At 39.8% G+C, this 71,841-nt stretch overlaps 4 protein-coding genes across 6 annotated transcripts in view; 1 reads left to right on the forward strand and 3 right to left on the reverse strand.

Moving 5' to 3' along the window:
* Positions 1 to 1,212: 1,212 nt before the first annotated feature.
* Positions 1,213 to 13,971, forward strand: rassf2b (Ras association domain family member 2b). Of its 3 annotated transcripts, XM_017718874.2 has the most exons (11): positions 1,259 to 1,294; positions 3,417 to 3,474; positions 5,164 to 5,237; positions 5,355 to 5,430; positions 6,218 to 6,363; positions 6,466 to 6,557; positions 6,790 to 6,932; positions 7,679 to 7,832; positions 11,594 to 11,715; positions 12,548 to 12,645; positions 12,982 to 13,971. In XM_017718874.2, the coding sequence occupies exons 3-11, from the start codon at positions 5,179 to 5,181 to the stop codon at positions 13,046 to 13,048; spliced, it is 957 nt and encodes a 318-aa protein (XP_017574363.1). In that variant the 5' UTR covers positions 1,259 to 1,294; positions 3,417 to 3,474; positions 5,164 to 5,178; the 3' UTR covers positions 13,049 to 13,971. The 3 variants fall into 3 exon arrangements, with proteins under 3 accessions (XP_017574362.1, XP_017574364.1, XP_017574363.1); XM_017718873.1 differs by lacking the exon at positions 3,417 to 3,474 and having other exon boundaries at positions 1,213 to 1,294; XM_017718875.1 differs by lacking the exon at positions 3,417 to 3,474 and having other exon boundaries at positions 1,213 to 1,294; positions 6,466 to 6,533.
* Positions 13,972 to 22,722: 8,751 nt separating this feature from the next.
* On the reverse strand, positions 22,723 to 25,630 carry prnpb (prion protein b). Its single transcript, XM_017718896.2, has 2 exons — positions 25,561 to 25,630; positions 22,723 to 24,203 (listed from the first exon to the last, which is right to left on the reverse strand). The coding sequence occupies exon 2, from the start codon at positions 24,200 to 24,202 to the stop codon at positions 23,030 to 23,032; it is 1,173 nt and encodes a 390-aa protein (XP_017574385.1). The 5' UTR covers position 24,203; positions 25,561 to 25,630; the 3' UTR covers positions 22,723 to 23,029.
* A 1,992-nt stretch (positions 25,631 to 27,622) lies between these two features.
* On the reverse strand, positions 27,623 to 57,875 carry si:dkey-81j8.6 (STE20-like serine/threonine-protein kinase). The gene is made up of 19 exons (XM_017718872.2): positions 57,597 to 57,875; positions 51,233 to 51,397; positions 50,838 to 50,886; positions 49,925 to 50,074; positions 48,587 to 48,659; positions 48,141 to 48,335; positions 47,109 to 47,283; positions 42,521 to 42,860; positions 41,760 to 42,071; positions 40,300 to 41,372; positions 38,411 to 38,541; positions 36,655 to 36,778; positions 35,062 to 35,241; positions 33,304 to 33,433; positions 32,529 to 32,653; positions 31,934 to 32,119; positions 29,314 to 29,439; positions 28,371 to 28,484; positions 27,623 to 28,054 (listed from the first exon to the last, which is right to left on the reverse strand). Exons 1-19 carry the CDS (start codon positions 57,744 to 57,746, stop codon positions 27,929 to 27,931), a joined length of 3,924 nt encoding a protein of 1,307 aa, XP_017574361.2. The 5' UTR covers positions 57,747 to 57,875; the 3' UTR covers positions 27,623 to 27,928.
* Positions 57,876 to 67,541: 9,666 nt separating this feature from the next.
* The window catches only part of letm2 (leucine zipper-EF-hand containing transmembrane protein 2), an 18,431-nt gene continuing 14,131 nt past the window's right edge, over positions 67,542 to 71,841 (reverse strand). Inside the window, exons 10-11 of the mRNA XM_017718871.2 lie at positions 71,054 to 71,119; positions 67,542 to 70,044 (exon numbers count right to left, since the gene is read on the reverse strand). Of these exons, the coding sequence (XP_017574360.2) occupies positions 69,991 to 70,044; positions 71,054 to 71,119 (120 nt within the window). The 3' untranslated portion in view covers positions 67,542 to 69,990. The remainder of the gene's footprint in view (positions 70,045 to 71,053; positions 71,120 to 71,841) is intronic.

Raw genomic sequence — 71,841 nt, forward strand, 5'->3', positions numbered from 1 at the left:
CCTACACAACTAGCTTTAATGTTAAGACAGAAGCAGAGAGGAATGGCAGCAATTAATGGGACATTGTATCTTTAAATGCACTTACCTGTCTGCTGATGCTACTACTTACCCGTCCGTTGTCTACTGCAGTTGAGTCCAGTCAGGCCTGGTGTAGTACTTTCTCGATATTCCCGAATAAGATAACAGACCCACGACGGCTCGGGTGTAGAATGCCGGTCGCTCCCAGAAAGCACTCCAGTTGCTCACGTAGCCGACGCTGTTGTTCTTACACCAGCATTGGAGCCCTCAGTGCAGAGTATAGAGCCTGCTGAACACCTTCCTCTCCGGTAGGTGGGCAGCGGTCCCACGATGACGACCCTGACGTTGGTTCTCTTCTTAACAGTGTCTAGAAGTAATCTGAAATGTTCCTTCAGGACTTCGCTCTGACGGGATGAGATGTCATCCACCCCTGCGTGAATTACTACGGTGCCGACGTCCCAGTGTTTGCTCAGAGCCTCGTGTGTGACCAGTGAGTGGAAGCACAAGGTGGGTGTTTCTAATAAAGTGGCCAGTGAGTGGAAGCACAAGGTAGTTGTTTCTAATAAAGTGGCCAGTTAGTAGAAGCACAAGGTGGGTGTTTCTAATAAAGTGGCCAGTGAGTGGAAGCACAAGGTAGGTGTTTCTAATAAAGTGGCCAGTGAGTGGAAGCACAAGGTAGGTGTTTCTAATAAAGAGGACAGTTAGTAGAAGCACAAGGTGGGTGTTTCTAATAAAGTGGCCAGTTAGTGGAAGCACAAGGTAGGTGTTTCTAATAAAGTGGCCAGTTAGTGGAAGCACAAAGTAGGTGTTTCTAATAAAGTGGCCAGTTAGTGGAAGCACAAAGTAGGTGTTTCTAATAAAGTGGGTAATGAATGGAAGCTGGATGATACCAATTGCTATGAGTGACACCCAAAACACTGGCCTAAAGATCTAAATGTTTCTGAGTTCAGTTGTTTTAGCTGCTCTGAATGTGAATGCACTGTTTCCTGCCTGCAGGCTGTTCAGTGTGTGTAGCTGCTCTCTGGATGACTGTGTTGGTAATTAGCAGATGTTCTGCAGTCATGCTCTGAGCTATCAGTGCATCTCTGTTAAACTCCACTGCTGCTGACAGGAAGTCCACAAGCAAGTGAAAAAAATAGCCTCAACTTCCTGTGTGAGCACTTCTCAGGGAGGGGCCACGAGTTCCTTCAGCCTTTCAACACATACTTGCACGTTCTCTTCCTCACAGATCCGTTCTTCAGCTCAGGTTCTGACACTGCTGTACCTGTCTGAAACAGTAAGTCACCTGCTTCTTCATTTTCCTCGTCCAGCTCTGCTCTTCAAAGTCTTCTGCTGCATCTCTTACTGATGTTCAGGGTTTGCTCTTCAGGGTTCTTTAGTAAAGGCAAGAGTTACCTTCCATGTGTGTATACCTTCCATGACATTGTATATAGTAGTTCTAATAACTTTAAAATGGTTCTGTATAGGACAATAACGCGTTTCAGTATGATATCAAGTTATGGAACTTTTTTCATGGTCCAATCTAAGCAAAAAGGGTTCTGTATAATACCACAGCGGAACCCTTTGTGTTGTTCACAGTGGAAATGTAACAGTTTCTTCAGTATCCACTCAAAGAACCCTTTAAACATTCCAGTGGTTCTTTGGGCTGTCATGTCTGCATAGAACCGTTGTCTAAACTAAAAAAATCCTTGAAGAGCCTCTGTTTTTTCCCACATCATGGAAAAAACAAGAGTTGAATGTAGCATATTCAAGCAGTTGTTAAACAGTTTTCTCCCCGGTCCAAATAATTGACAAGACAGTCAATCAGAGCAGAGCTCATTTACATATATCAGCCTCAAAGGCACAATCAAAACACTGTTTTGTTCTAGAGATACAGAAAGGTTAGAAAATGGTCATATAAATAAAGTATGTTTATAAATGAAGTATGTTTTTGGTATATGAAACCTTTCAAATGTCAAATATGGACCTACAATTAAAAACAACACTGCAAAAAATGATATCTTAGTAAGTGAAAAATATTTTATGTGGTCGATATAGCTTATATTTCTCATTATACGATTGTCATGAGAAAGTTATAGGATTATTCAACCTGTTTCTATATGGTTTTACTTGTTTTAAGTAATTCTGTCTTAATAAAATGTCATTCCATTGGCAGAGCACTCTAATTGTTTTGAAAAATAATGCAGCTCATTTTGACTATTTCAGAAAATAATGCTCAAAACAAGTAAAATGATCTGCCAGCGGAATAAGACACTACCATGAGATAAAATTACTTAAACACATGAAACTTTATGGAAATAAATTATATAGTATTCTAATTTCTACAACAATCTCACAGCATTTAAGATGTTTTCTCTTGCCACGATACCATTTCTTGCAGGATAATGGCCATTTAACAATGCTCTATATAGAGGCCTATTTTGCTGAGAGTGTAGATTACAGAAATAAAGGTACTAAACTGTCACTTTGGCAGTGCCCCCTTGTCACTGGGGGTGGTTCCCTCAAGGGTACATCTCAATACCTTTAGTCTGCAAACATAAATGTACCATAATCCTCTGAAATGATATTTTCTAAGGTGTACTGACTCCACACACCCCGTCTCGACTCCAGGCTTTTTATTTCACTGTTCTGTTTTAAAGGACCACTGTTGTGCCTTTGAGGTAACGTTTACATTGTTTGAACCTGAGTAATAAGTGTATCTGCGCTGTGCCTTTCTGACTGTGTAAGGAAGATTCCCTTACCTTATTAGCTTAAGTAAAGTTTATTAGATGAGTCCTTGGAGGGGTGAAGTATTGAATGAACACAGTTGTTGACTTCAGCAACAGACGTTGCCCAGAAATCGTTGCAATCGGACCCATTTTCCTTTCAAACCTGAAAAAATGTGAGACAAATCTGTTTATAAGCCACAGCAATCAAATACTTAAAAAGGTATTTCAAAACTATAGCATTCGATTTGCTCTGTTTATTATAGATTATAAACTACTACCTCAAACTACTACATGACTGCTGTTACTTCATCGCTACTTTACTCAGCTAGCTTGCTAGTCAGCAAGCTAAAGGCTACACAGGTAGCAATAACAAATTAGAAATGCAATAAAGCGAACCTTAAAGCCAGACAAAGCAGTTCTTCACACAAATCATTCACATGATGCTCAGACATTTCAAAAACCGTTATGTATTGCAGTTTGCTAACTAGCCAATTAGCTTAGCTTGCAAGCCTAGCCAAGGGCATGTTCCAATCCTATCCGCTCCTCACTCCTCACGCTGCCAAAAAACGGTGAACTGGTAAAGTGAAAACATCTGAAATCTAGTCAGTATGATTAAGTGTTATATTGAGATGTTGTGAGAATATTATAAGATTATTCGACCTATTTATATACATTTTTGCTTGTTTCCAGAAAGTGAGCCACTGCTGGTCCGCCCTCAGCCCACCCAGATTACTGGCCTGCACACAAGGTCTAATTACTTTTAACCCCCCACCCCCCAAACATAATTGAAGTGCACAGTGAATTTTATTTTGGAAAATGTACTAAGACACATGGTACAAACAGTTGAGAGGAAAACAATAATGAATCACTAGACCTGATATACAATGATTTTGTTAACAATGCTGTTGCTAATGCTGTGCTAGGTAAGCTGTATATCCAGTCAAAATAATGTACCAAACTAATTTATAAAGGATAATGAAGGAGAGTAACGAGGGAAAAATCTGTAAATTGGACTGTGAGTGGAAAATGAGCATTTAAAAGTGGCATTTTGTTTAGCACACTGCTGAGCTACCAGTGAGCTGGCCAGAAAATGCTGAGAATGCCAGCTTTACTGCCAGCAGGCCTGCAGTGGCTCTATATCCTCTTCAGATCTGGGTGTTGTCTTTTCCATTGGCTGATCATTTTACTGTTTCAAAAATAGTGCTTGTAACAAGTCTGATCATCTGCCAGTGGAATAAGACACTTAAATTAGATAAAACTGCGTACGTTAAACATGTCTAGAAATAAGCTACATGATCTCATGTTATTGTACAGCAATCTCAATATTATATTATGATATATTGACTAGATTTAAGAAGTTTTTACTTGCCAAGAAATCATTTTTGCAGTGCAGTGCGACCACTTGTGTAACGAAGTAGTGATGCAGTTTCAGATTTCATGTAGAATGATCTACAGCACATTCTCCTTCAATCTGAAGAATCCATTCGTGTTGCAAAGAATTAATCAATTATGCAAAGGGTTCTTTGAGTGTTCGTGGTTGTATATATAACCACTGTCTTTACTAAAGACCCTTGAAGAACCATCTTTTTTAAGAGTGTTCTACAGTGACATCATTTGGTGTTACAGATATATGCAGTTATGTATCACCAGTCTAAAGAACCATTTTATCACGCTAAAGGTTCTTTGAGTGTTCATGGTTCTAGTGTGTACAGAAGTGTTACCAAAAAGTATTGACAAGAACCTATCGCATGTCTAAACGCAGTCTTTAGTGGTTTAATGGAGTTCAGCATGCTTTGGTAATGAGGCACTAACATTACAGGGCAGAGACTTTAATAAACCACTCACTGCATTCTGTGTTGTTGAGATTCAGTTGTTTTATTAAAGTATATCACACTGCAGTCAGTCTATTCTGTGTTTGCATATTTATCCTCTAAAAACACAGATTCAGTGCACAAGTGTTTGGCTGGTTATGGCCATTTGGTGGTGATGCTGTGCTGTATGTTGTTCTCTTTTCTGGTTTATTTCTGGAAAGGTTGAACATTTGGCCTAAAGCTTTTTAGAATCATGAAGCAAATCATAAGACTGTGCACATTAACACAGAGTCCAGTGCTCTGTCTGAACTCATCTACTGTTTCTCTTCTCCTCTTCTCTTCTCTTCTCTTGTCTTCTCTTCTCTTCTCCTCTCTTCTCTTTTCCTCTCTTCTCTTCTCTTCTCCTCTCTTCTCACCTCTTCACTTCTTTCCTCTTCTCCTCTCTTCTCCTCTCCTCTTCTCTTTTGTTTTCTTCTCTCCTCCTCTCCTCTCTTCTCTTCTGCTCTCCTCTTCTCTTTTCTTCTCTTCTCTCCTCCCCTCCTCTCTTCTCCTTTTTTCTCTTCACTTCTCCTCACCTCTTTTCTCCTCTTTTCTCTTTTCTCCTCTCCTTTTAATCAATTCTGTAGAGGTTCTTCGTGCAGATGATGGCTAGTGTGAATCTAGATCAGGTGCAGATTGGAGAAAACAAGTACATCAGCAAGTACGTCCCAGCTCACATCTGTCCTCTCTTCACTTTTAACTGAAATGTTTTGGTGTGAAACCTTCTGAGTAAATCCATCTCTGTTCTGGTCTAAAAACTCTGTGGTTTCCTTTTCAGGAAGGCTTTACTCTCAAACCTCAAAACCTACAACCTTTACTATAGAGGAGAGGCTCTGCAGCTGCGCCACAGAGAGGTCAGTACGCAGTTACACTAAGTTGCACACAGTTACTCTCATTTATACACTTTTCCTCAGTTATGCTGACATACTCACAGACATGATTCTGCCATCTGCATTACTGAAGAGTCTTTACTGCACTTTATTTACATTTTATTTTTCATTTTGTTTGTATATTTATTCCCACGGTTACTCATAGTCTTATCAAAACTTCCGAACTCCACTCGTTTTATTACTTCATTTAAAAAACCAAAAGTTCTTCAGACTGTGTGATTTCATGGTGAATTTATCAGTAGAAATGCTCCAAGATGACTCTAAATAATAGAAAATAGTTTTGAGTTCTCCTGTACGTAGATATGAAATCACAGTTTTAACATTTTTTGCACACAATAATGGCATTATAATACAATTAATAATCATAACTATTCAGCAAAAGGTACTTTAAATGTTTTGTTCAAAATTTCCACAATACTGTGAAAAAAGAAATAAAAAGCATAAATGATGCCCAGTTATTATTTTTTTGCTATCTGTCATACATTTAAACTTTACTCTCTATCTTCTACAGCAGTTTAGAAATTCTTCTGCAGCTCTTTTCATCACTCTGGACACATCTAACATTTCTAGATTTTTATTTAGAGCTCACTGATAATAATGTGAATAATGTGAAGTTGCAGATCACAGTCACTGCCTACTTTCGTTTGTGAACAAATTGGTAATACATTCATGCAAATTTTGAATGGCAGTGTGTGTACATATGCATATATATGATGTAATGGTGTTGTGTGGTCTTTTGTGGCTAACACAGGAGGAAGGAGAGCTGATTATTGAGGGGCTGCTCAACATATTCTGGGGGCTGCGGAGACCAATCAGATTACAGATGCAAGATGGCAAAGAGCCAATCAAACCGGCTCCTTTTCTCTCAGGACGTTACGCAAACACAGCAGAGTCTGAGTACGAAGACTTTCACAGAAGCCCTTCAATACAATACAATTCAATACAAACCCATAATGCTATTTTAATAACCACTGTCAACAAATTCATCCCCTTTAACAGAAAACAGAGGAAGAAACTTGTTCCGCCTACTATTGAGGTCACAGAGCCTGCAGACCAATCAGAACAAGGTACAGAGACAGCAGGAGAGACAGGCGAGTTCTCTCATATAGATAGATAGATAGATAGATAGATATATAGATAGATAGATAGATAGATAGATAGTTGAAGTGATTGGCTGTTGGAATGATGGATTTGATTGGCTGTTGAAGCAATGGATTTGATTGGGTGTTGAAGTGATAGATTTGACTGACTGCTGGAGTGATGGATTTGATTGGCTGTTGGAGTGATGGATTTGATTGGTTATATCTGTGTGTTTTGTCACAGGTGAGGAGGAGGAGTCTGCACACCTGCAGAGGACAAGGAGTGATGTGAGTGGGAGGAGACTCGGTGGACGGACAGCACTTGGTAACCAGCGGCGAATCAGGAGACACAGATGTTCCTTCAATGGCCACTACTACAACCACAAGGTTTCCTGTTACAAAATGATCTTCAAAATGTCTGTTTTTTCAGGCAGTTCCTCAGATTTTTCAAAGTTTCAGCATAGTTGAGTGTTTAAGATGTAATCAGAGTGATTCAGAGTGTTTTTTAGGCCAGAATCTTCTCAAAACTAAACATAAAACAATGTCCCAGACATCAGACAGTGTATTCATGACCATGTAATCATATAATAACTTTCTGTGAGGGAGCTTTTAGAGGTGGACATCTGATTCCTGTTACCACCACTGTGAACAATTCTGACTCGGTATGTTTCTCTAGAACAGCAAAACACCAAACCACTCTGAATGACTTGTTTACATCTTAACCACTTAATTATGGAAAAATTTTGAAAAATCAATGAAGTTTCCCTTTAAATTGCCACATTTTTATATACCATGATACCCACCTTAAAGACATAGTTGACACAATGTCTCCCCCCTTCACCCAAGTGTAGACACTCAGTCAAGTCATGTTTAGTGTCTGAGGTTTGCTTTTTTAGTTTGCGCACTGGAGCTACGACACTAATGTAGCTAATACGTAATGGAGGCTTATACCAACCAAGTAATCACATGCTTGCCGCAAGCTTTGTGGAGTTGTTCAGTATCACTGATAGACTGTGTGATCTAGATTAGATTATGTGGTTTCTAATAATGTATGACTCACTGTTATCTGTAAACGTGCATTACAGTGTGGTTATTTTAACAGCTTCTTCTGTTTCTCTGCTTTGTTTTATCAGACAGCGGTTTTCACTCCAGCATTTGGTTCCGTCACAAACGTCCGCATCAACAGCTCCATGACGACGGCGCAGGTGCTGCGAGTGCTGCTCAACAAGTTTAAGATTGAGAACAGTCCTGAGGACTTCAGTCTTTTCCTCCTGCACACCAGTGGAGGTGGGTTCTGGATCTGTGGAAATAATACGAGGAGCTCTGTAGTCATAATTCACTAATATCAAAAACGCCCTTATTTTGGACATTGTATTGATATCAGGTTAGACATTCCACACGTATAACACAGTGAACTGAAAACTGGATATCACATTTGGTGAATAAGTCAATGACTGTGTGTTAAACCTGCTGACATATCAAAGACCCTGTTTACACCTGGTCACTTTATGCCTCTTGAGTATCAAGATTATATCTGGATGAGAGCACAAAAAATGTGTAAACACAGCCAAGACACATTTAAACCAGATACACATCTGATCACTCAAACCTCTTTAGCTGGACTGAGACACATTTTAGCCACATGTTATAGCAGCATAAACAAATGAATCTCTCAAAAACACATTCAACAACCCAAACTCCTATCAGTAGGACCAAAACAGTCAAAACCTCTCTCAGTACAACCAGAACTCCTCATAGTACAACCAAAACTCCTTTCAATACAACTAAAACTCCTCTCAATACAACCAAAACTCCTTTCAATACAACTAAAACTCCTCTCAATACAACCAAAACCCCTCCCAATGCAACTGAAACTCCTCCCAATAGAACCAAAGCTCCCCCTAGTACAACCAAAACCCCTCCCAGTACAACCTAAATTCCTCTCTGTTCAAATAGTCTTCCCAGTACAACTAACACTCCTCCCAATACAACCAAAACCTCTCAGAGTACATCTGAAACTCCTCCCAGTACAACCAAAACCCCTCCTTATACAATTGAAACCCGTCTCAGAACTGACTGTATGGTTCTGCATGTCTGTACTGACTTTTGCAGTTCTGCTTGTACTAAGCGTTCAGTTCTGTGTGTCTGTTTCTACTGACTGGACGGTACTGTGTGTCTTTTTGTACCAACTGTATGGTTCTGTTTGTCTGTTTGTACTGACTGTACGGTTCTGAGTGTGTGTACTGACTGTACAGTTCTGCGGTTCTGATTGTTTTTTTTTTGTAATTAATGTCTTTTATTTAAACACAGTAAACAAAAGCTTGTATGGTACATCATATAGAAAACAGAGGAAGGAAGGCCACTTATCAAAAAGATACAAACATGTCTTAGTTCTTGTCTCATAATCACGCTGTTAGTCAGAAGTGAGATATTCCATAAAATAATCCCAAATTCCCAGTGTCCAATAATACCGGTGCCGAATTTTATGTTGGATAAATTTCCCTCTAGCTTCTCTGACATATTTGCCATTTTGTGCTATGATTTGACCCCAGGCATCCTCATTAATTCCACACTTAAGGTCTCTCTGCTAAATTATTCTTAAATGATCACATATGCTACTAATTAAATAAATTGAGTTTTTATAAAATATTGATGCCTTATGGTTAAAAGGGTTATCTAGATAGTCAACAATTGGATTGGCTAGTCTGTCTGACTGAAACGTTTTAATTATGCAATGTCTAATTTGTAAATATTTCCAGAAATCTTCAAGTTCAGTAAATGACATGAATGTCCCTTCTTTATAGAGCTCATTTACAGTGTGTATACACTTGTCCAACCATCTTTTCCAAAACACTTTCTGCTTCTCAATCTTCACCTCTGGGTTGAGCCAGAGTGAAGCATAAGGTTGGTTTTAGTGTGAAATCTTATGCAATTTATGGACCTTTGTCTAGACCTCTTGTGAATGCTTAGTGACTGGGTTTACCTCTTTCCCTTTACTTTTTAAACATTGGCATAGCACATTAATTGGATGGAATGGTGCTGCCAGGTTTTTCTCTGTATTAGCCCACACTAAACTAGGCACCGTTCCCCTCCAGTGGTTAATTATCTTAGCCATCTCAAATGACAAAATATATAGCCTAACATCTGGGAGACCAAGCCCTCCGTTCTCTGTGGACGCACACATTTTACTCCATTTAAATCTGGGCTTCCTCCCTGCCCATAGAAATTCTCTGATTACACTTTCATATTGTTTAAAAATGTTACTAAGTGGCAACATCATAGATATATAGTCAAATTGTAGTGTTATTACCATTTTAATAACATTTATCTTCCCCCAAAGACTCAGGTTTAACTTTCCCCATTTACCCAAGTTTGTTTTAATGTTTGAAAGAGATGCTCAAAGTTCAGTGTTGCCATTTCACCTAGCTCTGAGGTAAATTTAATGCCCAGATAAATCATGCCTTTAGGAATCCATCTAAAATTATACTGTTTTATTATTTGTGGGTGTAGGCATTGCCTCTGATTTGGTCCAATTAATTTGGTAGCCAGACAACCTAGAGTATGTATCAGTAGTGTCCATTAGTGCAGGTAAAGAATTTTGGGGATCACTAGTCAAGAAAAGCATTAGCTTATGTTCACTCCCACCACCATCCACTCCTCTGATGGCCGGATTTGCTCTTATGGCCACCCCTAGGGGTTCCAGCGCAATTGTAAACAAAAGAGGCGACAAGGGTCAAGCATCCCTGTCGCGTTCCTCTAGAAAGATCCAAAAGAGGCGAAGTTTGTCAAAACTGACGCTTTAGGGTTCCATCCATCCATCCATCCATCCATTTTCTAAGCCGTCAGGGGGGGTGCTGGAGCCTATCGCAGCAGTCCGCTTTGGGGTTACTCTATATTATTATCCATTTTGCAAAACCAGAACTAAAACCAAACCTCACCAGAGCCGAGTGTAAGAAACCCCACTCAACCCTATCGAAGGTCTTCTCAGCATCAAGTGAGACAGCAGCCACTGGCACTGCGCTAGAGGCATTTAACCACATTAAGTGCATGAGTCTTCTCAAATTATCAGTAGAAGACCTATCCTCTATAAAGCCTACTTGGTCTATATGTATAATGTGTGGTAAGACTGTTTCCAATCTTAGGGCCAGTACCTTAGCCAGTATCTTCCTATCTACACTGATGAGGCTGATTGGTCTAAAATTAGCCGGGTCTGTATGATCTTTTCCTTTCTTAGGTATCAGAGAGATGAGTGCTTCATTAAAAGATGGTGGAAGTGAGCCTCTTTGAAAGGCCTCCTGAAACACATTTGTCAGTATTGGAGTAATTATATCAATATATTCCTTATAGTACTCCACAGGAAACCCATCCATTCCTGGTGATTTCCCTGTATTCATGGCTAAGATGGCAGTTTTAACCTCTTCTTTGGTTATTGGTGCATCAAGAAGAGCCGCCTGATCAGAAAATAAAGTTGGAAGATTTATGTCTGAGAAAAAATCTTGGACTGATACCTCATTTAAAGCACCAGATGATCTATACAGGTTCTCATAGAATTCTTTAAATACATCATTAATACCTTTAGAAGATGTTATAAGAGAACCTGCTGCTTATTGCTGGAGTCATGTGGGCAGAGCTTTGTTCTTTTTACTGTCTGGCCAAAAGTCTGCCAGTCTTTTCTCCTGACTCATAAAATCGTGTTTAAAGTCTGAACATAGCATATTCTGCTGTTTTATTGAAAATGTCATGAATTCGAAACTTACATTTACAAATGTTTTTAAATAAACTTTCAGAGTAATGTCTGGCCAAATCTTTTTCCATGCAATTTATTTCTGCTTCTGCGGTTCTGATTGTACAAACTCTACAGTTCTCAGAGTCTGTTTGTACTTACTTTCCCAGTACTGACTGGACAGTACTGTGTGTCTGTTTGTACTGACTGCACAATTCTGAGAGTCAGTATTTTTCTGATTGTATGGTTCTGTTTGTACTGACTGTATGGTTCTATGGTTCTGTTTGTACTGACTGTATGGTTCTGTGGCTCTCTTTGTGTTCAGAGCGGGTGCAGCTGAAGCGAGGTGACCACCCGCTGTCCATTCGGGTTCTGCAGGGTCCATGTGAACAAGTCAGCAAGATCTTTCTCATGGAGGTTGACCAGGTGGAGGAGGTCACCTACGACGTAAGATATTCGCTCATTCTAAACAGTGTCACCCCCAAACTGACCTGCACTGTAGAGACAGCATGTATTGGACATTATTTATTTGTTTTAGTCTTTTAATCAAAATTTCTTTGAAAATATAGCCTTTTTTCAGTAATATCACATTTAATTTTAATTCATTTTTGTACATTTTAATTTAATATTAAAAGTTGGTTTCAATGGACCACAACAATAACATTTTAGTTGACAGAACTGAGCATACTTTAACTTTTCAGCCTAAATATAAAATATCTCTGTATATATGATTTGTGAAAAGAGGCTCAAACTCTAACACATTTAACTTTGAACAGCACATACCACAAAAAAAATTATTATTTAATTCACATATCACTGCTGTTGGAAAACAAAACCTTAATTTGAAGATGCCTGTTTCTCTTTACATTTTTTGTAACTTTCATGATGAATGGATAAAAAAAACAAAATAGCCCAAAATTACTTGGAAAAAAGGTCTGGTTCCATTGACTTACATTAAAAGTAAAGTAGGTTGTTTATTTCTCCTGTAAAGTTATTAATTTAAAGTTACAAGTTTTTGTTCTGACAGCAGTGATATATCAATCACATTCAGAATCTGCAAAACATCAGTGGTTGTTGTCACGGTTCACAGATGATGTTGCCATGGTAATATGAACACTCATTTACATTAAAATGTCTGCGTGGAGTTTTACCCTGTTGTAGTTAGTGCCTCGCTCTCCTTTATATTAGCCCTCAGTAACCAACTTAAAAAGTTCCCAACCCATTGGGAACACTCTTGACTCGCCCAATGACCCGCTCTGACTCTGTGTGCATGTTTCAGGTGGCGCAGTACATCAAGCTGGAGATCCCTGTGCTGCAGAGCTTCATTGATAAGCTGATGGAGGAAGAGCTCAGAGAGATGGAGAAACTCAAACAGAGGTAAGCAGTCTCCTGCTGCACTCTTCAGAGTACTGTACTGTCAGAGACACAGACAGAGCTTTATCACTTACTTAGCTTTTATCCTCTGCACTTACATCATTCACATCAGAGCTTACACATTAGTTTTATATTAAAAACTGAAAAAATTCATAGTAGTTACTGAATAATTCATAGTACTTACTGAGTCATTCATAGTAAATACTGAATAACTCACAGCAGTTACTCAATAATCCCTAGTAGAATAATATTTATTCATAATTAAATAAGTTATACGTTTAATCAGAGTTTATTATGAATGTGATGTTATAAATGATGCTGTGCTCTGTGCTGTTGCAGGTACAGTGATCTGCGCAGTATGATTCAGATGCACATGAAGCGGTTGGCGGATAAGGCCGTTTGCTAGCAAAAAGGACATCATTTACATCTCTTTTCATCTCTCTCACATCTCTAGAACATTCGGTCTGTTCTAATGTCACTTAAAGTCAGCCAGAATGATAACTTCTGAAGCTGTCCAGTCCCCGGCCCGCATTTACCTCAACTGTAGTCCATCAGCCAACACATGTCTGGTGTCTGAGGTTCTTGAGGAAGACTTGTAGCTCGTATGGGCCTCTATTGTTTTAGCACTGAAGCTACAAGGCTAATGTAACTAACAAGTAATGGGAGCCAATTAGCATGTTGCTAACTGAAAGTCTAAGCTTGTTAGCACTAGCATTAGCCTCGTAGTTCCTAGCAGTGCTGAAACTAAAGAAGCAAACTTCAGACACCATACACGTCTTGGCCGATTGACTACATTTAAGACGAGGGCTGTGCAAATTTTATATTTTGCCCAAAAAGTGAAAATCCGCTCAGTGAAGTATCACTCAAATACATTTTTGCCTCTGCTTCAGCCATTTTCTAATTTTACCCCAGAATACAGTCGTTCTCAAACTACTACTCCAAACAGAAGCTGGTACAGATTTATAAATACATTTGAATAAATATTTTTCTTACAGATGTATAAAAATATATATGCATAAATGTATTCCTTACAAATGTATGACTATATTTGCCTAAATATAATTTACATATGTGTAAATATATTTCTTCAGTTGATAAATATTTTTGCAGTGTATATTTCTTAGAGACATATGAATATATTTGGATAGTTACATTTCTCTGAGATTTGTACATTTATTGGCATTAGCATATTTTTTAGTGCCTGTTTATTAGCACCTAATAATGTGAAGAGTAATTGTGTTGACTGTGTTATGCTGTAAATGGTCATGTATGTCTTTTTGCCTATGGTACAATAAGAGCACTTGTTAATAAAATGTTTTTATCATTTTTCTCAGTATTGCTGGTGTTTTTCTCCTGCAGTGGAGATGAGCATGCTGTCACACTGAAAGCTTCAAAGCTTCCTCCTGAATAACAGTGTAATTGCTGCTGCTTTTCAGACTGTTAGAACAATAATTTGCCAATTTCCTGATTACATTTCATTACATAACGAGCTAAAGTGTCTTATCTAACCACCTTGTCCAGCAGCCATGTCTTTATCATGTTACCATAGCAACTCAGATGTGCTAACGTAGCCGAGGAGGAGAAAATGGTTTGACGATCATCACCCAATACGCCCAATATCCCAAACATCATCAGAGCTGAGCGAGAAACAGAAGCAGGCAGTTTGTACCAGGCAGTCATTCTGCTACAGCACTATCATTGTTCTCATGTGGGTGTTCTGCTGGCTTGTGATTGGCTGCTGCATGTTGATTGACAGCTCCGGAGGCTGGTTACCAAGCGTGTAGAGAGGATTTACATAAAGCGGCTCGTAATCACAGTGAGAAAGAAGCAGAATCAGAGCATCTGCAGGTAAGATTCACTATCAGAGGAGTTGCTCTGTCACCCTACAGCAATTCAGTTCAACTATGATTCTTTAGGGAACAATTCAGTGCATCATGATTCATTTTTTGCTTATTTTTATATTCTTTCATTTGTAACTGTGCTGTTATTTCATGTAGACTGTAATATTTTATCTATATAGTCTCAGTATAATCTGTAAACAAGTAAACATTGTTATTATGTCAACTAATTCATATATTATCAGAGATTATGTAAATATTACTACAAAATCTCCGATTCCAACTAAATTTGACTCAAACTGAATGTAAAACGTGACATTCTTAGTACTAGGGGAGCAAATCTGTGAGCTTACAGTGGCTGTTATGATATTTAGGAAATAATTCAGCGCATCATGATGTTTTGTTCTCGAATTTCTAATTGTTTTGTTATTTTATATAAACTGTAATATTTTTGCTTTTCAGTATTTATCTTACTCTATTTACTAATATTATAGATTATTATTGCTCTTAAAAAAGATGGTTCATGAAGTAAGGAACCATCTACAGGAAGAACCCTTTCACCATGCAAAGAACCCTTGAGTCATGCAAAGGGTTCTTTGAGTGTTCATGGTTCTATATGAAAAAAAACCCACATCTTTGTACGATTGTAATGTATGAGTATGATTATTAATATGAAATCTCACATTTCAACATGCTTCAATTCAGTGTTACATTTAGAAATACAGTGAAACCACAAATGCTGTATAGTTGTATATTGCTGTAAGTTGTATTTTGGTCATTTTATTTATTATTATTGATTACATTGTAGAAAATGGATTAAAATCAGTTTTAACATTCCAAAACAAATGCATTTTAAGATCCTACTCAGTATGCAGCAACAGATGGACCACCATGGGGGGTTGGGAGGGTGGGAGCCAGCAGGACCATGGTACTCTACTACTCTACATTTGCATGTAATTCTGAAGGATAACAAGACACTATGACTGTTTACTGAGAAATAAAGCCAATCAGATGCTTCTCACAAAGTGCATTTGAACATAAATGAACCTAATCGTTCATATTTTCTCGTCTGAATGGAGAGAGTTAATGAGAGCTTTGACAAACAGAGGCCATTATTGGTCATTTGAGAGGCGTGTCTATGTAAGTAAATATATTATGTACTGTATGAGTGAGAGGTCATCATTTGAGCTCTTTCTGGATGAAGCTGATACAGATAGCACGCCGGCTCGTGTTGTTTGTTTCCAGGCAGTCAGCAGTGCTGTATTGAAGTGCATTAGAGCGAGAAACACCCGTGCCTCTCTCTCTCCACACTGTAATTGTGTGATGGCTGGTGAGGAGAGGAACATGTCATTGTTAAACTCTGCTGAGAGAGACTGGATACATAATGAGGCTCAATCTGCCAATTTAAACTGATTTTAGAGCTTTAACTCCTGATAATGAGAACCAGTAACAATATACATAATTAATATTTATCTGTAGCCTTTACATGGATCAATTTATCAAAAACTCCTGCATAATTAAATGGTTATGATGTAAACAGAGTCGTTCAGAGCGGTTTGGTGTGAAACGTAAAAAGTTTTTACATGAAATGGTTATGAATTCACGGCCTGATGACTGAGACACTGTTTTCCGATAGTTTTCAGAACTGAAAATCTATTCATGGTGGAGGGATACATGCAGGGTGCCGTGAGACAATGTAGTCCCCAAAGAAAACATATCATTTTAGATTTTCCACTATTTTCCCATCATCCACATTTCATATAAAGCTCAGAAGATGTGTAGGTTCACTGGTGGGTTTGGATAGTAAATAAATTGTCTATATTTGTGTTGTAGTCATGGCAGAGATCTGAACCATTTCACACCAAACCACCCTGAATCACTCTGTTTACAACTCATACAGTCAATTATGCAGCAACTCTAAAAAATCACTGGAACTTCCCCTTTACGTTATCAGGACCTTTTTCTAACTTTAGAATTATTCAAGCTGTTTTTATTACAGTGTCTTTAAGACTAACATATGTAAATGAGCCCAGTTCTGATTGTCTATGCCTGATTCCAAAAGCAGTCCAGAATGAGAACCTCTTAACTGTTTGAGTAGGCAGAGCTAAACTGCTGGTGGCTGAATAGGTCAATACAGGTAAATGTACTATGACATCACAAAAAAATGAATTAAAAACAGGAGTGAGCAGTTTATATATATATATTTTATATATAAACAATATAGCAAACTTTATATATTCATTTATTTATTTTACAATAATAAGGATCATTAAATCTTAAGTCCATATTCCTGATTGACTAAAGACTGTTTAAATAAATTAAACAGTGAAATGGAAATTAATTTCTGCATTGTGCAATTAACTGAAGGCTGGAAACTCACACAGTGCCAGATTATCAGATTATACCCTACAATCAATAACATGCCAGTGTCCAACAAATTTACAGCATGCATGATGATCAAGTATTGTTGGACAATTTTATTGCTATTATTATTTCACTGTTATGACTGACTATTCTATACTGGCCAATTTATTAGAAATACATACTTTGTACTTCCACTAACTGGTCAATTTCTTGGAAACACCTACCTTGTGCTTCCACTTACTGATCACTGTATTTGAAATACCCATGTACTTTGTACATGAGTAAATGATGAAGTATAATCCAACTGTACACCAGCCAGGTGGAGAGAGGGGTTTCTGATAAAGTGGCCATGTCTCCACTCACCTCTCTGTGTTCCTGCAGGTGAAATCAGGTCATGCCAGGGTGTCAGAAGCTGCCATTGGTGTTTGTGTGGATGTTGCTGGTGTCTTGTTTGTGCCCCTGGGCCTCCTGTAAACGGGGGGGTGTGTTTGGGGGGCGAGGTAAGGGTGTGGGAATGGGGGGTAAGAGCCCCCCCACTCAGAGCAAAGGCTCCTCCAAACAGGGGCTGAAGCTGGCCGGGGCGGCTGCTGCCGGGGCAATCGGCGGGGCGGCTATCGGCTATGGCCTCGGCTCTCTGGGCAGACCCAGGTACGGCTATGGCTATGGTTATGGATACGATGGAGACTCCTCTGAAGAAGACAGGCGGTATTACCATGCTGATGGACCAGGCTACTATAACCGTTCTGATGGGAGGTACTACAGAGGCAGAAGTAGCTCAGGTCCAACTCTGAACACACTTCTAATGATTGGAGCTGTACTCAGCATCTTCCTGTGGGGCTGAAACTGATTGGACATCTCTGTAAGCTTTCTTGATCATTGAGCTGCCGCTCTAAAGACAAAACTGCAATAATATTTAAAGCTATAGTGATTAGGCGAGATGTGGCCCCAGACAGTCACCCCCATTAGGGTGAAGATTACCAGGTGCAATGACTCAGTGTTGGCTGTCAAAGTCCTCTGAAAGCTGGTAGCCCACTGGCTTTTTGCTCAGTGTTTCCTGTGTGGCCTACTGGTGGTTTAACAGAGTGTAAAACAAAATGACACTTTGAATTGTTCCATTTTTCACTTACAGTCCAATTTTTTCTTCCATTTCTTTCTTATCCTTTGTAAATTAGTTTAGTAAATAATTTTAGTCCAGCACAGTGACGGCAACAACATTTTCAAAATCAGTTTATTTTAAACTGTCACTTTTTCTCTCAGTGGTTTTAAATACTTATCTTTGTTCATTTTCCAAAATAAAAGTCTGTGTGCATTTGAAATCTATTTGAGGAGACTAAAAACTAGTCCTTGTATGCAGGACAGTAATCTGGGTGGTCTATTAAGCCAGCAGACTGATATATGCTCACTGTCTGGGATGTCTTAGCTACCATGAATAAAGTCTTACTTTGCCCATATTTTAAGGCATCATATATTCAATAATGCAACACAACAACAAGCATTCTTTTTAACACGGCTAACATCAACATAATTTATTTTAGCCAAACTTTTTCTTGTGTTGTAAAAGTCTGTTTTTGTCATTTTATTTGTGACTTATATCTGTCAGTGGTCATATAATTTTAATTAGCATGCTAGCTCTGTTGCATTCATTTGAAATGCTGAGCTAATGTGCTTGCTGAGCTAGCTAGCTCTAGGATGTTGGGGTTGTGGATTGCTAAACGTCATTAGCTAGCTACTCACTGTCCAAGCTATGTGGGCTATTTTTGTATTAGGTAGACTATTATTTACTAATTTAAGCTCTCAAAGCTGTTGTGATGATAACACCTGAAGTGGCTGTCACCTGCAGACTGGTGAGAATTCTCAATAAGCTTTCACAACGGGTACATTTTTTTGTTAAAATGCTGCCTATGCAGTCAATATGAAGCAAGGTACTAGATATCGAGAAGAATATGGAAAAACTGGGCCTCATTCTCCAACATCTTCCTAAGTTTGCTCTTAAACGTATTCCTAAGAAAGGTCCCAAGAAAAAAGTCTACGTCAGGTTAATGACGTGTTCTAAAAGTCCAGAACGGTTCTCACCTTTGTGCTCCAGAGTGTGTAGATTCTGTTCTTACCTTAGACTAAATTCCAAATAAGAAAACACCGGTGAATGCCAGAGTGAATACTGAGTGGGTGTTAAGAAGAAATTTCTTCTTAAGAAACTGATGCCAGAAACATGTCTTATTTTTGTGGTGGTTGAAAGATGAGAACTGAGCAGTGGTCAGTCAAAAAACAGTTCATTTTTAATCTGCTCATCATTTGAAATCATAAAAGGAGCCTATCAGGTTTAAATATCTCTTAAAAGAAGTAAACAAATTAGTACAGAATAGTACACAGTGAGCATGGCAGTGAATTACTTCTGCTGTTTTTTTGCTTTGTTGTTTTTTTTTTCATAATTGCTCAGTGCTGTGCTTTATAGTAAGGGCTGTTTTTAAAAGTCGTTTCTGCTGAGATTTTTTATTATTATTATTATTATTATTATATCCTACATTGTGTTTGTGAAGAATGATGAAGTGAAATGTTTTTTATTGATTATTCAGCTTATGGATGGTGATCTCTGAAGCTGCGCGTGAGCACTTTGTATTCCTCTGTATGTTTATTGATCTGTGCGCTGACTGAATAAACACTGCTGAGTGCTCTTCTGTCCTGCTGTGTTTGTTGATGTCTCTTATTACCTCCTCATCTCTTCTCGGCCTTCCTTCTGTGAAGCAGCTGGTTGCCTAGCAACCGTGAAAGCATCACTAATAGAGCCAAGTGATGTTGCTAAGGCAACGGTCTTCGTTTCGGCCTCTTTAACTTCTTTAAACAGAAAGAGAGAGGTCAAGATTTGATTAGGTTTAGGATATTTTCTGTGATTAGTTTATTTTCTGGCTTGTCAGACGTATGAAGATTTTTCTAAAGATATTCACTTTTTTACTGTACTGTAAGAACGTTATTAAAGCCTTACAATTTATGCAATTTATTAGTAAAGCAAACTCCCTAAAATATGCAGTAGAAGTCCAGTTTTTTAATGGGGTTCATGAAAATGTTCTGCAGCCATTCTTGAGTGGCATAAATATCAGGACATATATTCATGATTTTGCAATGGGAATATGGGTTATAGGGTTTTAATTAAGGATGTAAGAATCCAAAGTATTGTAAGGTATTGTAAAATAATGCATTATAAATTATTGTATTGTAACATATATTGTAGCGTATCTCATTGTATTATTACGCATCATACTGTTTTGTATTGTAACATAGTGTATTGTCCCATAATGTATCACAGCATATTCTATGAAATTGTAATGTGTATATATCACGCTATACTGTAGCCTATCATATCATAACAAATCGTATTTTATACAAGTTCCAACCTTACAATTTGATTGGTTGAGGACCTGTTCTCAGTGAAGTGATATCAAAATTATCAACAGAAACTGTATTACTCCACTGATGCATTGCCAAGTAACGAGTGACACTTTACTAAGAAAATGACAAGCTTTATAAAAGCAAACCTTAGTTGTTTTGTATTTGTGCTTATTCAAAATGAGACCCTGATACAATTTATTTGAACTGGCCAGAAACAGAGCACAACTGGCCAGAAACAGAGCACAACTGGCCAGAAACAGAGCACAACTGGCCAGAAACAGAGTACAATGCAGCAAACAGAATGGGCTACAAAATGCTTTACAGCTTTTCTACAGCTCTGTGGCTCTATCTGTACCACAAAATGTGAGCCTCAAGGTATCAGCAGTTATTTTGCACTGTACACAGGGCTCAACAGGCCAGGACAGGGCCTGCAACCCAAATGTTAAGAAGAACCAATTTGTCCTTTCAACAAAACCAAGCTACCTTGGGAAACACATTTTATGTCCATTTTATCATCTTGGCTGTAAATTTGTCACTACATTCTAATTTGCTAGTATAGGCTAAAAACTATAATATATAAAAAATCTTTTTAAAAAACTTTAAGCTTTAGCTCAGCTATAGCTGCTTTTCTCACACCTCTGACAGGAGACTTTTCCTCAAAATTAGAATAGTTTCTCTCAACGTTCGACTTCTTACGAGGCTGAAGTCAGCTTCTCATTCACCAGCGTCTTCGAAATTAAATTATGTAACTTCTGCACCATTTAATTTGAATCAACAAACTTGAACAACGTGACTTTTAAGTGTTTGACAGCTTTCACTGCAGATTAAATGTATCAGAAAACCAGCTGGAGTAATTATAAAGGCAAATAAGTCCATTTGTCTCCAAATTATCAGTGTTTGTATTAAATCTTTCTCTTTGCCTTTTCGTTAGCTACTAGTTAGATGACACTGTTGTCTGTGTTGCTATGGTACCAGCAGTTTGCACTGATCTTCAAGGTTAAAGGGTGAATTAGCAATTACACACTAACTCTAGTGTTTAAGTTTATTGCTTTATTTTGCTGCAAAGGAGGATTTTTATTTTATTTTTACCTAAAAATCGGATCCTGCTGTGTAGCCACAACAGGGCTGTAAAAACCCCTGGGCCAGAGAATTATTATAGTTGCATAGCAGCAACTCATTTATTGTGAAACTACTTTTTGGCAGAAAGTATTGTCAGTAGGCCTTTGGCTCGTGCCTTCGACCAAATAACAGCTGTGATGTTATTCGCAATAACACAGTCCTTCTTGTGTGCTATTGCTTAAGTAACATATCATAACGTCACATTTTATTATAACGCATCATAACATTGTATTGTAACATACTGTAATCTATTGCAGCGTACTGTTAAATTATCGCAATGCAAGGCATTCTGTTTTTACATATACTTTTATGCATGGTTATTGTATCATTGTTTCATGGTTAGTGCTTTATCTCATAGCTAGTGTGCTAGCTCTGGGCATAGATTATATTTAGTGTGCTGCTATGAAACTAGTCTGAATGAATCAGGCTAAACCCCAGTGCACATAATAATAAATGTATGCAACTACCACAACAGCCCGTCTGAGTTATACATACTGTTTATCTATAAATACACAAGACAACCACTAAAGTGTCAAACAGTGAGTAAAGACAGATGAAATCATGCAGTCTTACAGTATGTACAGAGTTACATACGAACAGCATATCTTCATTACAGTTTCAGTGCAAATCTGTGATTACTGAAGAAAGTGCAACAGTTTCTTGAGAGTTTGAGAAGAAGAGGGAGGAACTTCAGGCATAGCATAAAATTTTGCATAGTATTTTAGCCACACTACAGCAGTACTGAGATTAATATTTACGTATATAAACATTGTGTATACAGAATTTTTATCAATATTTATCCTTAAGTGAATTAATACTTCACCAGTATTTATCTTTGGCTGAATAACACAGTAAGCTATGGAATGTTTAAGGCTACACAGAGTCCTGAAGTAATAAAGTGCTGACTGTAAAAGTAATCCATTCATGGCTTAGAATTAAAATAAGTAGCCTAAAGGGAATTTGTCAAGATTTCTGCATTATTAAATGGAAAAAAAGTTCAGAGTCGTTTGATGTGAAATGTTCCATTCTAGAGAAACTTACAAGTCAGAATTGTGCACAGTGGTGCTGATAGGAAACAGATGTCCACCTCTAAAAGCTCCCTCACATAAAGTTCTTACATGAAATGGTTAACATGAACATTAATTAAACAATCAAACACCAGTGGGGTTGTGTTAAAGTAAGGACAGTATTTAGGAGATTTAGTCTAGTTAGGCCCTGCGATGGGCTGGCGACCTGTCCAGGGTGTATCCTGCCTTCCGCCCAAAGACTGCTGGTATAGGCTCCAGCACCCCTCCGCGACCCTGACGGAGAAACGGCTTAGAAAATGGATGGATGGATGGATAGTCTAGTTAGGATGCTTATTGTGTAATATTGTTTTTTGCTTATCTGGAGTTAATGATAAGATTATGATGTCAGGAACTGTTCTGTGTTCTATTCTGTGACAGCTGCTGTCCTAAATTCAGTCCGTACTGAAGTCGTCATGCTGACCAAACAGACAAAATATATGTTCAGACTTAAGAAGTTCCCATAACACAGTGTTCGGTGTTCTTAATGGCTTGATTGAGGTGTATAAGGAGTTGTGGCAGTGTGACAATGTGGACCATCTTGTGAGTCCCAAGAACTGTTTTTTAAAAACACTGTGCACTGTAGTCCCTGTGAGGCTTGAGCAGGGCAGTGCTACTTCACTGCAGCAGGAAGGCACTGCTAAGGGCCATAATGATGGTAGTGAGAAGTAGGTGGGGGCCAGAGGAGGAGCATCCGTTTTGGCCTTTGTTGCTCTCAGAGTACACTATATACAGCTCCACACACTTCTGAGCCTTCATCTGCTGGATGAGGGAAGGGTACCCAATCTCCATTATGCTTACCATGTCATCATCGATCTGCTGGAGCTCTGCAGGCACTGGGATGTCTGACTTGGTGCCACTCTCCTCAGGGCCAGTTGTCTCAAGAGTGCCATTAGCAAGAGCAGGAGACTGAGGGGCGGATTCATTTCTTTGGATGTAGTTAATGCCACGCTCTGCAGGGCCACTTCTCTCCAGAGTGCCAGACGCAAGAGCAGAAGATCCAGAGATGAGATCATCTCTCTGGACATGGCTCACCTTTGTGTCCTGGTCTCGTAGGAGGTCAGTTCTGTTCATGCATGTGTCCATGTATTTCTCATAGCTCTGAGCCTCCTGTGGGGGCTTGAATACATTGTCCTGTCCGTAGTCGTTTTTGTTGGTTGATCTGGTGGTTGATCTGGTGGTTGATTTGGTGGTTGATTTGGTGCCGTAGCGCTGGTACATGTAATGGTTGTAGTAATGCTCCTCTTTCGGACTGCTGAAGCTGAAGTGGGGCCTTGGGACATGGCCCAGGCCGTAACCCACCGCCATCCCTGCTATTGCACCAGCTCCAGCTGCCAGCGCTGCCTTTTTCCCAAAACCTTTGGACTTCAATGAGGGAGTGTAACCCATGCTCTGCACCGTATGTGAAAAAGGGGAACCATGTCCGTTACCTCCATACCCACCCCCAAATCCACCTCCATACCGAGGACTAAGGATCTTGTTGTTTGGGTTCCAGTTGGGATAAGCCCCGCCTATGGACGGGTAACCACCTGGCTGGCCTTCTGATCTCACTGGGTATCCACCAGCTGGGTACCGATGGTCCTTTGTTTTGGATCCCTGTGCTGGCTTTACAGATGAAGATGTGCTTTTACCAGAGGATGAAGATGTACCTTTACTAGATGATGAAGAAGACGTAGTTTTTGTGGAAGAGGTTCTTCTGCCTACAGATCCTCCTTTCCTTCCTGCTGACGTGCTGTGCAGCACTGCCATCAAAGCCAGACAGAGCACTGTATAATGGCACAGCTGCCCCATCCTGTAATAAAAGATGGATACTTTATGTTAAGTGGTTAAAGACTTTAAACTGAGTTCGATTGATCACTTTCCCCAAAAAGACTGTTTAAGACTAACATCAATATTACACAATATACAATTCACATTAAAAAACAGTGAGCGCAAACTTATTAGCTCATGTTTACTGTCAAGTTTATACTATACTTTCTTATAATTCAGCAATAATGAAAGGCAAAAGGTGAAATAAGTAACAAGCCCAAAAGACATTCTTTATTTTTATTGTCATTTTTTGATATAGTTTAGAACTGTACACCACACACAAACAGTACAGTTTTACATAAAACTTCATATTACTTGTCTGCCTAAAAGCTACCAATTGAATTACAAAATTAATTGTCAAAATATCTTGCCCATTATATCTGAGCTTTAGGATGTCACTCTTTTTTAAGTTAAGTGATACTCCCACAAACAGGGAAATTCCACCTCCACATTTAACCCATCCGTGAAGTGATACAGGATGTTTATATGGGATGTTGATGATGATAAAATAGTGGAAAATCTAAATCAGGTACTATTTTTTTCTCACAGAACCCTGTGAGAAAAAATCCCCCCACCATGGACTGATTGAAAATTACCTTTTAAGGACAAAACTTTCTCGTAAAAAACTGTCTCAGACACAAGGCAGTGTGCTCATAACCATTGCAATAATAACTTTCTGGGAAGGGGGCTTTTAGAAGTAGACGCTTTGTTCCTGTCACCACCTCTGTGAACAAATGACAGTGACTCTAAGTTTCTCTAGAACAGAGCATTTCACACCAAACCACTCTGAATGACTCTGTTTACATCTTAACCGTTTAATTATGCAGAACGTTTGAAAAGTCGGTGCAGTTCTCCTTAGAGTAGAGAAAGAAGAGAGACAGGGTTGGGTGAGAAAATGTTACTAACATATTCTAGGGGCTTAGTAGTGATGTTATTGTAGTGAAAATTAAGATTTTTAAGATTGAGGTAGTAAATTTGGAGGGTGACCAACTCCCATCATCTGCTCTGGCCTCACACAACCACATTTATCAGTATTCACTGTTTGTTTTCCCATTATTGACCGACAAGCAAAGCAAAAGAAATCGATATCTTGATGAATGTAAAGTTAAAACCATATTATAATCACATTTTTCATGTTTTTTTTTATCGAATTTGTGTCTTGCGCTGCCTTTAGCTTCTTATTCCAGTTTTCCGGTCCAAACGGAAAATTTTAAAAAGAAGCTAAACGGAGCTAAATCCTATGATCAATTTTAGGCTGGTTTACAGAGCCTAATCTGTCCTAGATTTTTCTCTGCTAACATATGCGTTTTAAGTAAGCTATAATAATTAATTTTTCCTACCTTATAAGTAAGAAACGTCCTCGCTGGTACTGAATATGTTTCCCAAAGTCTGGCAGCTCCTTACTGGAAATTGCCCGTCTTACTCTTACATTTGAGGCGGGGTGCGGTTCAGTGCACTGGGTAGCTGTGTTCCAAATCCCTCCCTCCCCACTGCCCCTTCACTGCTTCACATCTGGGTATCATTCACCATAATTTTCCCAAGAGCTTTATCAGCTTTTCCCATTAGAGGAGCTCACGACTGGCTTCTCTGACCATAGAGCCTGCAAGTTTATGGTTATAAACAGAGTGATATGGAGCTTACTGTACTTCTGGAGATGTGGTCTCCAGAGAAAAAAAGAAGAAAAAAAAACTAAAAACTGAACCAGATAAATACAAGGAGTTTGTCTTGGTGAATCACACGTTATAAAGGGAGACGTAAATTAAAATATAATAAATAGAATAAAGAATAATGATTTTAAAAATACAGATGTATATCTGAGATGTGTATATCTGGATATACGCAGATATAAATGTCTGTACATATGTAAAATATATCAAATACAGAATAATACAGAGTGATATAGGGTGGCACAGCGGCGCACAGGGTGTATCCTGCCTTCCGCCCGATGACCGCTGGGATAGGCTCCAGCACCCCCCTGTGACCCTGAGGGAGAAGTTAGTTCAGAACTGCTGCTAGGCTAGCGATGCTAACAACACTGGAAGTCAATAGTCACCAAAACTTTTTCCACTCAATGTCTGACTTGTAATAATACAACACAATCTCCATCAATCTGAAGAAATATTTCACCATGTGGAGAACATGTGCGCATGAAATTACACCTCATATGGCCCGTGAAGAAAAAATCTTTTTTAAGAATGTAGTGTAGGAACATTTTCTTTTTGGAAAAGGTTCTATATGGCACCAAAAAGGGTTCCTCTGCTGACACAAGGACAGTGGGCCAACAGAACCTTTTTGGTGTTATATAGAACCATGTACAACACGTTCTCTATCACTCTGAATAACCATTTCACCATCCAAAGAAACATTTAAGCATGAAATTGTTCTATATATGCCCTACGATGGGCTGGCGACCTGTCCAGAGTGTATCCTGCCTTCCGCCTGATGACCGCTGGGATGGGCTCCAGCACCCCCACGCGACCCTGAGGGAGAAGCGGTACAGAAAATGGATGGATAGCACGCTTGGAGAACCATCCTTTTAGGTGTGTAGTGTAATGGTTCTATAGGGCACCAAAAAGGCTTCCTCTACGGCCACTAGCAGTGTTATGGAAGAAGAGCCATTTCACCATGCAAAGAACAATCTAAGCATGCAAACGGTTCTTTGAGTGTTCAGGGTTCTATATAGCACCATTGTCTCTACTAAAGAACTCTTGAAGAACCATGTTTTTAAGAAGGTATATGGGCCTTTAAGCAATCAAGTCTTCAGTTTACAGTAGTTGCTGTTTTTACTGTGCTGTCTCTTTTTGACGTAAACATTTGCATTGCTGATAGTGCTAAATATGCTTTTATGGGATAGTCTGTAATGATTCTGTTGCTGTTTTGAATACATTTTAATTTAATTTTACTACTAAAGAAATGATGAAGAATCAGATTACTGCTTAGCCAACTTCAACCTGCCCCTTTTAGTCCAAATTGTGCCGTAACTTACTGTAAATATGTCCACAGCTACATAACACATATAGCACATTGTACAGCATATAACAGTAAAAAACTCAAAATATGTCTACAGTTGTTTACTGTGAATTTTTGCTCTAACTATAAATAGCGCTATAATTTAGCCTGTATTTTACAGTATTGAAATGACGACTCTGTGTGTCTTTGTGCTTATAGTTTGGATATTTGCCAATCTGTGCTAATCTTTCCATTTTAAATGAGAGTCATTGCTCATTACAACAGTTAATGTGAGGAAGTGCTTTTCCAATAAATCCATCCACTCCTTCCTGGAAACTGCTTTGTTTTGGGGAGTGGAAGACACATTAGAAAATCTAATCTGTATGGCATGGATCACACAATCACACACTTGTGGAAAATAGAAATGAAGTACATAAGCGATCTCAAAAGATATATGGGCGTGAAATCATTTAATTTTCCTTCAGGTGTTTCCTTTTTAAAAAAATAAGCTTAGATCTGAGAACTAATTAAATGACTAATTTATACATTCATATGTTTACATGTATCCATAACATCTTCACTGCAATACAGAAATGCAGCACTGAGCATCAGGACAAGCTGAGGTTGTGCATTAGAGTACATCTAAGATTGACTAATAAAAAATATATACATATTTAAACATGCATTTTGCATTAAAAATCTTTCAGATGTGCTGTGGCAACTGCACAGTGTCATCCATGCTGTTTGTAACGTCCTTATTTAGGAGAAACTGAGGCTGGGAAAGAATCTGGAGCGTCGTGTTTGATGTCGAGATTCAGGCTCACTGCCTCTTCTTCTGCTTCCTTCATGTTCTCTCCTTCTACGAGCCAGATCTTCTTCTAATGCCTGCACACACATAAACAATCATAAAGGGATGTTAATATCAAATTCCATCACTTTAGACCAAACCACTTCTCAGATTAAAGCTTCCACTGACTGGCCACTTTATTAGAAACACCCACCTTGTGCTTCCACAAACTGGCCACTTTACTAGAAACAACTGCCTTTTGCTTCTACTCACTGTGGTCAGATACTGACCACTGATGAAGGATTGGAGACGTTCTACAGTCTCTAACTGAATACCAGCAAGGTGGAGCTACAAAAGAGGGGGTGAGGATATTTACAAGATTGTATTTCACATCCACATTCTCATTATCTCTACCTCTTTCCTGCAGGCTAGTTTATCCCTCCATTCGTTCAGCTCCAGTGTGTGCTCATCTTCCAGGCATTTGATCTTCTTCTTCTCCATCTCCACCAGGACCTGCAGCTTCTCGTTCTGAAACACAGAATGCACATTGTGCACTTCAATGCACCTCACAGAGTTGCAGCACACAAAATTAATAAATAATGAGTTTAAAGTCTGAAAGTGCAGCATGTCGATTTACATCAAACCAATCAAAACAAGATTTGACATTTCATTTTTAACCATGTTTTCTCTCTGACGACCAACCATATACATCTCATCATTCATCCATTTTCTAAGCCGCTTCTCTGTCAGGGTCACGGGGGGATATACATCTCAGATAGGTTCAAAAAATATTAGCCAAGTAGGTGTCTTAGATAAGTGTATATAGGAAAGCTAGTAGAACTCAGAGTCCAAACAAGCCTGTGCTTTCTTTGTTTCTATTTATTTTGTTTTTATGTATTTTGTGTGTCCTTAATTGTGTTGTCCTTAATTATGATTTTTAAGCTATTGCACATTGTATTTTTCAGTACTTTTTCATTTTATTTTATTGTTTTTAAGCACGGTGACATGGTGGGTTGCACTGTTGCCTCACAGCGAGAATGTCTGGGTTTGATTCCCCGGCCGGGCAACCAGGGTCCTTTCTGTGTGAAGTTTGTCTGCGTGGGTTTCCTCCGAGTACTCCGGTTTCCTCCCACAGTCCAAAAACGTGCAGTCATGCCAATTTTACATGCTAAATTGCCCCTAGGTGTGAGTGTGTGTGTGTGTGTGTGTTTGTGTGTGTGTGCATGAATGTGTATGTCTGTCTGTCAGCCCTGCGATGGACTGGCGACCTGTCCAGGGTGTATCCTGCCTACGCCCGATGTCAGCTGGGATAGCTGTTTTAGCTGGGCTGATTTAAGTGCACATGAAGCTGGTTTACCTGCAGCTGCTGGAGCTCGGCTGCATTAGTGTCACACTGCTCCTGCGCCTCTTTCAGCTGTTTCTCCTGGGTCTCCTGCAGTCTAATGCACTCCTCCTTCTGCCTGGACTCCTCCTCGGATAGAAACTGATGCAAACCAGAAACCACATAAAGACAGAGAGGATGTTTTATTATATTAGCAAACATCAGCTATCACATCTCCAGTTTTCTTTCATTTCTTCAATTGTGTTCCTCTATCGGTTCAACTCTTAATGACTAAATATACACTTTATACTTCCCCATCAGCTTTATAACTGAACTGTATAATGTGTTGGAAAAATGACAATATAAAGTAAAAGACTAAAGTACAGACAAAATTCTGGTTTTGGGACACACACACACACACAAACACACACACACACACACACACACACACACACACACATACAAATCTTCTAAGCTGCTTCTCCTTCTGGGTCGTTGAGGGAGCTGGAGGTTTTCAGGACAGCTTCTAATTTTTGTTTTTAGCTAAGCTGATCTAGAGGGCACTCCTGAGCAAATGAATGTGTTAGGATGGAGCATTTGAGCAAAATCATATTATATTAATGCTTAAATATTTTTAATGTAAAATAATTAATTTATTTCCTGAACACAGAACAGCATAAAACATTTGAACACCGTTGTTATATTTTTAAGAGCTTTTCAACTCGAGTTATAGGGGTTTAAAATTGCACCTCATGTACTTTAATGACATTAGTGAGTGAGATCAGCTAATGAGCTCCCCCACTAGCAGTCATGCTAACCAATCAGCACTCAGTAGCAGTAATGCTACCGCCCTGCTAGCCAAATCCGATTAGCTGTAGACAAAAAGAATCATACATGTGAGAAAGGCAGGTTTTTCCATAAGAATATGCTTATGGAAGATATATGACTAGTGAGTTAATTAGCGAGCTAAGCAAACTTTTTGAAAACTCAGAAGGCGGAAGATTGCATACACTTTGTGAGTAAAAGCTTAATTGAGGTTATTTGGGCCTGAAACAAGGAGCCATGGGAACATAGAGCTGTTTCCTAGAAATTTGACTGAGGGAACAAATGGCCCTGAGAACAATGAACTGTTCACAAAATTCCAGAGCGAAAACCAGGCCTGGGGATATGGGGCATTTTCCTAAAAATTTAAAAGAGGAAACTAGAAGGGGGCTTAATACTGCATTCCAGTGGAGTCTGAAATTGGGATATATCAGTTTTGCCTTTCAAGCTCAAAGTCGTATTTACAACAGGTACCGAATTCTACACAAAAAAAATGCTGGTTCTTCAAGGGCTCTGTATTAGGCGTTGTCACAAAGCAATTTAAACAGCAGCAGCAGAGCCATGAACACTCAAAGAACCCTCTGCATGATTAAAGGGTTCTTTGCATTATAAACAGGCTCCTCAGATTCATGGAAAATATGCATGAACGTGCTATAGATGTTCCTGTATTGAACCTCTTTTAAATTTTTATACTATTACAAGATTGATACCGTATCAATAGAAGAACCCTTTTGGGTGCTATACAGAACCCATTTCACATAGGTTCTAAATAGAACCATCTACAGTATATTCCTCTGAAAAAAACCCTTTCATAATGCAAAGAACTCACACAAAGCGTTATTTGAGTGTTCATGGCTCCCCGTTTTCTTTACTAAAGAATCCTAGAAGCACCATCATTTTTAAAAGTGTATGATTTGCATGATTAAATGTTGTTTTGCATCATGAAAAGTTCTTCTGACTGATGATGAATGTGCTTTAGATGGTTCTATGAGTGTTCATGGTTCAGTATAAAACCCCTTTCTTTACTGACAAACCCTTGAACAGCCATCATTTTTAACTGTTATACTATTATACAACTATTATACAAGTTTACAAGATGTGACATAAAACATGACCTTTAACCTTTTGCATGACTGAAAAGCACTAAACTTGTAGTGAATGTAAAAAAATATATAACTGACATATTTCTGTTTGATCTGTGTGATGAACACAGCAAAGAAAAGCTGGATTGTGTTCTCTAGATCTCTGTGCTTTGTTTCTGTGTGTTGGGCGTATCTATGAATGGAGTGGAGCCATATTTACCATCTGGTATATAAAACCTTCTGATGTCAGATGATACCCAAACACAGCATGAGTTGCTATGAAGGCCCAGGTGGCTGCTAAAGTGCCACTGGGCTGTTGTTATAGTATTCACTAGGTTATTATGTTGTTGCCAGACCTTTGCCATGTTATCCAGATGGTTGCTAAAGTGTAGCTATGTTACCTATGTAGATGCAGAGGTGTTGCTTGGTCCATTGCTGTGTTATTCCAGATGGTTGCTAAGGTGTTGTTATGGTGTCCTAGGTAGTTGCTATGGTATTGCTAGGTCCATTGCTATGTTATTCCAGATGGTTGCTACAGTGTTTCTAGGCTCCAGGGGGTTATTACGGTGTTTGTAAGGTCACTGCTGTGTTATCCGAGATGGGAGACAAAGCACAGAATAGTAAAACGAAGAACAGTCATTTAATAAAGGTCCCAGGGAACATAGAGACAACCCTAGGATTTTAAGGAGGGGTGATTCTGTTCATTTTAAGTTGAATGTTAAAATTATTACGTCTTTAGCATGGGAGCTTACCTGTGTGATTTTCTGCCTCTGTTCGGGTCCGGTTAGCCCCTGCTTCCTCAGCTCCTGTCTGTACTGGTTCAGTCTGGCCTTGGCCTCAGCTCGCTGGGCTTTGTGGAATCGTGCTCTCTCCTGAGTCTGAGCAGACTTCTGCTCCTCCAGCAGAGCCTGATGGAATCGGGATGCTCGGTCCATATCCTACCAAAAACAAGAGAGATAATAATAGTAATAATGATAATGTACAACTAATGCACAATTCTACGCATATTTGCATCATTAAACTAAATATAATAAACAACAATGGTCATCTTAATCAAAGCTGGTGGAACAATTTTTGTTTTTGCTGGAAGAAATGACTAATATTAAAAACTCTATATGTTTCACAACAGCTTTTGTCTTCTGTTGCTTACATAATTATTATTGATTTTTAGTCTTAACTGTCATTCATGACTAAAGACTTGCATACAGTGACTTGTGCACATCTGCAATTCATTTTCTCATAAAAAATAAAAAGCTAATTTTTATTTTTATAAATTCAATGTTGCTTCCAAACCTTCAGTACATTCAGACTGTAGTGCAGATGTTTCACAGACATTGGTCCCCTTACCTTGCTGTGTCTTTTGCTGAGCTGCTGCCGTTGTAGAGAGTACTGCTCCTTCACCTGCTGCTTAAACAAGTGGTATTTCTCCTGCAGGTGACGCTGTTCCAACTCCCAGATCACAGCTTCACGCGCTGCAAGAAAATATGAATTAGCCTCAAGGCAGGATGGTTTTAGGTGAAAACACCTCATAGACTTGGTTTGTAATTTACTCACATTTGTTTATCAGGCTAAAGATCCTCCACAAGAGGGAGCTATTACCACTCAATTAGCTTTTGTGTACCATTTATTGTTGAAGAGAGAAAACTGGCTCGAATGCTCCAGCAGGACTGCAGGCACAGTTTTTGTGTGTATGAAGTAAAAGGCAGGAAACCATGTATGAAATTACGTAAATACACAGCCTGTTCAGTGCTGCAGTTGTTACAGTGCAACAGTTTACTGACAGAATATTTATTTGATCCCACTAATTATATTTCAACAAGGCTAGAGATGACCACAGGCAAGGGGGGTGCTATAGAAGAGTTTCAAATTGAACACACAGTGCTATTTAATGAGCCCCTCTATTCTAGCTATCATATCATGCACAATTCATAGTAGTTACTGAAAAAAAACATAATATTCATAGTAATAATAATTAATTGTAGATGCTGAATAGTAGATACCAAATACTTATAGTCATTATTGAATAAGCTGTAAGGTTAATAATTGATTAAATGTCTGCAGTTAACTAAAATATTGCATATTTAATGACCATTAATTACTGTACCATATAATATTATTGTACCTCTCTTGAGTTGCTGAGCTTTGACTGTAACCTCCCACTCCATAGAGGCCACTTTTCTCTTGTGTTCCTGCACTGCTTTCTGCAGAGTCTCGTTCAGCTCCTGCTGCTGCTTCTGCACAAACCGCTGCTCCTACAATATAAACAGAGAGGCAGCGGTGAACAAAGTACACAAACCATGTACTTGAGTTAAAGTAGAGATACCCAAGGTAAAATATTACTCCAGTAAGAGTAGAAGTTCTTACTCTAGACCTCAACTTGAGTAAAAGTACAAAAGTATTTGCCTTCAAATGTACTTAAGTATCGAAAGTAAAAGTACTAAAAGATTAATTATGGCTCTGATGTCCTGTTATCATTTTTGTAACAAGACTCACTTCATGAACTCATTTTAGGTGAAAATCCTCCAGTGTCTCTCTTGGTAAACCAGTCTTTTAATAGAATGTCATTAATTAGTGACGCTGACGTCTATTAAAATGATCATAAGCACAAAACACTGAAGGTAAACAGTTTCCGTTACGTAGAACCGAGTGGCTCTGAAATCACTTTTTACAAACAAGCAAAGTTTCAGTTTAAGATTTATTTGCAACTTAGTTACAAGTTTAAGTTTTAGAAAAACTGACTTTAAACTCAGAATCACAAATGAGTTTTCCTTTACTGTATTGATCTGTAGGTCTCTGTTCATAAACATAAACTAACAAACTAATTTACTATATGAAAGTGAAATGAAAGTAATGAAAGTGTTTGTATAAATTCAGAAAAAAGACACATCTGTCACAACTGCATACGTGTACATATTTCTATACTGTGGTCTATTTACACAACATTAGATTAGTTCCATCATTTTGGAATAGATTCTCCCAAATTTTTACGCTGCTGCACTGACATTGAACCGTGTGCTTGCACTGGGTCGGTTTGTCAAACAGGTCAAAACAAGCTCAAAACAAAGTGACCGCTGTGACCGTTTTTGTACACACAGAAACCAAAAGGAATGACAGATTTCTCAAAATGTAATGGAGGAAAAAGTCAGATATTTGAAATGTAGTGGAGTGAAAGTAAAAAGTCACCCAAAATCAACACAGATACACAAAAAAATACTTTTTTACGCTACTACAGTAACGAATTACATTTACTTAGTTACTGTCCACCACTGCAGAGAGGTCACTTCAGGTCAGATCAGCTCATTTTGATTTGTTTAGCACTTACTACACCCAAAAAAGAGGTTGTTCTTAGGTCAGTGATTTGGTCCCTATGAGGTCAGTGAAGCTATTATAAGGCCAATGAGGTTGTCCTGAAATCAGTAAGGCTTTTTTGAGGTCAGTGTGGTGTTTAGTACCTCTTTACAGTCCGTGAGGCTGTTCTGATATCACTGAGGCTCTTTAGAGGTTGGTGCAGTGGTCAGTATCTCTTTTGTGTCAGTGAGGTTATTTTACAGTCAGTGTAGTGGTCAGTACCTCTTTAGAGTCAGTGAGGCTTTTCTGAGGTCAATGAGGCTATTCTGAGGTCAGTGGGGTTGTTCTGGGACCACTGAGGTTGTTCTGAGGTAGGAGCAGTGGTCAGTACATCTTTTTGGTCAGTAAGTTTGTTCTGAGGTCAGTGCAATGGTCAGTGCAGGGCCTATTTAGGGTCAGTGACTCTGCTCTGAGGTCAGTGCAGTGGTCAGTACCTCTATAGGGCCAGTGACTCTGCTCTGAGATCAGTGCAGTGGTCAGCATCTTTTTAGAGTCAGTGGCTCTGCTCTGAGTTGAGTGCAGTGGTCAGTACCTCTTTAGGGTCAGCTTTGAGTGCGCTGCTCTTGCGGTTGAGCTCTTTCTCCTGCTGGGCTTTGAGGCGACGGGCCTCCTCCTGCAGCCGCTGCGTGTGTTCGGCCTCCATCCTCCCACTCTGCTGCTGATACTGTTTCTCCAAACGCTCCAGCTCACCGTCATAATACTGCTTCTTACTCTGTAGGGGCAACATGCACTTTACTGAGCATTAAGATCTCAGAACATCTCTGATGTGTCTAATTACAAATAATCTCCTGTCTCTTTGTAGAGTTTAAAGTAGAGGTCTTAAAATGTGGAATCAAGTTTCCTAGACAACCAGTCATTCAAAACAGCGTGAAAGGCATTTTGTTAGCAGTTTGCTGATAGTTTCTGGGGAGGCAGACGCCTCTGTTTGAGGTGTGAGATGTGACTGCAGTCTCAGATATACAGTAGTACTGTCTGATGTTAACTGCATGCTAAAATCTCCACAGCTCTCAGAATATCACCTCTCACTGAGAATTTAAACTGACTCCAGCTGTGTCCAGCTGTCCATCTGTTTTTATCAGTTTGACGGGAAAGAAGGATTTTGCTGGTAGCAATCAGTCGTATCTCTGCATATCAATATGCCTTTCAGAGTGAGATATAGGCAATGTCACTGAAACAGAAAACATTCATGATAAACTGTTTTAAGTAGATGTTCTCAAATTTTGTGTGAAGCTGTAGGTGCGTTGGCTGACCGCTACTCCACTTTATTTAATGCAGGTTTATTTTAGTTGTTCAGGCTGACATGAATGTGTGGAGTCGAACAGCTGTAGGCTGAACAGCATTTACGTAACATCACAAAAAGAATGGATTCAAGTCAAGCTGTTTTTACAGTTTAGTTTCCATATTTGAACTGTATGTACAGGGGAGTGAACATTTTGAAACTCAAGCAATGTTTCTATACTACCTCAAAATTCCTTTATTTAAAAAAAGTGATGACAATTCAGTTTTCCACAATATGGGTCCCTTAATAAAATATGTTCTTAGTCTTTCATGCAGGAATTTTCTTCATCCTTTGAATGTAGAAGAATATCCTACATTAAAAATTGATTAAAATTCAAAATGGATCAGCATATCGGCTGTTTACACTCACTGATGTCATACATGTTACAAAGTCCTATAACTGAGAATTTAAAATACAACAGCAGTGCAGACACTGTATATTTACTGCTTTGCTGATAAAAAAAATTGTCCATATAGCGCCCTCTAGTGTCTGACCAACCCGGAACACATAAACAACTTCTCCCAACAGCGAATTATCTGTTTATGTTTTCTCCTCCAGTCTACAGTTTGGTTATCACTGTAATTTAGGCACTTTCCTACATGAGTAGACTGCTTTCCACTGCAACCAAGTCCTTATCTTATGCTCTGAATTCAGTTCATGATTATCTGATGAGCTGAATCAGGTGTGATTAATGAAACACTGTGCTGACATCTGAAATGTTTTGGCCGGCGAGGACTGAAGCCTGACACATACAAACTAGCCTATGCAACCTCTAGTGTGTAGGCGTGTGCAGATTTTGGGGTTTGGTGTATGTTGTTGTGTACAGTTAGTTTTGGTCAGACTGACGGTCATTTCCTGTTCGATGTGGCGAAACATTTGCTCCCTCTGCTGCTGCAGTTTCTGCTCCAGCTGAGTAAATTCCCTCTGCTCCTCACGCTGAAGCAGCTTCAGAGCGTGCAGCTCCTGACGCCTACACACACACACACACACACAAACACATATTGATGTTCATATGCACTAACAGTAAACCAAGTTACCACAATAACAGCCCCTGGTAATGGTAAAACTCATTTTCAGCCAATTTTAAAAACCTGTCATTCATTTACTGATTTATTTCATGCAAGCCATAGAAAGCGCTAGTAATTCTACATGTGAACATAACCGAACTTTTAAACATGTTGAGTAACTACTGCACATTATTTTACCTAACAATGATCTACTGCTGAGCTGATAGATTCATTTCTTTACAAAAGGCTGTCTGTGTACCACAGTGTATGTTTTAGAGCATACTTAGAACACAGCATCAGAAATCAGATAAAACTGACTTAGGTCTCTGGAAAAACACTGTCAGCTTTCAAACAAACAATTTCACATTAGGCAAACAAGCCTCTGAAAAAAAGACATCAGGCTGTTTTAAGCTAAGACACTACAACTTAGTAGTAGTAGAGTTTGTGTGATATTCGCAATTCTGTTCAAAGTCACACGGGGAAGGTGCTGAATTTTTGAAGCAGTATATAAGTGACGTATAAGTGAAGTGATGTAAAATGATTAGCTTTTTTTCTTTTTAATTTTGTTTAATAATTTACATTAAACAGAGCGCGTCATGATGTGCTGTAATGTGGCAAGAGACCACAATATATTCACATTGCTTAGACACCCTGATTTCTCTGCTCGCTCTCCTTCCAGACAAACATTTATGCACCTTTAACACTTTTGCTGAATGACGTCCAGTCAGAGTGTTGATGTGCGGTGCAAACTTTGACACTGATCGTGTCGCACACACAGTTGCACTCTAACATATATAACAGTTGGTAAAAAAGAATGCATTCAAAGTGTGGGACATTGTGGCTTTTTAAAGTTTAAGACCAATATTAGGCAATATTTGGGCTACAGCTCTGATGTATTTTTCATAAATATTTTTGCAATGTATGAACATCGCCAAAGATGCATTTGTTAAATATATTTAGTTGTTTTTAGATATAATAAAAGTTACACATGTAATTAAACTGTACTGATCATGATCTGCATTGTCCTGTTTACCTTAACCATGTCCGGATGCAGTAAGACTCCCACACACTATGTATTTCACATAAACAAGATATCAAATCATAACTGCATTTTCACAGGGTACCAATACCCACAACACTCGCTGTGATGTTAAAGGTTCATTTACTAATATTTAAAACTAAGATGCTGGAATACAAATTAATTTCTAATAATATCAAACAGTGAAGTGCATTAAACAGGATTTAGCCTGATTTCATACATTTTCGAATTTGAAGATTAGATTTCACCCCTCATTTCAGCAAATTCCACTGTAAAAAAATTTAATTTCGTGAGTGACTTGAGTCTTTATAAGATTAGTTACAGGTTTGCAGCCCCAAAGATGGTCAACTACAAAATTACCACAGATTTACAGGAAAAATAAAATAAATAAAGGTACAACAAAGATAGCCCCCCAAGCCCCACATAAGCCCTGGTATATCCATTTAACATGGCTATTTTCCACACAATTACCCAAATAAGAGCAATCTGTTACCGGCACAGGTCTAACTCACACATATTCAATATTCAAGAGATTAAAAGTGTTGCGTTGTTCTACCTGACTGAGCGCATCTGCTGCTCTTGACTGTCCTTCTCACTGATAACCTTTGAGGTTGTAATGCTGACCTCCCGGCCGTCCACAAAAAACTTACGAGTCTTCTTTACCGTCCTGCGGCTCATGGGCAGAACCTACAGGAGACAGATGGATTTTGGTATCAGTTCTACATATAATGGTGAGTTAGGAACATTTAGCTCATTACACGCACTGTCAGTCAAATGTTTGGGGTTCCTTAAGTGCCGTTTGTATACCTTTTTTTAAATGCTCACTCCAACTTCAACTCACCACTCAGGAGGAGTCAGTGAAGAGCAGAACGCACTCACCCTCGGTTAGGTTTGATACAGTGAGCTAACTCCCTCGCCCTGCAAACTTCATAATGCATAATGACATAAATTTTGTAAGTAGCTGCTTTGTCTGACTATAAGCTTTTTCTGGCTTTCTGTTGCTGCTTACTCTGTAGCCTTTGCATGCTAGCAAAGCAGTGAGGTTGTATCAGAGGTTGTGTATAACAGATGGAGTAGTTTGCTACCTTAATCCCAGTGTAAACATACCAAGTCAAATGTTTATTGCTATGGCTTATAAACAGCTTGCTTGCCATTTTCCCTGCTCGAAAATCCAGCATAGACCTGCATGGCTGATCACCAGCAAAACCAGCATGTTTTGTTCTTTAGATGCTGGGTGATCATGCTGGGTGACCAGCTAAATTAGCACCAGACCAGCACTTGATCAGCATATACTACCTGTTTTTTCAGCAGGTCTGAGTTTAAAAACGGAATTGAACGAATGAAAACGAACAAGTTCTTCTGCCAAAGTTGACATATGTTTAGTCTAATAAACCTCACTTTAAGTAAACTTAGGTGGTGTAACTGCCTAGCATTGGTCCAACTGTCAGGAGATTGTGAGTTCAATTCCCAGGTGAGGCCACAACCATCCACAAGTGAGAGTACAAGAAAGCATAATAGTCCCCTCGCTCTGGGTGGGTAGGAAGCTACCAACATGGCTAGCCAATGTGGGCATTTATTAGCTGTGATTATTAACTATTATGAGCTGTGAAATGGCATTGTGTTAGCTGCAGTTTAAAATGATGCAGTGGATGAAGAATGTTCTATGCCATGAACGTTTGCCCTGAAACAAATCTTGGGAGTACCACTTGATAGAGTGAGATCAAGCTGAATAAACACTGTAACAAGGCCTTTCACAAATATTAAAAATGAGTGGTATGTGCTTATATTAAACAAAAAAAATACCAAGTAATATTTCCTAAAATAAGCTATAATATCTAATCCTTCATATGACCTAAATATATAGTTAAGTAAAATGACCTGCCCACAGGATAAAACACTTTTACAGAATAAAATGTATATAAATAGGCTGAAGAGGAGAGGCTCATGGGAGGCCCGCCTCAGTTCAAAAAGTACCGTTTATTGTTGTTTGTTTGTTGGCATAAAGAGGTTAATGGGAGGTGTCCCAGTTAAAAAGGTGCTTTGTATTGTTGTTTGTGTAGTATGTGTTATATGTGTTATTCTGTGTCATGGGTGGGGGTGCTTGTTAGGAGGTCGGGGCTGTGTGTCATTGGTAGCATAAAATGTGTGGTGACCTTGCCCATGGGTTCAGCGTTATGTGCGTGCCTGTTTCTGCCTGTTGTTCATCAAAAAAGCTGTTTTCAGATCAAAATCATGGCTTTAGTTGAATCTTCTTTTGACCACTGTTACAATATTCTTACAATAATCTCATAATAAGAAATATTAGCTCTATTGAAAAGATGTCAGATGTATTCATTTGCTTAGATTCATACTACACTGAAAAATATAATGAAGTACACCTGAATAAGGTGTCCCCAAACTTTTGATGGACAGTGTAGATTGGTATTGTGTCACTAACTGACTCACCCCTTCAGCAGTAGGAGACAGCGATGGTGGTGGACAGTCCTTGTCACTATCAGTATTGGTAGAGATGGATATTGCTGCTTGTTTACTGATGTTCTGATGGGCCGTCCCATTCATCTCTGCATGATCCAGTTCTGTTTTACTCCCCACGGATCCTCCATTTAATATAAACTCTGATCTGTCCACTTCAACACCTACAAAGCTCACCTGCTTGCTGGCTTTGGGAACCTTCTCCCCTGAAGCATCACCATTTGTCTTTCCTGAATCTGTTTCCTTCTGTTTTGTCTCACTTTGATGCGCTAACTTATCAGTTTCTTCAACTTTGATTGTAGGCGTTTCTTTCTCAGCACCACTGTGAGGCAGACTGACATTTTTATCTTCTGATTGGTCCGTCACATCTTTCTTTTCTTCGTCTTTTCTCACTTCTTGCTCTTCCCTGTCTTCTTCCTTCCTTAACTCTTCATCTGGTGTCTCTACTTTGAGGGAAACCTGCTCAGAATCATTTAGGAGAGCTTCCTGCTCTTCTAGAGCTTGGATTGTTTCTTCAGTGCTTGGTTTTTCAGCATGCTCCACCACAGAGTCTGAATCTTCAACTGTTTGTATCTCAGCCTCTGTTTCTTCTCTGTTAGCTTTAACGTCTTCATTCCCAGTTTCTCCATCCACTTCTACACTTTCAGTGTCAGAGTTTTCTTTTCTGATCTCTATAGAAGGGTCAGTTATATTCTCTGTCAGTTCCCCGTGTTCCTCATCTGTCTTTGGAGGGTGCACCTCTGCTGCTGGGCTTCTGCTTAACTCCACTTTAGAGGGAAATTTAGCTAGCTGCCTGCTTCCAGCTAAATCTAAGTAATCGTGTGAATGTTTCTCTTCTTCTTTAGTTGTTTTGCATCTTTGCGATGTCTCCAAACACAAGGCCTCAGTCAGGAGATCCACATTTTCTTGCTTTTCATCTTCAGTTCTTGTGTCATGGGGCTGGGGGCATCTCATCAGTTCTTCAGCAGAATGATTAGCATTATTAGCATGATTAGCCTGATAAGACTGATCCTGGACCAAACTACCAGCTTCTGTGCTGCATTCCCCTATAAAAATATAAAGTTATGTTTGGTCAGTACATTTGGTATGGACTGAAATTAGGACAGTAGCTATTACAGAATAACAGTTCCTAAACAGTATTAGACAAACATCCTAACTAGACTAAATCTCCTAATTACTGTCTGAATTTTAGGCTAAACCACAACAGTGCCCTAACTTCTGTTTAAGTGTCCGTTTCTATCATTTTTGTCAGCTGTGTCAGTAGCATAGTTCACTAAAAGCATAATGACTTTAACTTAGGAGATGTTTTTCTTTTCTAACTCTGCATTTTAAAAATCTCAGACACAATTCACATTGTAACAGTTATTATTTATGCAAAATAAGAAAAGTCATTCAAATGGCATCTTTTTCAATGTGAATGTTAAATATTTTACTAGTTTGTGTGGGTTCTTCTTTCTCCACATGCTCAGCATCCTTTTTGGTAACATCTAGTGTTTCCTTTTCAGGTGAAGCTCCCTGCAGTTGTGCTTCTTCGGCTTTAGGACAGTTTGCATCAACTTCAGTGGCCTCGCATTGGCCATCAGTCTCCCACTCCTCTTTGCTGTCAGTATTCTCTTTGGCCTCAACAGAAACAGCTTGTAGATCTTCAGCTTTTTCCTCCTTTTCTTTACTGCTGCTTTCATCAGGGTGGTGACAAACATCTGGCTCTTTTGGACCACCATCTGCTTCTGCTTCACTCTGCCCAGCTGCAATATCAACATTCAGAAATGAGTGGCAATTAGTTAAATTTACTCAGTTGTATGCACTTAAATAGCTAAAGTCATTAATATTTAGAATCTAATTCTCTTGGGTTTAATTTCTCTTGTGTTGCTTCAGCTCCTGTTCTGCTTTATTGTTGATCACCCCTCCTACTTTGGAGCTTTAGCATTTAAATTTAGACTAAAAGGATCCAAAAAGAATAGAATCCAACAAACTGCAGTTCATGTACTGATTCACGCACAAGCATCTTATTTTAATTTTCCATTCTATTTTAAGGCACCAGAATGTAACATCCTGCAGAAAAAGGACCATTAGAAACTTATGTTGACAAACGCTTGATGAACCAAAAGGTTCCACTGCAGTTCTGCTTTTGGACTTCAACATTGCTTTTCAGCAGGTACTTCTTGTGCATGTAGTTTTAGACTCATCTACTCACCTTTGTCAATATCCTGTTGCTCTTGACTTCCCTCAGTTTTCACTCCATCGCCCCAAAATCCAGATTTGCACCTGCGAGAGCCTCCAGTCAGAAAAGACAGCAGGTTGCCAGGCATGGACAGACGCCTTGCTATCTTCTGGGCTTTATCTGGGGCACTCGACGCTCGACGGGTCACTTTAACCTCCTTACAAGGCTCAGGATCAGCCGGAGACTCTGCAGGTCCTTCCACTGGACCTATTTGGGGACTTTGGGGCAGATCTGTTCCTGAATCTTGCTGTGCAGGAGGTTCAGCATCTGTCGTCATTGCATTGTCTACAGAACACCGCAGATCTGACAGGGACTAACAGAGAGGAGAAAAGATAATAACATGCTCATGTGACTGTAGTTGACAACTTAAAGGAAAAGTTGGGCAAAAAAAATGTACACAGTTACAGGCATATGTGGTCTTTGAGTCCTTAAGATTCTTTAATACTTTGGAAGCCTAATTTACCCAGTTTACACAGCCAAGACATGTTTGTGTCTGAACTTCTTAAGTTTTAGCAATAGAGCATCAAGGGTAAAGTCGCCCCATGACCCAGAAGGATAAGCAGCTTATATATATATGTGTGTGTGTGTGTGTGTGTGTGTGTGTGTGTGTGTGTGTGTGTGTGTGTGTGTGTGTGAGTGTGTGTGTAGGGGAGTAATTAACAAGTAATTAAGCTTATACACCACCAGTTAGCATAGTGCTAACTGTAGGCCTGAGTCATCAGTCACTTGTCTCAAACTGTGTCGAGATGTTGAGTATCTCAAATAGTCTTGATTATGTCGTTTCTGACATAGTATAGCTAAAAACACTAGCAGTCATCCTGAAGCCTGATGTTTGTCCAGTTTGCTTGAAGCTAACTGCTGGTAAAAGCTACTAATACTCGTTAGCTACATTTGTCTGGCTGAAAAACAGTAGTAATAGCTTTGAACAATTTGTGAAAAATATCACATTGCAAGTTTTCAGACCAGTTTTAGTTGACCAATGAAGAGATCAGCGCATCTATTTTGAAGGAGCAAATTTAAAAATCCTGTTTAATGAAGTGGTTAAGATGTAAACAGAGTCATTTAGAATGGTTTGGTGTAAAACGTTCCATTCTATAAAAACCTAGGACTCAGAATTGTTCACAGTAGTGCTGATAGGAACCAGATGTCCACCTCTAAAAGCTTCCTCACAGAAAGTCATTACATGAAATGGCTGTGAATATATTGCCTGATGACTGAGATGGTTTTGAGAACATTTTGGCCTAAAACATATTGTGGCTCGTTCTAACATGTTTTAACCATAAATGACTTTAAACGCCCCTTCCTGGATCGGGGCCTTGTCGTGATGAAAGGGCTTGTGTGGTCTAGGGATCTTCAGAGCTAAGTTGTCGGGAGCAATGTGTTCCTGGTAGGCTCCAGGGCAAACAGGCCTGGAGTGAAGAGCCAGACTAACACAATCCAGAAAAAAAACCCACTGTGAAAAACAGGCACAAAATACTGTGTACCCTGCCCGGGATAGGGTCACCTGGACCTACCCCTGGAGCCAGGCCTGGGGGTAGTGTCCCTCAGCGAGTGTCTGGTGGCCGGGCAGCCCACGTAACCCGGCCGGGCTCAGCCTGAAGAGGCAACGTAGGGGGACCATGTGGGCCCACAACCTGCAAGGTCCAGCATGGGGGAGCGGTGCAGTGCTGCACAGGCAGTGGGAGATTGCAGGGGAGCCTAGGATCCCTTGGCAGCCTAGGCCCTTGCGGCAGAAACTGGGTCTTGGCATGTGGAATGTAACCTCACTAGGGGGGAAGGAGTCAGAGCTTGTGCGGGAGGTTGAGAGGTACCAACTAGATATAGTTGGGCTCACTTCCACCCACAGTGTCAGCTCTGGAACCAAACTCCTTGAAAGGGGTTGGTCCCTCTCCTACTCAGGGGTTGCACAGGGTGAGAGGTGCTGGGCAGGAGTGGGGATACTCACAAGTCCCCGGGTGGCGGCCGTGCTGTTCGAGTTTGTCCCAGTGGATGAGAGGGTCGCCTCAGTGCGAATTAAAATCACAGAGAGGAAAACTCTGACTGTTGTGTGTGCTTATGCACCAAACAACAGGTCAGAGTATTCAGCCTTCTTTGAGCGAGTGGGCAGGGTTCTGGAAAGGGTCCCGCCTACAGACTCCACAGTCTTACTGGGGGACTTCAATGCTCATGTTGGCAATGACTGGGAGACCTGGAGAGGCATGATTGGGAAGAACGGCCCGCCCGATCTAACCCCGAATGGTGAATTGTTATTGGACTTCTGTGCCAGGCATGGATTGTCCATAATGAAGACCAAGTTCGAACACAAGGATGTTCATAAGTGTACATGGTACCAGAGCTCCTTGGGTTAGAGGTCAATGATCAACTTTGTTGTCGTTTCTTCTGACTTGGGACCATATGTTCTGGACACTCAGGTAAAGAGAGGTGCTGAGCTGTCAACTGATCACCATGTAGTGGTGAGTTGGATCAGATGGCAAGGAAAACTGATGGTCAGACCAGGTAGGCACAAGCGAATAGTGAGGGTGTGCTGGGAACGACTGTCGGAGGCCCCTGTTCAGCATGATTTCAACTCCCACCTCCGGGAGAGCTTTTCTTATGTGCTGGGGAGGTAGGGGACATGAAGTCTGACTTCAAATGAGGATATTGTCAGTTGGTTGAAGGAGCACTTTGAAGAACTCCTTAATCCGGGAGACATACCTCCCTCACAGGCATCAGGGCCAGAGGCCTCTGGTGTGTCAAGCTCCATTTCCCTGGTGGAGGTCACTGAGGTAGTTGGCAAGCTCTTCAGTGGCAAGGCACCAGAGGTGGATGAGATTCGTCCAGAGATGCTTAAGGCTCTGGATATTGTGGGTCTGTCGTGGCTGTTGCGCCTCTGCAATATTGCATGGACCTCGGGAACAATACACTTGGACTGCAGACTGGGGTGGTGGTCCCCATTTTTTAAAAAAGGGGACTGGAGGGTGTGTGCCAACTATCAGGGTATCAAACTGCTCAGCCTCCCTGGGAAAGTCTATGCCAAGGTGCTGGAAAGGAGACTCCGACCGATAGTTGAACCTCAGATTGAGGAGGAACAATCCGGATTCCATCCCAGCCATGGAACAATGGACCAGCTTTTCACTTTGTTCATATACTCAGCATTAAGTCGGATCCTTTCAGTATTAGCTTTGGGCTCCGGCAGGGTTGTGCCCTGTCTCCACTCCTGTTCGTGATATTCATGGACAGGGTGTCAAGGCGTAGCCAAGGTCAGGAGGGCATTATGTGACGAGGCCAGAGGGTGGCATCTCTGCTATTTGCAGACGATGTTGTTCTTCTGGCTGAATCACATGGAGGCCTCCAGTGCTCACTGGAGAGGTTTGCAGCTGAGCATGAAGCGGTTGGTATGCGGATCAGCACCTCCAAATCTGAGTCCATGGTCTTAGCCCAAAAAAGGATGGCATGCCCACTCCAGGTAAGGGGAAAGGACTTGCCCCAGGTGGAGGAGTTTAAGTATCTCAGGTTCTTGCTCACGAGTGATGGGAAGAGGGATCGTGAGATCGGCCGCAGGCTGGGACAGGTGGCAGCAGTAATGCGTTCACTGTGCCGGACTGTAGTGGTGAAGAGGGAGCTGAGCCATAAGGCAAAGCTCTCTGCTTACCGGTCGGTCTACATCCCAACCCTCACCTATGGTCATGAGCTGTGGGTAATGACAGAAAGAATGAGATCGCGAATACATGCGGCGGAAATGAGCTTTCTTCACAGGGTGGCAGGTTACACTCTATTTGATAGGGTGAGGAGCTTGGCAATCCGGGAGGAGCTCGGAGTAGAGCCGCTACTCCATTGAGAGGAGCCAGCTGAGGTGGTTTGGGCATCTGATTTTGACACTTCCTGGTGGGAGTGTACCAGGCATGGCCTACTGTGTTAAGGCCCCGGGGTCGTCTTAGGACCCGCTGGAGGGATTACATCTCCAAGTTGGCCTGGGAGCGGCTTGGGGTCCCTGGGAATGAGCTGGAGGAAGTTGCGGGGGACAGGGTCATTTGGGATTCTCTGCTGTCCCAACTGCTACCGCGACCCTATCTGGATTAAGCGATGATGATGATGATGATGATGATGATGATGATGATGATGATGATAATGACATTAAATGCTAGAGTTCATGTATAACTGCTAATTCACCGTTTAGCTCTGAAGATCAGCACACAGACTGCTGGTCACCATAGCAATGCAGACATAGCAACACAATCTTGTCTAGCTAGTAGCTATTGGAAAGGCAAAGAGAAAGATTTAAGGCAAACACTGATAATTTGATGACAAATGGACTTGCATTTATAATCACCCCAGCTGGTTTCTTGATATGTTTAATCTATGAGAAAAATCAGTGTAATTCCCTGTAAGAACTGTTGAATTCCACTAACTGTTAGCTACTTTACCCTTATAGCTTCAGTGCTAAAATTAAGAAAGCAAACTTCAGACATCGAACATTGGTCTTGGTTGATCAGGTAGATGTGAAATGATGGGGGAAAATGTGTACAATTTGTAAATGTGCAAAGTTTTTTGCCAAACGTTTAAGTGACTAATTTTTATTCACCTCTGCTTCTATGACCTCAGTGACCTCTGCTTTAGCCTCAGCAATTAGTTCCTTTAGCGCTCGGCCGTCCCGGCCTGCATAGGAGAACGGGTGGGCTAGCAGCTGCTGTGCTCCCCAGCGTGACTCCGGGTTCTTCTGCAGTGCCCTCCGCAGGAAGTCCTGGAAATGGGACGACCTGAGAGCACAAAGCAGAAGGATCGGTACGTTTCTAACTGTTGTTGACCTGACCAAACCAAGCTCCAGAAACTGACCATAGGTGAAGGGCTAGATAATTGCCAAGACAAACCGTGCATCAACACATGAGCTACAGTCTCTAACTGTGCACTAAAAAAAGGGGTGTTCTGATAAAGTGGCCAGGGAGAGGAAAGTAAAGTGAAGGAGGCGACTGTAGCTGTAATTCTGTGATGCACAATACTGTGCAAAAGCCAGAGAGCACACTTCATTTATTTATCGTCTAGTCAAAACCACCATTATGTATAAGTTCTTAATTTTCCAGGAGATGTCTGAGCAGGTTAAATATAAAATAGTCCACTTGCATAAGAAAGGAGAAAAACAATGTGAAAAAACAGGAGTTTCCACAAGGTCAAAATCTGAATAAAAGCTATAGAGAAAATGGGGCTCCCAACAACCTCCTGGAGGACCTGGTATACACCAAAACTGTCCCCATCAGATAAACAGCACTTAAAGTTTTCATCTTTGAGAGAGAGGAGAAAATCAAGCTACTTCAGATCTGAAAATATCCACAGGTGTTTCTGTCCATCCTTCCACTGTGACAACTAAGCACTATGAGTCTGAAAGGATGTGTAGCTGTCAAGAAGCCTCACTGAGAAAAGGACACAAGAAACAAAAAGCTGAACAATGGACTGACCATCCAGACCCAGTCCAGTCCCCAACATCACTGAATGGGATTTAAATGAATAACTTGCACTTCATGGCCATTTTAAGTGGAAATTAAATAAACAAAGGACTTCTACACAGCACTGTAAATATAAAGAAGTTGCTGTGAAGAAATGAGGGAGTTTTGATTCTGACCAGCGACGTGGGTTGCTCAGTGTAGGTGGGGGTGATTTGGTGATTTTCAGCAGGACCCTCATTGGGTTGAGAGAATGATGAGGTGGCTCCATCTCCGCTGCTTCAATCAGAGTGATGCCCAGAGACCAAATATCAGCCTTAGAGCTGTATGGATTATCTTTCGACGTCTCGCACATTATCACCTCCGGAGCCATCCTACAAATACAACACATTCAGGTCAGCTGTATTTTATGATTTATTTATTTTAACATTTATTTGATTTCATCTTAAATAAATGTTATATAGCACCTTTACCACATAAAAGGTGACTGTACAAAATTATACATCAGATTATGATTAAAAACTGATATATAAAAAAGCGAGTGAAAGGTAGTACAACAAGAAGTTTTAGTGGAATGTTGTGATCTCACACTGCAGTCAGCTGTAATGAAGCAAAAATCTCTCACCAGTATGGTGTTCCAATGAACGTCGCCCGTCTCTGGAGTGTGTTGTCGTTTTTTGCAGACACTCCAAAGTCAGCTGTGAGAGAGCAAATACAGAGACAGAGAGAGTGAAGTCTGAGTTTACACAGCTGAGAGTCAATTCCAGGTGTGTGTATAATTCTGTGTGTGTGTGTGTGTGTGTGTGTGTGTGTGTGTGTGTGTGTGTGTGTGTGTGTGTGTGTGTATACTGTGAGAACAATGTGTGTATATAGTATGGGAATAGTGTTGGTAGTGAGTATAGTGTATGTTTAGTGTGTTTATTAAATATAAAGTGCATGTGTGAGTATAGTGTGAGAACAGTGTGTGTATATAGTGTGAGTATAGTGTGTATAATGTGAGCACAGTGTGTAAAGTGTATAGTATGTGTATAGTTTGTGTTTAGTCTGTGTATAACAGAATATGTGAAGAATATGTGAGTATAATGTGACTAGTGAATATAGTGTAAATGGTGTGTGTATATAGTGTCAGTATAGTGTGTGCAAAGTGTGAAAGTAATGAGTGTATAAGTACACAATTAGCACAGTGTGTACAGTGAGTATAGTGTGTGTACAGTGAGCACAGTGTTAGTATACTTTGAGTATATTGTAAGTGTAGTGTGTACAGAGTGAGCATAGTGTGAGTGCAGTGAGTATAATGTGAGTGCAGTGAGTATGGTTTATAGTGTGTATAATGTGAATATAGTATGAATACAGTGTGATGTGTTCAGAGTAGAGTACAGAGAGTATAGTGTGAGTATAGTGTGTATAATGTGAGTAGAGTGTGAATGTAGTTTGACTACAGTGTGAATAGAGTGTGTACAGTATGAGTACAGTGAGTAAAGTGTGCGTACAGCATAAGTGCAGTGAGTATAGTGTGAGTATAGTGTAAATAAAGTGTGTACAGTGTGAGAATTGTATGAATATAGTAAGAGTACAGTGAGTATAATGGAAGTGCAGTTTTGAGTATAGTCTGAGTATGAATACATGTGAGTACAGTGAATGTAGTGTAAGTACAGTGTGAGTACAGTAAGTGTAGTATGATGAATAGCATGTGAGTATAGTGTGAATACAGTGTAAGTACAGTGAATATAGTGTACGTACAGTGTGAGTATGGTGAGTATAGTGTGAGTGCAGCATGAGTACAGTGAGTATAGTGCAAGTACATTGTGAGTACAGTAAGTAGTGTGATTAATAGTATGTGAGTATAGTGTGAGTACAGTGCAAGTACAGGGCAAATAATATGTGCTTGTTAGTAGAATGTGTGTAGAGTGTGAGTACAGTATGCATATAGTGTGAGAACAGTGTGAGTACAGTGTATGTATACCCAGTTTAATCTGTCCATCCATGGTCAGTAGAATGTTTCCAGCCTTTAGGTCTCTGTGAAAGATGTGATGCTGGTGCAGGTAGGACAGAGCCTGCAGAGTCTGACAGCAAACTTCACTGATCTGCTGCTCGGACAGACCACGCTCCAGCTCTGCAACACAAACACACATAAACAGGACTTACTAAGTGACTTTAAACTGATCTCAGACTTTAAATTGAAATGCTTCTGCTTTGAGTGACTCTATACCTTAATTACTTTTATTACACATTGAACATTCCATGTGGTCACTGCCGAAACAATCACAACGCTACTCAAACTTTACTAACTTTAATGTTTTTGTAGTGACTGTTTCGATAGTTACAGTTTTAGCTAATTCTGAGCTCATGCTGCTGGTACATGACTAGCAAACACAGCTTTGAACAGCTGTACCCACATAAGAGCATCATATTTTTCAGTAAAATGCAAAAAAAGTTTTTAACTACTGAAAACATTGCACACTTATTTTCAGACTTTGGGGTCTAACTGCTCACCATGTGGCCATGAGCGACAGAGATGAGCCTCACTCACTGCTCTAAAATACAGGGGCATGGCTAAAAGTATGTCCCGCCTACCGACTGAAACACCTTGTGTTTCTGTAGTGACATGAGCGTCTTTAAATTATTATTTTTTTATTTAAAAATTAAATGCATGATCAATCTAAATCTTTCAACTTCACTTGAAAATATAAATTGAAAATCTATGGAAATAGAAAATATCTTTAAAAAGATACTCTATAAATGATTTTGAATGTATACAGATCAGTTCATAATCCTTACAAACATCTAAGCACTGAATGCTTATCTTTTTATTTATTTATTTATTTATTCATTTATTTACTGTTGGATTGCAGTTAACTAATTCAGTCCACACTCACCTAACATGATGTCATCCAGTGCTCCTCCAGGACAAAACTCAATCAGAATCTGCAGACACAGGAAGAATTGATGTATTTGTTTGTTTATAAACTGCCCACCAATGCTGCTTTTTAAAAAAAAAAAAAATAAATAAATAAAGCTGATATTTCATTTTTTCAGTGAAGAAGACAACAAGGAAAGTAAGTGGGCATGGCCTTTAGCTTTATTCCCATAGTTGCAGCAGTTCCTTCAGTTTTGCAGTTTGTAGCAGAAAAAAATAAGTTATTACAAACAAATACAACATGATCATTTACTAAAAACATTTTGAAAAGACGGGTGTCCCCAAACTTTTGACAGGCAGCGCACACAGGCAAGAGTCTAGAGTGATATGACAGTCAGTATCTGTATCTCTTACCCACAGCCATCCTTCAAAGTAGATGGCATCCAGCAGGGAGATGATGTTGGCATGGCGACAGCCTGCCAGGATATTGATCTCGGTGATGTAATCCTCAAGCTGCTCCTCACTGCGCACCTCCATCACTTTAGCCGCTCCTATCACACCACTCACAGTGTTCTGAGCCTAACACACACACACAGCAGGATTTCGCTATTAGATTACTTAAAGGGAAATTCCACTGATTTTTGAAAATCCTCTGCAAAAGTGGTGGTGATCCAGATGTCCACCTCTAAAAACTCCTTCACAGAACGTTATTACATGAAATAACTTTGAACAAACTGCCTGATGACTGAGACACTCTTTTATGATAGTTTCCATTTTTAAAAAATCCATTTATGGTGGAGGGATACATATTATGCAGGGTGTTGTGAGGCAAAATAATCCCCAAAGAAAATATGTTTTTTCAGATTTTCCACTATTTTCCCATCATCAACATTCCATATAAAAGTTATAAGACACATTTAGGTCTGCTGGTGGTTTTGGATAGTAAATAAAATGTCTATATTTGTGCTGTAGTCATGGCGACACTTGGTTCCTATCACCGCTCTGAATCACTCTGTTTACATCACAAACACTCATTATTGAGGAAAGTGCAAACTTGGGTCAATTCCCCTTTAAAGCAGCTGCTGCTGGTGTTTTTTAGCAGCAGCAGCCTGAATGTGGTGCTGGTTTGTTGATCATATCACAAATTTTGGCCTTTGTAACACATATCATATGTCACAGAACTTCCTGAAGAAGTTCAGTTAACTGTTCTGTGGTTTTTGACCAATCAGCACATTCCTATGATCTAACAAACATAAATCATTTTGGTCAAAATGACAAGTCAAAGTTTACCTGTATCATGACTCACTTCTGTGTTTTAATGTATATTGTGGTTTTACAGGACTCAATGATATGTCACTCACCGGCCACTCTATCAGAAACCCCTCCCTTTCTGATACAGTTTACAGTAAGAGAGTGTAGCTCATCTGCTGATGCACAGTTTATGCAACCATTTCCCAGCGGTCAGTTTCTGATCACAGAGTCACTATTGTCTGGATATTTTTGGGTGGACAGCCCACTAGCAGTGACACTTGTGTAAGATCTCTCAGCTACACTGCTGTCTGATACACTCACACCAGCACCACGCACTACCATGACAATGTCACTGATGTGCTGAGAATGGACCCAAATACTATCTGGACAACAGCAGAAACTGACCAATAATGAATGGAGTATAGGAACCTGATAAATTGTACAGCAACTACTATAGTCTGTTACTGTACAGCTACATGCAGAAGTTATACAAGAAGTGTTTCTGATAAAGTGACCAGTCAGTGGAAGCACAAGGTGGGTCTTTCTAAAAAAGTGGTCAGTCAGTGGAAGCACAAGGTAGATGTTTCTAATAAAGTGTTATTTGAAGCATTTGGTATGGCAAGACGGTTTAATGCAACTTGGTCTAATTGGTCTAAAGTGATAGAATTTGGTCTAATTATACTTTAGATGAACCTCAAACAGTGAAACAGTCCATTTTTATTCCATGTAACGGTAATATTTTTATGTACAATCAAATTTGGTTTTTTTTTTATCATTTTGATTAAAAGCAGAAGCCCCATCTGACCAAAATACTGAATTCAATCATAAATGGTACATTATAAACTCCCTTTTTTGCCATATAGTTTGATCATTGTGACATTTTTCTGAAGATCTGTGCTCTGAGCTGAGAGACTGATGAGTCAAAAAAAAACAGACACCTGCTCTCGTCTTTTTACTCATTTGATTTTTAGCCCTGCAGTCATACAATGTTGGATGATCTTTAAAAAGTTAGAGGAAACTGCTCTCTCAGTCTGAAGTTCTGACACTTTTTTTTTCCCGGATGTGTTGTAATTTTGATGCCTGCTGATGCAAGATTGTTAAACTGGTGTCTAGATTTACTTTCTGAAACCTTCTTGTCTGTTTGGGTGAGTGTGTGTATGGTTTTTTGTCTAGTGCAGACACAAAACGAAGCAGGTTTAACAGAGAAGGCTAAAATCTATAACAGGAAGTTATCTTTCACATTTTGTTAGGGCAGGAAGTGAGCCAAACCACAGCACAGACCTGAACCCCAAAACTGTCACCTAGGAAACCCAAAATAAAACATCACTATAGATGTGATGCAGTGTTTGGGTTATTCTTGTTGCTGACCACCATAGTACAAAGTAAAAAGTACAAACCACCATAAAATGTTCCCAATATTAGCAACACAAAGGCTAGACAGTTCTGTATCTAATGACTAACAGATATCAGACTCTGTTTATCATCCGATAAAAACTATAGCATGTTTATTGTATTTATTGAATTACTGTTTTTACTGCTTCTCCAGCTAAATTAATGCAAAACCCCACTGAGCATATTATATTATTGAGTAGTTTTTAATTGGCTAAAGCTGTAAACACACTATAATCCCAAAGGTTTGTGGACACTCCTCATAAATATTGAGTTCAGGTGTTTTAGACATACCCATTTCTAACAGCTGTATACAATTAAGCACATAGCTATGCAGTCTCCATAGACAGACACTGGCAGTAGAAAGGGTCGTACTGAAGGGCTCAGTGAGTTTAAACGTGGCACTGTCATAGGTGCCACTTTGGCCACATGTCAGTTCATGAATTTTATCTCCTGCTAGATCTGCCCCTGCCAAGTGTAAGTGTTATTACTGTGAAATGGAAGCATCTAAGTGCAACAAGAGCTCCTCCACAAAGTGGTTGACTACCTAAACTCACAGAGCAGTTGAGTGCTGAAGCATGTAAAAGTTGCCTATCCTCTGTTGAAAAATTCCAAAGTGCCTCTGGAAACAACATCAGTACAAGAACTGTGTATCAGGAGCTTCATGAAATATGTTTCCATGCCTGAGCAGCTGTACATAAGCCTAAGATCACTATGAACAATGCCAGGCATCAGCTGGTAAAGCACACCACCACTGGACTCTGGAGCAGTGGAAACATATTCTGTGGAATGATAAATGATGCTTCACCATCTGTCAGTCTAATGAATGAATCTGGGTTTTGTGGATGTTCCGACTGGAATGAATAGTGCCAACTGTAAAGTGAAGGATGATGTTAATGCTACAGCATACAAATACATTTTACACAATTACATACGTCCAGCGTAGTGGCAGCAGTTTGGGGAAGAGCTTTTCCTGTTCCAGCATAACTGAGCCCCTGTGCAATAGGTGAAGTCCATAAAGACATGGTGTGACCAGTTTAGTGTGAAGGAACTCCCACGGCCTGCACACAGCCCTAAACCTCAACCCCACTGGGTACCTTTGGGATAAACTAGAACCGTTGTGGGCCAGGCCCTCCTGTCCAACATCAGTGTCTGACCTCACAAGTGCTCTTTCGACTGAATGGTCACAAATCCCCACAAACATACTCCAGAATCTTGTAGAAAGCTTCCCAGACATGTGGAAGCTGTTATAGCTGCAAACGGGGCAATTCTATATTAATGCCCATGGTTTTGGAATGGGACGTCCAACAAGCTCATAGAGGTGTGATGGTCAAGTGTCCACATACTTTTGGCCATACAGTGTAAATCAGTGTCTCCAACTCTGGTCCTGGAGAACTATCTTCCTGAGTTCCAACCGCAACCTTGATTTGTGGAATCCGATGTATTAGAGTTAAAGTAAAGGGGCGGGACAGCTTTTTGGATGTTTATAACTAAATTCGGCAGGAGATAGTGGTGTAAATCAACATACTCCAGAGGGAAATTAACCAAATAATCTGCTAATATTTTTTTGAGTTTAACATGTTGGGAAAATATAAAATGTGCAATAACTTTTGCATAGGCCACATTTTATGCTTAATCATTTCTCTAATATGTTAAATTCAGCAAATAAACAGTAATCGTGAATTAAAATGTGCAGAAGTTTGTAGCCTTTTTTGTGTTTTTCGCCCATTGTTCTCTCACCACAATGCCCAGCATGCACTGCAAATACGTCATACAATCAATAGGCATCACTGACTCTGCATTAGGGAAATCCACTCATACAGTGAGTTAGTCAGCTAACAGGAAAACAAAAACAAACAGATCCTACAACATCCTGCACTCATGTAACTGCCCTAAAATGGACACTTAAAAAAGATGGTCCTTTAAGAGGAAAAGGAAAACGGTTCTATATAGAACCTTGAACACTCAATGGAAATCTCTCCCTCGCACCACTGTGGGAGGAGCATGGGCTTGTTTACAGCAGTTTTGTAGTGATCATATTTTTGATTCTTGTCAGAGTGACTCTTTTATCAGCATACAAACTCCAGTAAGATGGCTAATAATAACACTAGTAAAGATAATTATGATTTTATGATAGATTTTTTTTGCCATTGCTAAAAACTTGCTAAACTACAAAGTACAAAGTTATGTCGCATTTTATATTTTCTATATTTTAAGCTTTATTTTATTCCAATATATTGGAGTAGCAAATGAATAGAACCTTTCACTGGAATTCACACAAAAGTGCCATATTTGAGTTCCCTGTAGAAGATGTGTTCACTCATTTTCACTTCAAAAATCAACCACATGTGTAATTTGACCAGGGGTGTGCAAAGTTTTGCGTACAACTGTATATTTTTCCAAAGACATCTTGAAGAGCAGCACGTGGAAAGGCAAAGGGAGGAAAAGAAAGAAAGGTATATTTTCAAGTCCACTATATCAGCTTTAAAGGGTAGCAGCTGATGGGCCTACACTCCACGTGGAAGCTAGAGCTAGATAGCACATTAGCACATGCTATCTTCGGATCTGCACTTGTATAAATGTTGCATGGTTTATTCAGTGATTTCTTAGAATTGTAACAAGTAAAACTGGATTAACAGTGTTCACCACTCAGTAATCCACCTCAGCACAGCTTTTTGGAAGGAAAAGAGAAGGAACAGCGCAGTCTAAGTTTGTTTCTCTTGACGAAATACATCATGTGGTGCACAATGAAACATTTAATACTGACTCATTAAGAATGAACTTTTTCAAGACAAGTAAGTATATTTGAAGTACAGGCCTGTTTGTCATAATTATCTGCTTTACCTTTGAGCTTTAGATTAAAGGTGGTTCTCAAAATGTTGCTTTCAAGTTAGAACACAAAACTAGCTAGCTTAAAAAGCCTGAAAGCAACGTTTTAAGTGATATCCACTTATTTTGGAAGAGATACCATCCTGTTTGGTAAAAGTCTTGGATGATCATGCATTAAGATGACAACGATTTAAACTATATAACGATGAAAATGCATAAAAAACATATCCCACAATTACTGAAGAACTAGCTAGCATATAATGCTAACCGCTAAAGCTAGTTCTTTTCAGGGAAAAATCTAATCCTCATGGGGGCCTTTCTGCCGTTTTCTGAGAGGCTGATTTCTGTTGTTTTTTGGATCTGTATGAAAGTGTCTTTACAGGAAGTGCATCAGCAGAGAGACCGAGAGAAACTTCAGCTACACAAAAGGCTAAACAGGCAGAAGTAAGCAGTGATTGCTTAATGTTTCAAAAGGTATTTCACAATTACGTCACAACATGCTTTCTTCCATCCAGTTTACCCAAATCAGTTTGTTTAACAATATTCCATTGATGTTACAGGATATTCTATATAAAAACCCATCTTCAACCTATGTTATACATTATTTAGACTTTATAAACATTTTTAAGACATGCAAACTTTATCACTATTTTACCATAATCAACATCCCATATAAAACTCGTGAAGACATGTGTAGGTTCACAGGTGGTTTTGGATAGTAATCACAATGGCTGTATTTGTGTTGTAGTCATGGCGATCCCTGGTTCCTATCACCACCACTGTAAAGAAATCTAATCCATTTCACATCAAACCACTCCGAATCACTCTGTTTACAGCATACACACACTGAATTATGCAGGGAATTTTGAAAATGTGGTGGCATTCCCCTTTATCTGCTCTTGATGGTGCTAGAATCCTTTAAACTGGAGGCTTTAGTATTGTAAAACTTATTATTCAGTACCTACTATTAATTATTAGGTATCTGCTATGAGTTATTCAGTATCTGCTATGAATTACTCAGCATCTGATATAAATTACTCAGTATCTGCTATGAATCATTTAGTGTCTATTATAAATAATTCAGCAACAGGTTCTCTTAACTTGCATGTTGATGAACTTATTGTCCATCATCTCTTAAAATATCTATAATTTTGTTGTTAATTTTTGATGATAATGTGGCATAGTCGCTTTTATAACTGCAGAATGTTTGTTAAAAAACACTAAGTACATTCATTCATCTTTGTTCATTAATGTACTTGCTGGTCTAGTCTTCTGTTGTACCACCTGCGCTTTTGTTTCGTCATTTTACCTTGTACACTTTCCCGAATGCTCCATCCCCCAGCTCCCCCATGGTCTCCCAGCTCTCCCTGGGGTCCACATCCCTCTTCAGGTTTTCATAGTGCCGCACTCGTTTCTTTTCCACTCCCAGACGGAATAAACGCATCAGGAGGGCCGCCATCCCTGCCCCCCCGCCGTCATGCACTTGCACCCCCCTGTCCAAATAGCCACCTGATTTTCCTGAAGAACCTCCAGTTGGACTGAGCTGCTCCCTCGAACACACATATACACGCACACAAACTGAGAGATAAAAACTGTTGAGTGGCAACTTTTACTCCTCCACACACACTCGCAGCGTGTCAGGAAGCTGCTGTAGAAAAACCACATCCTTCAGAGCAGAGCAGAGGTAGCAGCAGTACAAAAGTGCAGTTTAGTAGAACAGAGAGAGTTCATCTCTACATCTCTACTCCTACAGCACTGCCAGTAAACACACACACAGGGCCTAGACATAAGCACTTATGATGACCACCGAAAGTCCAGGTTGATTTGACTGTATGATTTTCACTCTTACTTTTCAGTTACATGTGAACAGCTCCCTTCAGACCTGTTATTTATGAAGCTTCTTAAGCAGCAGCTGATTTAGGATCAGATTCAGATCTTATTTACGATGATCTCACTGACAGGAACAGATCCTGCATCAGCACTCCTAGCCTGTATATACAAGGTTGCCAGGTAGATGCTATGGTATCTGTGATGGTTGCTAGGAAGTTGCTGTGGTCTTCCAGCTGGTTGCCATGATGTTGTTAGGTGGTTGCTATGGTATTCCAGGTGGTTCCTAGGGTGTTGCTAACTGGTTGCTAAGTAGTTGCTATGGCATCCAAAGTGGTTTCTAGGAGATTGCTTGGTGGTTGCTATGGTGTTCCTATGAGGTTGTTATGGTATTCCAGATGGTTTCAAGGGTGTTGCTAAATGGTTGGTACGGGTTGTTAAGGCATGTAAAGTGGATGCTAGGGTATTGCTAGGTGGTTCCTATAGTATCTTTGTAGTTGGTAGAGAATTGTTAGGTGATTGCTTTGGTATTGTGATGCAGGTGTTTTGATGTTCCAGGTGGTTCCTATGGTGTTCCTAGGAGGTTGTTATGGTATTCCAGATGATTTCAAAGGGTGTTGCTAACTGGTTGGTAGGTGGTTGCTACAGCACCCAAAGTGGTTGCTAAGGATGTTGCTAGGAGTGGCCATAGTATCTTTAGTAGTTGGTTCAGGGTTGCTAGGTCATCGCTGTGGTATTGCGAGGTGGGAGTTTTGATATTCCAGATGATTTCCAGGTTGTTACCATGGTATCCAATGGCTAAGTGGTTACCATGGTATCCAAAGTGGTTGCTAGGATGTAGCTAGAGAGTTCCTTTGTGGTTGGTTGGGTCTTGCTAGGTGGTTTCTATTGTAACTTTGGTGGTTGCTATGGTGTCGTTAAGTGTTCGCTAGGGTGTTCCTAACTGGTTGCTGTGGAATTTCTGGTGGTTGCTTGCAGTGTGAACACCCCCTAGTATTTGGGGGGGTCCCATGTTGTCTGGTTAATACAGTGTTGTTTGGCTGCCAACTCACTGTGGCGCTGATGCATCAATGACAGCAAAATGTTTTTTTTATCAGGTCTTCTTCTGGAGATGCTCTGTTCTGGTTTGGTCATACGCTCTTCCTCACAATAACTGAGGTCTTACTCATCTAATCTTCTGTCTTCAGTCTGAGAAATGAGCATTCACTCTTGAATGCTCATTCAACAACAGTCACTCTTAGGAAACTGCGAGCTTTGAGAATTACAGAAATGCTGCAGCACATTGTAAAGTTTTTCAGACGAATCCAGGCAGAGTTACAGTTTCTAGGCTATGAGGGACCAACTGGATGAACCAGTCTGCCACTCTGGCGCCACCTTGAGGCAGAGCAGTGCAGCAGCTCTAGTTGGTTAAGAACACCAGAGACAGAAGGTGATTGTGTGTGAAGCAGATAAACAATGAACTTCACTACTTTTGTATTTACGCATCTGTTTTACACTAATGAACAGCACAACCTCGTAATTTTATATTCCGGGACCCCTCAGAATTATTAATTTGAGACATTCAGGGGGTCAACCAAGTATTTTGCACCTTTCATAGCTAGGGTGTTGTTAGGTTTATGATATGTTATTTAAGGTGCTTGTTAGGGTGTCACTCTGTTATGCGATGTTGCTGTTGGGGTGTTACTTTACTGGGGAGTACTTGTATCATGGTGACATTTAATGGGTGCACAAACCTTTGACCACCAATCATTGTTCAAAAATCTAATGTTTAATCTGAAGCTATGCAGATACTGTATGTCTAATCAAACGTTCTATGCAAGCGCACATTTCACAATCAGACAAGATTTCGTAGTTAGCTCAGTGTAGATACTTTGAAAACTGCAGGGTAGTTACAATACTGTTACTATAGTGTTACTAATTATTCTATCAGCATAACAAATTTAAGTGAAAAGTCTTTTAAATATTTACATGAATAAGTCTGCTTTAATCAGGTTTTTTTCTTAGCCCATTGGCAATATTTTGCTTAAAATATGCATTTACATCTCAGTTTTGTGAGTGGCCATTATTCATTTATTAATCTCAGTGTTACTGAGCTCTGTTAAAGCCTGAGTAGACTGATAAATCAATGTGATGATCAGTTATTAATCTCAGTGTTACTGAGCTCTATAAAGCTTGAGTAGTCTGATATATCAATGCAATGATCAGATATCCCTCCCTCCCCTCTCTCCAAGAGATACACAGCTCCCGTTTCACTCGGAAAGCCCTCTGCATGGCAGCTGATCACACTCACCCACTACACAGCTTCTTCAGCCTGCTGCCATCAGGAAGAAGACCGCGGAGTCTCCGGGCCAGCACCAGAAGACTCGGGGTCAGCTTCATCCACCAGGCTGTCAGGATGCTCAACTCTATCCCTACTTTCTCGGAACCATCTGGTTCTGGACTTTATGCTTCTGTACCTCCTCCCGCTCATTAGCTGTAAGAACAGACAGTGGCTTGGATGGGTGGAGTCCTTTAGAATCCTACTGGTCTTCCTCAGGCAGCGGCTGGTGTATAAATCCAAAAGGTTTGGCAGCTGGACCTCGGTGATGTGCTGGGCTGTCCACACCACTGTCTGCAGAGCTCTCTGCTGAATGGCAGTGCAGTTTCCATACCAGGTGGTGATGGAGTCTGTTAGAACGCTCTCCACAGTACATATGTAGAATGTTCTGAGGATGCAGGGGTTCATGCCAAACCTTTTCAGCCGCCTGAGGTGGAAGACCACCCATGTGGTGTGTTTGCTCCAAGTCATGTGAATACCAACGAACTTGAAGCTGCTGACCCTCTCTACCGTGGCTCCGTTGATGGTGATTGGAGCTGATGGTGATTGGGTGATTGGTCTCTTGTTTCCTGAAGTCCACTATGAGCTTTCCCATGGTCTCGTTTCCCATTTTCCCCATGTACTTTATCAATATGTATTCTAAATGTATTCTGAACATCATTTCTATGTAATGTAATGAAACACATTAGAGAGTAGGACAGTGAATTCAGTTTTCAGCCATGGCAACCAAGTACTGACTTCTGTGATCTGCACTGTACTTTACATTAACCATGAATATATACAGTAAGACACTCAAACACAATGTAATTAAATAAACAAGATATCAAATCATAACTGCATTCTCAAAGAGTACCAATACCTACAACAATCACTTTTGTCATGTTAAAGGTTCACCATAATATATGAATTATATATACTGGAAAACAGATTCATCTCTAAAGGTATCAAACAGTGCATTAGACAGGATTTGGGCTGTTTTCATACATTTTCAAATACATTTGATAAATGCATTTACGTACATTTATTGTTGTATTTCTTGTTGTATTGTTGTATTACATTTCTTGTAATATAAAGTCAGTTTCATAATGAATGCTGTTTGTTCTGAGCTGTGTGTGAGCTTCCTTTGACTCTCATCTGGCGGTTTCAGAAGGAGCAGCAGGTGTTTCTGTTTCTTACTCTACACATTACAGTAGTGTTTATTAGATGCACAACAGCTTAGAACAACATCTTAAAGCAGCCAAAATGCTGTAAAATATCTTCTCAGCTCTGATTTATTTATTCACTTAGTTTTGTTACAGTAACTCACAAACACTTGTCTGGTGTTTACTTTGTACCTGCCACATTCAGGACATAAATTTAACACTCTTTGAAAAATGTCTCACATTCATTTCTGCTCTGCTTCTGAATCATGTGGAAAAAAATGTTTTCCATTTGACCCTTCAGGCCAACCACAGCTGTGACCTACATATTATGATGAAAAACTGTAGTTCAACCACCAGATGTCACTATTGGTCCAAACTCTACACCATGCATTATTCTTCACAGCTGGGGAACTCCACTGTCCATCCATCCATCCATTTTCTAAGCCGCTTCTCTCTCAGGGTCACGGAAGGGTGCTGGAGCCTATCCCAGCGGTCATCAGGCAAAAGGCAGGACACACCCTGGAAAGGTCGCCAGTTGGGAACTTTGCATTTACAGGAGTTCTTAAACACTGTGCACTCACTGTCCACTCTGTGTTGGTCATCCTCTAGTCCTTCATCAGTGGTCACAGGACGCTGTCCACAGGACGCTGGTGGCTGGGTGGTTTTGGTTCTCAGTCCAGCAGTGACACTGAGGTGTTTAAAAACTCCAGCAGCACTGCTGTGTCTTATCCACTTGCACCAGGGGCACTTGGGGGCAGTCGTGGGCTGGAGGTTAGGGAACCAGGCTCGTGACCGGAAGGTCGCCGGTTCGATCCCCAGAGCCGACAGCACATGACTGAGGTGTCCTTGAGCAAGACACCTAACCCCCAACTGCTCCCCGGGCGCTGCGGATCGGGCTGCCCACCGCTCCGGGCAAGTGTGCTCACCCGTCGTGGGACTAATAAGGGTCACTTAATCTTAATCTTAAAAACCAGCGCAACACATACTAACTTGCCACCACCACATCAGTGTCACTGCAGGGCTGAGAATGATCCACCATGCAAATAATATCTGCTCTGTGGGGGTCCTGACCATTGAAGAACAGGGTAACAAAGTATGCAGAGAAACAGATGGAATACAGTCTGTGATTGTAGAAATACAAACTGCTCCTTTAAAGTCAGGGAAGCTGATGAAATGGACAAAGAAACAAGGAGGTGGACTTAATGAAGTGCTTAGTGAGTCTATATTAAACTTATTATGACTTCAGTGTGAGTGGGTGGGGCAAAACTGCTACAGACCTAGTAGGTAAATATATGTAAATGTGTTTTTTTTTTGTGACATCACAAAATTGTTTGCGAATTTATTAATTTTTTAGTTGTTTTTGAAGATTATGTTTTGTATATGGACTGTGCAGAAAATTTTACATTTCAAAACCATATTAAACACATTATTTATTTGTTGTCAGTGACATGAGCCCTTTAACGTTCCTCCAAATAGCACACTAAAATAGCTTAGTATGTCTGTGGATCTCACCAAGGCCTGGACTTCTAATCCAGTGCTCTCAGCAGGGAGTGAAGCTTCTGCAGAATGGCAGTCTAAGTACAGACACACTGTTCAGGCTCTTCTGCACTTTCTGCAAGTAATAATGTGGTGTGTAAAAAGTTCGTGTTTCAATATATACTGTTCACTCCCAGTATATACAATTCATATGTGGAAACCAAACTGCAAAATCAGCCCATTGTGAATTCACCGTTTCTGTGATGTCACAAAAACACACATTCACATGTAACTGCCTGTTCGGCCTACAGCTGTTTAGCCCTGCTCACTCACTCAACTGAAGTTATAAAGTGTTTCAGTCTGGACTGCTTTTTGAATCACAGCCAAGTAGTCAGTGTTCAGACTGAAGCAAATCGTAACTGTTTTTCAGATCAGATCTTTTGAGCATCAGCTCTGTTAGGATGTGTTCATGTTACCAGATTGAAGTGGCACAAATCTGATTTTTTTGCCCAAATATGACTCAGATCTGATGTTTTCAGGGCTGTATGGACAAAGAAATCTGATCTTTTCGAATCCGACCTGAGCCACTTTCATATGTAGTCCTACATCAGATACGTAACCGATTCGTGGCCATGCGACTTTACTGGACATGTGGGGTTTTTTCCACTGCGCATGCGCCATCGTTCAGCCTTGAACAGCAGTTAAAGCCTGTAAGCGGTGGAAAAGCACGGCGCTCCGCTGTTGACATCCTGTTTCGCCTTCGTCTCGCTCTAATAATGAGCAGCGGAGAGCTGGTCAGAGTTAATCATCTTAACAGAGAAGACTCGTTCTGACCGTTAGTTTGTTTGCTGATGATGCACATGATACACGTGCCGCATACACGTGACGTTACTGGCTAGAATGTGTGAATGCGGGTCATTTCAGGACGCCGGTTCGTTCACATTAATGACAGACTTGAGTCACTTAAAAGAGTGTGAATTACCGTGTCAGAGAGATCGGATTTGAGTAAAAAAAAGGATTTGGGCAACGTAGCTTGCAGTGTGAACGTAGCTTTATTTGCGAGTGATCAGATCGAATGTGTGTGTTCAGACATCAGCAGTCTAGCTACATGGGTTGCCATGGTAACGACGTACGGTCAGTAACTATGCAGCTACGCTGGTGAGTCCGATTTCAGACGCGGATGTAGGAGAGATGAAGGTGCGTTATCTCGCCCTCCAACTCTTCAGAATTCTCTTCATAAGCATGTCTTTTGGAGCTCTTCTCGAAGCCCAGCACTTCAACACACTGGATTTGACATCGTCGTTGTTTGTCAGGTTGTGTGACGAAATCAGATTTGAGCGTCCAGAGTGAGACAGATCTGTACAAATCCGGTGTTCTGTCGAATTGTGCTGCTTTGTCGAAAAATGCTACCGTAGCGTTAATCGTCAGCAGACTCTATCGATCTGTGCTACTCCATCGAGAAATGCTACCTTATCGGTTTGCACTTCCAGTTGTGTGTTTCCCATTAAATAGAGCCTAACTCAGTATTATGACGCATTTAATTACAAAATCAAGTACGTGCACTGTATGGACAAGGGAAGCATGGATTTAAATCCATTATAACTTCCTTATTAAATATTTTCCATGTGTAGCATATCTCGATAGACTAATACCATATGTCAAATAGTGCATCCCTTATCGAAAAATGCTTCCAGTACAGACCCATATTTTTTTTACATCACTACTTACTCTGTGTGCACTGTATGGACAAGGGAAGCATTGAATTAAATCCATTATAACGTCCTTATTAAATATTTTCCATATGTAGCATATCTCGATAGACTTATATCACATGTCAAATAATGCATCCCTTATCGAAAAATGCTTCCAGTACAGACCCATATTTTTTTACATCACTACTTACTCTTTACATTCTTTACATAGTTTTTACATTCTGCAGAAAAGTGCGATGAGAGCAGGCAGGATGCAAAACATTTATTAAGGAGCCTATATAAATGTTTATAGGTCAGGAAACAATAAAAAAGATAAGAAATTACTCACCTGAACGTATACTCGACAGAAAGGGAGCATAGATTAATGGGCGTGGAAACTTATGACAAGGCTGTGGGTAAAGTAGCAAATATCGATGCGTAGCACAACTCGACAGAACACCTGGCTGAAGTCGCATTTCAACAAACATCTCCAAATGTGGCTATTAAGACTATTAAGAATCAGTCTGGATACAGTCTGGATATGACAAAAATCAGATTTGGGCTGGCAGTCTTCACATAGCCTCAGAACAGAGCTCATTCACATACATCAGTCTTAAAGGGTGGTAAGAAAAACAGCACGTTTAACGCTCAGGCTGGAAAATGCTCATGTAAAAATTTAACTATTACGTTTTTGATATAAAACCACACAAAAGTTCTAAGTGGACCTCAGGGGGAAAAAGGAAAAAAACCGAGGCAGGCAGTTAGCACTACGCTAAACTGGGCTATAAGCTTCCATTCCTTGTTAGCTACATTAGCCTTGTAGCTCCAATGCTAAATGTAAAGCGGCAAACTTCAGGCACCAAATATGTCTCAGCTAATCGACAATATTTCGAGTAAAACGGGGAAAACTGGGTAAAAATGAACTATTGCTTTGAAATAACTCACTCTTTAAATGACTTGTCTTCTGCTTGAGATTGCTGCCCTCCAGCTGAAGGTAAGATGGGGCTGTGACCTTTGATCTTTTGGCCTGCAGTCATTTTCAGCTTAGGGTGAACAAAAACAACAGGCCAGCTTCGACTGTGTCTGAAAAACTGTCCTTACACCATCTGAAGCTTCAGGAGAACCAGAGAGAAGTGCATAAATATGCTTCTCCAATTACTATAGCAACATCACCTGTTAAAGGGGAATTCCACCCATTTTTAAAAGAATTTCTGCATAATTGAGTGTGTGACAGTAAACAAAGTGATTGAGTGGTTTGGTATGAAATGGTTTAAATGTCTTTACGGTGGTGGTGGTAGGAACCAGGGTTGCCATGACTACAACACATATATACACTCACCAGCCACTTTATTAGGTAGTAAAAGGTTGGACCCCCTTTTGCCTTCAGAACTGCCTTAATTCTTCGTGGTGTACTTTCAATAAGGTGTTGGAAACATTCCTCAGAGATTTTGTTTGTTTATTTAAGTTCCTGTTGCCTTTCTATAATCTCGAACCAGTCTGCCCATTCTCCTCTGACCTCTCACATCAACAAGGCATTTTCGTCCACACAACTGCCGCTCACTGGATATTTTCTCTTTTTTGGACCGTTCTCTGTAAACCCTAGAGATGATTCTGCGTGAAAATCCCAGTAGATCAGCAGTTTCTGAAATACTCAGACCAGCCCGTCTGGCACCAACAACCACGCCACGTTCAAAGTCACTTAAATCCCCTTTCTTCCCCATTCTGATGCTCAGTCTGCACTTCAGCAAGTTGTCTTGACCACCTCTACATGCCTAAATGCACTGAGTTGCAGCCATGTGATTGGCTGATTAGCGATTTGTGTTAACAAGCAACCGGACCATATAGTGGCCAGTGAGTGTATATATAGATATTTACATTTACATTTACAGCATTTAGCAGACGCTCTTATCCAGAGTGACTTACAAGAAGTGATTTTATTTATTTTATTTATTTTATTTACTATCCGAAGCCACCAGTGAACCTACACGAGTCTTCTGAGTTTTGTATGGAATGTTGAGGATAAGAAAAGTGGAAAATCTGAAATAGGTTTTCTTTGGGGACTGTTTTGTCTCTGTGTGTATCCCTCCACCATTAATGGATTTGAAAACTATCATAAAACAATGTCTCAGACATTATCAGCATATTCATAAACGTTTCATGTAATAACTTGCTGTGAGGGACCTTTTAGAGGTGGGCGTCTGACTCCCATCACCACCACTGTGATCTTCCCCACTTACATAAAAGTGACTTTTTCATCACGAGTGTTTGTAATGAGTGTCCTGTACAGAATTCACTCCTGTATTAAACTTATCTCCTCTTGGTGTGTGTAATATAGCAGCATTTAGAAGCAGACACACTGCTCACAGTGAGTGTTAGCCAGGCTGAAGTACATCCTCCACACGGGAGTTTATACATTTTTACAGCTAAGACCCCCAATGTAAACACAGCATCTCATAATATCCCCCCATATACATTTACAACACGACATTCTTCATGGATGTTTTGTAGAAAAACATACTATGGATAACAGGTTAATAAACCATTTTTGAAACTTTACAATTATATTTATAAAATAAATGTCCGTTTTTGAGTCTCTTCTCATTAAATAGATTTAACATGGAACATAGAACTATATTTAGTCATTTTTGCATCAATTTATAAGACTTTCATATGTAGAAGAGTCTGTATGAATAAATGATTATTCTTGCTCAGATATATGTAAAAGTTACTTAGAAAAGAAAAAAGCAATATTTATGCTACTCCAGAAAAAGTAAAACATGCACAAACACACAAAACGGTGATTCCACTGTTAAATGCCGTTAATTTATTTCCACAGATATTTCTGTGTTGTCTGTGTTCTGAACAAAAAACTATAATAATAAAATAAACAGATTTGAAAGCTACATACAGAACTAGAACATGGTGTTCTAGATTAAAAAAAAAAAAAAACATTCAATCCAATTAAACCCTAAATACTTCTTCCATGATGAGCTTTTGTTTTAAATGGATGACGATGAAAACAGGGAAGCACTGTTATTATTGCACTACTCGCCAATTATCAATAATATGGCTTTAATTACAGTTTTAGGCATAACAGCATTCTTTTCTTTTACATTATTGTCAAAATATAACACTTCTTTTTCACAGAGGTACAAGTAGAGCAGGTCAAAAGCACCTAGTGTTTCTGACTGTACATCCATCTGGAGCGTTTCGCTGGAGACGTATGGCATTTGTATCAATTTTCAAAAAAAGTGCACCAAAGGAAAAGGCATAGAGTGACTGACTGTGAGAAGTACCTTCACATGGTAAAAGCTCACCATTTCCTTCTCTAAGCTCTTTCATAGCAACTGCTGAACAAGCTTTACAGAATGCTGGTAGAAATTCCATTAAACCTAAAGAGAAGCACATTTGAAGACAGAGCATGAACAATACAATTCAACCCTCTACAGTCAGAAACAGTCAAAACAGGTGAATGACACAGGCAATAAGAGGGTTCTTACTACGCTTTGGAAAAATGAGGTTCATCCTCTTCCTCTCAACCTCTCAGTGGTTTTCAAAAGGAAAATCAAGTTCATGTTCAGGCCAGATCCTAAAGCTAACAGACAAAACCCAACAGTGTCCATAAAACACAGTTATGTACCAAGTTTTTCAGTAACAGAGACGGACAGAAAGCCACAGTGAGGATCAAAGATCATCATCATCATCATCATCATCATCATCATCATAATATGGAAAATTGCCCGTTAGCATTTCCACAGCTACATAGCTAACTATGGGCCTAGCATCTACAGATCTAATTCTGGACCTTGTGTTTCCACAGCTAGCTGTGGACCTAGCATTTATGGACCTAACACTTCCACAGCTAGTTCTAGGTTTACCATGTCAAAGGCTATTTTTGGACATAATCCCAGAGCCATCTAGGAACCAAGCATTTCTACAACTAATTCTGGACCTAGTATTTCCACAGCTAGCTACAGGCCTAGCATTTATAGACACAGCATTTCCACAGCTAGTTCTAGACTTTACATCCGAAAGCTATCTAGGAACCTAACATTCCCACAGTTAATTTTGGACAGAGTAGTTCTGAATCTAGCATTTCCATATTCAGCTGTTTACCTAGCATTTCTTCAGCTAGGTCTGAGCCTTTCTTACCAAGAATGTGTAAGTAAGTTTTAATGGAAAACTAAAGCCAGTTGTTTTCCCCCTATAAAACACAGACCTGAAAATTCATCTTAGTCTAAAGTGATATTCACTATGCATCAAACATATCTTAATATAGCCATTTTCAAACTCCAGGAAAGTTCAGGAAAGCCTGATGCTCCCACAGCAGGGTTTGTATTGGCACACTCTTACTCTGCATCCTTTCATCAGATACTGAAGCTGTTAGTAGCTGGGAAAGTGACTCCTGATTAGGGCTTCAAAGCATCCAGTATTAAACATACAAATCCTAATTAGATTTGTACAGATCAAAAAAGGCAGCTGTTCCGTTTCTGTTACAGAAAAAAAGACCTTTAAGTTATTTACAGGATGCTGCATATCATGAACACAGAAAATACAAATGCTTATTTTAAAATATTTTCTAAATACAGCTTGTGCCAGCCAACGTTATCATACTGCATCTCCTGAAGGAGTGAACTTTACGTTCCCTCACCAGAGGAAACTAACAAACGCCTGCAAACCCAGCCGCACGTTCAGGTACGCAAAACAGAACACGGCATTATGTTCTTGCAGATCTTTTAGATCACATGTGGCACAGCTGAGTGTCCAAAACAGAACCACATCATTATATTAACAATAATTATAATAGGCCAATATTTTACAAGATATTTACACATTTACATAATGAAATTCTGCAAAAAAAAAAGACCAAAGATTATTATAGCAAAGCATGCACACTGCATATGAGGCAGAACAATTGTGGCCAAATTGAGCAGAACATGATGTTCTGCAAAGTTCTGAAGGTTGAGGATGCTGGCTCAACCATGTTTCAGATTCTTTTCTGTTCTTTAGAGAGCGAACGGGTCAAAAAGGGCAAAAACAGATCCGGTCTCGAAGTGCTGGGGCTGTTGCATCATGATCGAGTCCAAAGTTCAGGAGAGGCTCAAACATCCTGGAGTGGGAGGGAGAGAGCGAGAGAGAAAGAGGAGAAAAGAAGGTGCACCCCCACCTCCAGAAAAGCATCTCCTCTCACGGCAGGAGCTGCGATAGAGGAGGAGTATGGATCATCTTCCTTGACTGGGGTGAAAATTCTCACAGTCCATTGGCGCTCATTTTGGATTTCTGGGCCATCTCTGCTCCTTTGGCCTGACAGGACACAAAAACAAAAGGTAAATAAGACAGTAAACTGCAGTTATGAACCACATTAAAAACAACAGCTTAAGTGCTGTACATTATTCAAACATATATTAAAGGGCAATTTCACCATATTTTAAATATTTCTGCATAATTAAGTGGTTAAAATGTAAGAGTCATTCAGTGGTTTAGTGTGAAATGCTCTGTTCTAGAGCAACTTACTGAGTTAGAATTGTTCACAGTGGTGGTGATAGGAACCAGACATCCACCACTAAAAGCTCCCTCAAAATTTTACTACACGAAATGGATAAGAATACACTGCCTGATTTCTGAGACATTGTTTTTCTGATGTTTTTGAGTAGATGCCAGTCTACAATGTCAGTAGACAGTAGATGCTGCTCTAAATGGTCCTCAAAGAACTTATTTAGCAGATTTTCCACTATAAAAATGTTTTGTGTTGAGTGATAATGGTCAATTGGTACTAAATCTGTCATAAGAGTTTTTCTTTGGGGCCTATTTTGCTCTACTAGGCCCTGAATATATCCGTCCACTAGGAACAGAGTTTACAGTAAGTTTTAGACCAAAATATTCTTTTAGAGGTGGATGCAAGTTCCAAAATCGGTGAAGTTCCCCTTTAAAAACCCATTATTAAACTGGTGCATAACTTAGGCTCCAAGTGTCCAAGATTCATGACTTGCACACTATGACTGCACTGTTTTAGCTGTGCAACAAATGCACAAAGTGATTTCAGTACTCAAAGAGTTAAACCTGTTCAGTTTTCAGTGCACACCTCAACTGGACTCTACTGTGTTTTTCTGTCTGGAGGAGCCAACGTTAACAGATCTGTACAGTTAAATAAGATGAAGGTAACAGGATTACAGGATCAGAAGGAAAGCCTTAAAGGAGCAGATCAGCTCTAATCTAGCCTGGTACAGAAAGTGAGGCGTGAGGTTAAATCTGGGTTACATAATAGCAGATCAATGGGTGCGGATCAGGAACTGAGAGCAGTTTAGACACTTACATGTATTAACTGAGCCTCTGGTGATGGCATGTCCAAACCGCGCGGTTTCTCCACCAACTCTTCGGCCTGCAAACCAACCACAGCCACAGCGTCAGCCAATCAGAATCACAAACCAAACTGCTCAGTGTGACCCATAAAACCACAGCAGGTTCAGCTGAAATGCCATTTTCCACTCAGTACATGTGCCCTTGACAATAACAAGGAATTCTGGGAGTTGGAGGTTTTTTTTTTGCTCACACTTTATTTTGATGGTCTCCTGTAGCTAATCTAGAAAGACTCAACTCCAACATTTTTCTTGTGTTATATTTAATTTTGGTCAACTTATGACGCGTCACGTTTTATGCATTAAGAACAAAAATAGCAAATTTTGCATGGCTAACTTCCAACCTCTCATTACCCCCTAGAATTCAACAGGCTGTTTTTGTTACAGTGCCTTCAAGACTTACTGTATGTCTGTAAATGAGATGAGTCTCATTCAAAAATCGGATCAGGCAAAACACTCCTTATGACTTCACAAGTGGGTGTGGCTAAACTGCTATAGGCCGATATGTGAATGTTTTGCTTTTTGTGACATCACAAACTGTGACTGTTTTTGCAGTTAAGTTTCCATATACGGACTGTATAAACTGAGGAATGAACAGTCTGTTTTACATTTTCAACAGTGTTTAAATAAGAGTTTGATATAATCTGTAAATAAAATAAAAAAGTGAGACAGGAACAAAACAGTTATTGAATGCCAGATGCCATTAGCCTATAACAGCAATGATTTTTATGAATTTCTTTAGTGA

The sequence above is a fragment of the Pygocentrus nattereri genome, chromosome 18, assembly GCF_015220715.1.
Source record: "Pygocentrus nattereri isolate fPygNat1 chromosome 18, fPygNat1.pri, whole genome shotgun sequence".
NCBI lineage: Eukaryota > Metazoa > Chordata > Actinopteri > Characiformes > Serrasalmidae > Pygocentrus > Pygocentrus nattereri.

Coding starts and splice junctions, on each gene's coding strand:
- rassf2b (XM_017718873.1), top strand. CDS start 5,179: ATGATGGCTAGTGTGAATCTAGATCAGGTGCAGATTGGAGAAAACAAG. Junction 6,933..7,678: donor GCCACTACTACAACCACAAG/GTTTCCTGTTAC, acceptor TTGTTTTATCAG/ACAGCGGTTTTCACTCCAGC. Junction 12,646..12,981: donor ATGGAGAAACTCAAACAGAG/GTAAGCAGTCTC, acceptor GTGCTGTTGCAG/GTACAGTGATCTGCGCAGTA.
- prnpb (XM_017718896.2), bottom strand. CDS start 24,202: ATGGGGCAGCTGTGCCATTATACAGTGCTCTGTCTGGCTTTGATGGCA.
- si:dkey-81j8.6 (XM_017718872.2), bottom strand. CDS start 57,746: ATGGCGGCCCTCCTGATGCGTTTATTCCGTCTGGGAGTGGAAAAGAAA. Junction 48,660..49,924: donor GGATGGACAGATTAAACTGG/GTATACATACAC, acceptor GCTCTCTCACAG/CTGACTTTGGAGTGTCTGCA. Junction 42,072..42,520: donor GCAACAGGATATTGACAAAG/GTGAGTAGATGA, acceptor TTGATATTGCAG/CTGGGCAGAGTGAAGCAGAA.